The 72,089-nt window shown below is 47.0% G+C and overlaps 1 long non-coding RNA gene and 1 other non-coding gene across 2 annotated transcripts; one reads left to right on the forward strand and one right to left on the reverse strand.

The window, feature by feature from the left end:
- Positions 1-1,669: 1,669 nt before the first annotated feature.
- Positions 1,670-1,742, reverse strand: TRNAF-GAA (transfer RNA phenylalanine (anticodon GAA)). The gene has a single exon. It is a non-coding gene; the product is annotated as a tRNA-Phe (tRNA).
- Positions 1,743-23,598: 21,856 nt separating this feature from the next.
- LOC133236765 (uncharacterized) lies at positions 23,599-32,510 on the forward strand. Its single transcript, XR_009733015.1, has 2 exons — positions 23,599-24,112; positions 32,151-32,510. It is a non-coding gene; the product is annotated as an uncharacterized LOC133236765 (long non-coding RNA).
- The last annotated feature ends 39,579 nt before the right edge of the window (positions 32,511-72,089 follow it).

Here is a 72,089-nt window from a genome sequence, read left to right on the forward strand (position 1 = left end):
CCACAATGCCACTGTCCCCTCCTTCCCTGCGACCAGTGCGGACGGGCCAGTCCACCAGGGCCCTTGGGAGGGGAGGCAGCGAGGCCGCCCATCTGTTTAGTTGTGATAAAATGACGAGGGAGGGGAAGGTCCCCATGGAAACCACCGAGCCTGTGCACAGTAGGGACACACGCGTGGCCCAGGGAGGCCTCCAGGCCAAGCGTCGCTCACTTTCTTCCTGGGCATGACTGACTCTTGCTGATGCCCCATCAGCTGGGTGACGGGACCTGGAGGCTGGCCGTGGGGGCACTCGAGCTGAGTTGTGGGATTGGAGGGTGATGTTATTCCTGGGAATTTCTATCATATTTTAGGCTCAGGGGCCTGGAGATTACTAGGCCAGCACAATTTCAAATACTGGGGAAGACTGCCTCACATGTCAAAGGCTTCAGTCCAAAATACTTCCAGACTTCTATGCAAGCTGCCAAACAATTGCGGGAGGAACCATCACTGAAGAGGATGGGTTTATCTGACAAGCATCCCTGGTGGCTCAGATGGTAAAGAATCCGCCTGCAATGCGGGAGACCCGGGCTCAATTCCTGAGTTGGGAAGATCCCCTGGAGAAGGAAATGGCAACCCACTCCAGTATTCTTGCCTGGAGAATCCCATGGACAGAGGAGCCTGGCGGGCTACAGTCCATGGAGTCGCAAGGAGTTGGACGTGACTGAGTGACTAATATCTATCCTTATTTTTACACAAAAGTTGAAAGTAGATTGAAAATATATTTGGAATAAACCTTATTTCAGGAAATTCCCTCCTTATGATAATCCTCTACGCCAAACCAAACGCTGCCTAAATGAAATGCATGCTCCCCAGGGCCACTCAGTGAAACTGTCTCTCAGAAGCGGCTTTAGCAGTTGCAGAATGGCCCTTTAACGATACATTATTTAAACTAAATGGATTTTGAAGGCCCTATTAAACTCTTGACAATTTTTTAATTGAGGGTAGTGATGGTTAAATGGAGATTTGACGTGATCTATGATTATGATGCAGAGGAAATATGACGGGACACATTGAGATGCCCTCCTGTTTCTGGAGCTCTTACAACCTGAGCACAAATAGGGCCATGAAGAGGAGATTAATTATTTTCCCCATGGAAAATGAAATGACTGCTACAATCCAAATAGTGACACCTAAAACAAGACATTCCACTTTCTGTTTAATTTTCCACCGTCAAGTTCAAAGAAATTATCATCTGAGAAGAGACTGGAAGACACAGTGGTGATGAGAGAGTGAGGTCTCAAATACACCGCTTTTGCCATTTTTGATATGTCTCTGTTTCATGTTTTCCCATCTTGTTAGTAAAAGAGATGAGAGTAATTTAGTCCTTTATTGACAGCTCGGGATTCTTATCCAGATTGCTGTTGTTATTTCAGTCACTAACGCCAGGCTCCACTGTCCATGGGATTTCTCAGGCAAGAATACTGGAATGGGTTGCCATTTCTTTCTCCAGGGGAACTTCCTGACCCAGGGATGGAACCACATCTTCTGTACTGGCAGGCGGATTCTTTACTGATAAGCTACCAGGGAAGCCCAGAGAGATAATTTTCGCGGAGTTTCAATCATGCAAATGGAGATCAAGCAGGTCACTAGAATTGCTCCTTCTCCTGGATGCAAATTAAAATGCTCAGTCTGCCGAAACCCGGGGTTGAACCAGGGACCTTTAGATCTTCAGTCTAACGCTCTCCCAGCTGAGCTATTCCGGCTCCCCTCACCCAGGTGAGCGAACGGGGTTGTGATGCAGTGATGATCTGGGGGCACATCGTCCGTCTGCACATCACCTCTCTTCACCCAGGGGCCACGCTTACTCCTCAGTGCAGGGCTGACTCTGGGTCCTGATTTCTCAGGCTGAGCACCTCACAGGTGCCCCATAATCAGTGTCCAATTAATGTTTGTGAATGAATGCACGAGTGAGCGAGTGACGGGGTCCCCAGGAGGGGCTGGCCCGCCCCGGCCAGGACCAGGCCCGCCTCCTTGCTGTGCTCTAAGCACCATCTTCTGCTTCCTAGCTGAGTTCCGGAAGGTGCTCCAGTTGCACTGCTTGTGTTCCAGAAGGATACCTTCTTCCGTTTCTATCACAGCCTCCTTTTCTCCCTGGAGGTCCTGAGCGAGCTAGGAGAAGCTGGTCATGGTGAACGAGACACAGCTTCTCCCCCTCCTGCTACCCACCCACCGCTGGACCCCACAGGAGGACCAAGATTCCCATCACACTCCCCACTGGGGGCTCCTGACCCTGGAGCCACCGCCCCCCAAGTACCTCTAACACGAGCTTTAGGACTCTCGCTGCATCAGAGCCGCCTTATTAAGAGGCACCTTGCTTGGGTCCCTCTAACACGCGCTTTAGGACTCTCGCTGCATCAGAGCCGCCTTACTAAGAGGCGCCTTGCTTGGGTCCCACGGCCACAGTTCCTGGTCCAGGTCTGTATCTGCGTGTTCAATGAGTGTCCAGGCAGGGCTACGCAGATGCTACAGGTTGGGGCCCCCGTGTAGTGTCCAGGCGAGGCTATGCAGATGCTACTGGCTGGGGCCCCGTGTACGAGCCTCCACTCTGATTGGCCCAGGGCCAGCGCTGAATCCAGCTGCCTCCACCACACCCACCCTCCGCATCTGTGTCACTTCTGTGCAGTAAACATGTGACCGCCTTACCCTGCACGAGGCACAGCCCCCTTCTCTGTAAGTGTTCCCTGGCTACCAGCCGAGCGGCTCTGGAAGCCAAGGCGGCCCTCTCAGGCCCCAGGGGACCCATGACCCAGAGTGTGAGCCCTGCTTTGCACCTCTCACAGCCCACGGCTGGCCCAGCTCGTGCTGAGCGTGTGGACCTGGAGACTGGCCGTGACTTCCTAAAGAGCCTCGTGGCCTCGAGTTGTCACTGCCAGCGCCTGGTGCTGCGCCGGGCAGCCTGGTTTCCGGGGAAATCCCTCACCGAAGAAGGAGCCTGTCTCGGGTGGACCTCAGACCTCCCTGCGGCCTGCCTTGCTGAGGTCAGAGGATGGGGCTGGAGCCTCGGGTTCACAGAGAGGCCATCTGTGAATACAGGTGACCAGGAGATGAGGCACTGAGGGTGCTCATAAACCCTGTCTCTGTCTGAGCCTCCAAGACCATCCCCGACACCCCCATGCCTCTGGGTCCTGCAGACTCTGCTGCCTGCACCGAAGGGACCAGGGCGACGGCAGCCTTGGGAAGAAGTGATGGAGCCTGTGATCTGCTCGGCCCTCCCCCGTCAGCTCCACTGAAGGGGCAGGAAGGGGCAGGGTGCACTCCTCGCCTGGAGCCAGGTGCGCCCCTGGGGTCAGGAGGCGGAGGAATGCTCTGTGCTCCTCACCCGGCAGGGCCAGGGGTGGAGAACGGGTTCCCCCAAGTCAGGGAGCAGGGTGCTGGTTCTGCTTTCTGGAGATGAGATGTGGACCTTCTGAGGGCTCGGGCAACCCCAGAGAAGAGCTCCCGGGTGCAGAAGGAGAAGCAGGTCCCAGGATGTGGCATCTGCTGCAGGGGAGGCCCTGAGAACCTGACCGAGGCCACCTTGCTCCAAAAGGAAGTGTCTGAGTGTCTGCCCAGCCCCAAGGACTTGGGCGCAGGGCAGGGTGCCAGCCGCTGAAGGCTTCGCCCCCTCACCACTGAGAAGGAGCCCTGAAGGGTACCACCAACCCTAGTGGGGGACAAGCTGATTCAGGGAGAAGCCCCCAGTTCCCCTCTCCCAGGAGGGCTGGGGAGCCAGAACATCACCGAGTGAAGTCTGGAATTTTATACTCTAGACAGCATTGTAATCATGGGGCAGAGGCTTCCCTCATGGTCACAGATACCTGCTGAGACTTCATCCAGGTCCCAGGAAAGAGCCAGCCCTGAGTGGGGCTTCTGGGACCCCGTGGGGAGAGGCCAGTCGTTGAGGGGACAGTGGCCTGTGGGGTCTAGCTCCTTCCTATACCAAATGTGTTTATCTACCTGTAACGTCTCCAGCACCACTCCTCATCCCGTGTTGAGAAGTAGACTTTTTTCTTCGATAATCAAAGCCCACATTCTTGTGCATTTGATGCTACTCCAGTAACTGTGCTAGTCATTCAAATGTACGTTTGCTAATTTAGTCCTCAAGCAACCCTATGAGGTGTCATCATCTATTTTACAGAAAAGGAGTCTGCGTGGTGATTATTCACCAATTGCACAGGTTATGGATGGTTTAGCAGTGGTTAGAACCCACAGCATCAACGGTTCTCAGCCAGGGGTGGGTTTTTGCCTCCCTGGAGGTCAGATGCTGCAGTCCATGGGGTCGCAAAGAGTCGGACACGACTTAGTGACTGAATGACACCTGCACGCCGGTCGCCAGTGTCTGAAGACGCTCTAGGTTCACGTCCACGCCCGCGGTGTGTGCGCTGCGCACCTGGGGGTCAAGGCCAGGCCGCTGACATTCACAGCACACAGGACAGCCGAAGGCCACCCCCGCCCAGCCCAAACACCCCCAGTGCTGGAGCTGAGAAAACGGCCTGCTAGCGGTTGTCTGCCAAATGGAAATGGTTGAATTTTTCTGATCGTATAACATTATTAAATAAATCAGTCTATTCTAGAAAACCAACATTAGAATATGCAAATTACCTGCAGCAACAATATTGCCAGAGACAAGGCTGGTTAATATGTTTGTCTATAAATGTTCAGATTGGTTCCTCTGTGGACGCACAGATGCACACCCATGCACACACACACTTGCGCACACACACATTGGTTTTTCACGGAGTCTTTCTTTCTTCAGTTTATTCTTTTTTTGAAAATGGAATTGCGTGTGGTTGCTGATCCTTAAGATTTTTACTTAACCATCCACTGCACTAAAAATACACGTTGTGGACTTCTTTCCACATCAGTAGAGACATATCAGGACAACTTCCCAGCTGGCTCACATGGTAAAGAATCTGCCTGCAATGCAGGAGACCTGGGTTTGATCCCTGGGTAGGGAAGATTCCCCTGGAGGAGGGCATGGCAACCCACTCGGTATTCTTGCCTGGAGAATCCCATGGACAGAGGAGCCTGGTGGGCTACAGTCCACGGGGTCACAAAGAGTCGGACACGACTGAGCAACTGAGCGTGCACGCACGCAAACGCAGGTCGAAGGTGACGTTCTCGAGGAGGTCACTCTGCCCCACAGTGGGAGTGGGTTGGAAATTTTTGTGGGGGCTTTTTGTTTGGGAGATGGCTCTGGGCCTTTAGTGGGTGGTGGTCCAGGGGTGTTGAACGTCCTATATTGTGCAAGGCAACGCCCCACATGCAGATGAATCCCTCATAATTTTGAAATATCCCACCAGTAACTCATGTGGTTAAAAAGCTTATTTAGAATAATCTAAGACCCAAAATTCATTTTAATTTAGATACAATCAATTTTTTCTTGGTTTCAACACGACTCCGTTTTACAGGACTCCGGTGGGGTGGTGATCCTGGTTTGTGCCTCACCGTGTTCATTGTGGGAAACCTCGTCATGAATAGCAGTGCAGCTGGGAGAGCTGGACTCCGGGCGCCCACAGCGGAGGGTCTGGCCCGAGCCTGGGTCACTGGAGGGGATCCCTCAGGGGCCGACCTTGACGTTCCATACGTCTCCCCGGGGCACCCACGCCTGTGCGTTTACATATTGAAACATTTCATTACTGATTCTTCTCTCTTTATTTCTCTTTTATGTTACAGTTAAGGTAATATATTGATTCTTCACACTTGTGTGTGTGAGTCATTGTGTCATTATATTGATTTTTTAAAAAGTCATGTGCGTAGGTTATATTATCTATGAATTTCATTTCAGGACAGTAAGGGGAGTGTTATAAACATTTATTATAGAAAAGAGGCATTTGGGTCTGACGTTTATTATAGGAAGGAGTCCTTTAGATCTGACCGAGCTGAAAATCCCTGATTTATCTCATTACACTTAATGTAGCCTCATGCTGGGCACACTTGTTTCAGTTTATTTAACTCATCTAGCACTGATGGATATGGAAGTTCTTGGTTCATGTAAGCAACACTCTGATAAATAGACATATTTATAAAAATATGTCTGGGCATCACTGAATTATTTCCTTAGGCGGGGGGAAATTCATAGCAGTGGAATCGCTGAACCGGAGGTAAGCACATTTTCCATTTTAACGTAGATTGTCCGAATTACCCCACTAAGGGAGCAGGAGATGCACGTGTGCGGGGCTCCGGGAGGAGCAGGGCTCGTGAGGCAGCGGACGCCATGCGGCGCGCCAGGCACTGGCTGGATTCTGCTCAGGCAGCAGCCTGACAGCTCAGGCAGCGTCCTGGCAGCTGCGTGTCTGCGCCCAGCAGCAGTGCCCGGGCCTCCAGTAGGGCTGGGCCACCATGCAGAGTGGGTGTCCCTCCCGCCCAGCCGCCGCTCTACAGTTAGCAAGCATCCTCTCATGAACCCCTTTGGGTGGTCTGCATGGATGCTCCTGTTGCAGCAATCATTCCAGACTGATCAGAAACCTCTCAATTTCAAGTGACTTTGGTTCACTTTTTGTGGCATTTTTTTTCACTTGGACCTTGTTATGCGTCAGATTGAATTCCCTAAAAACTTAGGTGTTGAAGCCCTGCCCCCCAGGACCTCAGAATGTGACCCACCTGCCGGGAGCCGGCATATTGCATATTGAGTGCATATTGCATATTGAGTGCAGCACTTTCCACAGCATCATCTTTCAGGATCTGGAATAGCTCAACTGGAATTCTATCACTGCCGGTAGCCAGCGTGAGGCACTCCGCCCATGACAAAGGTCATGAGGAAGGAGGCTCGGCAGACGCAAAGGCGGGATCGAGCCTCAGGAGTCCCCCATCTACCCCCAAAACCAGAGTCTGCCTACTTTCTGCTTTGTGCCTTCACCTACACCTCTGACTTTACGGGGGGCTGTCCCCCACTACCTCTCTGAAAAAGAGTTAGCTTACAGCTCCAGTTAATAATTCTTGGGTGTGACAGTGTTTCAACCTACAAACTCCTTTGGAAATCCTCTAGCCTGCCTGAATAGGTTTTTCCGGCCACATGTGATTATTCAGAGCCTCCCAACTGTGAGAGGCAGGAGATGTTCTAAACTGTCTAAACACAGATTCTTTTGTGTAGTTAAAAGATTGATTAGAAATTGTATTGGTGAAGGGTTTTTCACTTGTTGGGCCAATGTTTGCTGCTAAGTCTCCATACCCCTTACCTACTGTGTCCTTGGCAGTGTATTGATTGATATAATGGGTGTATAGAAATGTAAGTAGTAGCCTCAATGTTTGTAACCTTGAACGCTTGAGTTAATTCTTTTCTTGATTGAGCCCACCTCACCTTTGCCCTATAGGAACGCAACTCTATCCAATGCTTTTTGGAGGCTGGCGCCTGACTTTAGAATAATCGCCTGACTTTGGAATAATCACCTTTAGAGAAAAATAAGTTTCTTAAAATGTTAACAGGCCTCCTGGCCAGAAGATGATGTAAATCACCTGAACTTTTGCATATGACAAGTTTGAAAGCCTGGCTTCGATTAGAACCAGGAACTGCTGTCCTTGCATGACTCCACCCCTTCCCCCATTATCCTCTATGCATAACTTAAGGTATAAAAACTACTTTGGAAAATAAAGTGCGGGCCTTGTTCACCGAAATTTGGTCTCCCTATGTCGTTCTTTCTTTCACCTTCTGGCTGAGTTTTTCCTCTGAGGCGGGGAAGCTCATCGAGCCTACTAATTTTGCCTGGGCTTCTAAGATCCGACCAGGGAGGCCTTAGTGTCTCCTCTCCTTTGGGAGAACGGGAGGATGCCTGCGGCCTTCGTAGGTGACGTTAATTCCCTGCTTTGGAATTTTATTCAGCCTCTTTTCTTCACTGAATTTTCCTACTGAGCTATCCTTATTTCAGCCTCTTTTCTCCACTGAATTTCCTCACTGAGCTATCCTCATTCTATTACTCTTTATATCCTTAATTAACGTTTAATTAAGCAATTGTTTCCTGATCTTCGCCTACGCCGTCTCTCCTTCCAATACCCTGGATCAGCCGGGGCTGGACCCCGGCACCCACCACAGATATCGTTAGTTCAGACGGCTCTTACTGGAGCAGCACCACCTCCTCTGACATGACCAGTACCCGATCAAAGGGAGAGGTCCAGTGGCTAAGACTCTGAGCTCCCAATGCAGGGGGTCTGGGTTTGATCCCTGGTCAGGGAACTAGATCCCACATGCTGCACCTAAGACCTGGCACAGCCAAATAAATAAAAGCATGTTTTAAAAAGGGAGAGATTTGCTTGTGCGAACACATACACACAGACACAGGGACAGCATCACGTGAAGATGGAGGAAGGGACTAAGGCGACGCTTCCACTGCCCAGGGGACGCCAAGGATGCCCAGCAAACACCCAGGGGCTGGGTGAGGGCCTGGAGCAGCTGCTTCTCCCTGCTCAGAAGGAAGCAACCTTGCCAGAATCTCGATCTTGGACTCCCAGCCTACAGAGCTGTGAGACGGTCAGATTCTGTCGCTGAAGCCCCCAGACCAGGGTACTTCGTTTCTGCAGCCTGAGAAAACGAATGCAGACGTCTGAGCTTCAGTGACTGAGTCTGTCTCCTAAGGCCACTGCTCAGCGGAAGCGTTGCATGACAAAGCCTGAGGCCATCTCAGGAGTCATCTGGTCCACCCCCTCCCGGCTCCGACACACAAACAATGACAACCCAAACAAGCTGCAGGACTGGTCCAAAATCCAAGCGGGTTGGCAGCACCTCCTGCCTCCTGCCTCGGTTTTGGACTCCCGCCGCCAGAGCTGGGAGCCGGTGCGTTTCTGTCAGTCATGCCCTCTGTCTAAGCGCTTTATCTCATTCCTGCTAGACCCAAGCCCCGGCTCACTTCCTGTCCGGGCCTCAGGAGGTCTGGTCACAGGCCGATTCACGGGGCTAGTGGCAGTTCCACGTGCGTCTGGCGCAAAGGACATGTTCGGGGAAGCTTCCCTGAATGGGATGAAGTATGAACGTTCACTCTGGGCTTCTCTGGGGGCCGTGAGTCAGGTCCAGGAGGTGCTTCAACAGCACCCCTGAGAGGAGGACAAGGCCTGGCCACAGCAAGCGTGCTGGTCACAGGCGGCATCAGCCTGGAAGGTAAGTACTGGGAACAGCAAAACGACTCCGGGCCCTGTCTCTGAAAGATGCTTCTGAATCCACAGCAACTGCTCAAGCATCCTGCTGCGATGCCCTTCCCCTCCACACTGTGAACCGCGTGCAGAGCCTGACGTTCAGAGCCTCAATTCCCCAAAGGAAGGGAGGGTGGTGACCAGCTAAAAACCTCACCTGTGTGCAGCTTGTTAACCCTGGGGCCACCCAGTGAGAAGGCCCTGGTGCTGAATGCAGTCTGTACCACGTTTCTCATCATCTCCTCATGCCCTGAAAGGGCATCAGGTCAGGAGAGATGAGAGAGGGAGGAAGACAGACAGTCATATGTGGTGCAATGCCGAGATGTCTGTCTCTTAAATGTCTCCTCTTTTTTGTCTCTTCAGCATCCTGTTCTTCTTCTTGTTCAGTCTCTCAGTTGTGTCCGACTCTCTGCAACCCACGGACTGCAGCACGCCAGGCCTCCCTATTCTTCACCACCTCGAAGAATTTGCTCAAACTCATGTCCGTTGTGTCGATGATGCCATCCAACCATCTCATCCTCTGTCTTCCCCTTCTCCTCCCACCTTCAACCTTTCCCAGCATCAGGGTCTTTTCTAATGAGTCAGCTCGTCGAATCAGTGGTCAAAGCTTCAGCTTCAGCATCAGTCCTTCCAATGAATATTCAGGGTTGATTTCCTTTAGGATTGACTGGTTTGATATCCTTGCAATCCAAGGGACTCTCATGAGTCTTCTCCAGCACCACAGTTCAAAAGCATCAATGCTTTGGTGCTCAGCCTTCTTTATGGTCCAACTCTCACATCCATACATGACTACTGGAAGAACCATAGCTTTGACTGTACACACCTTTGTCCACAAAGTGATGTCTCAGCTTTTCTATATGCTGTCTAGGTTCGTCATAGCTTTTCTTCCAAAGAGTAAGTGTCTTTTAATTGCCTGGCTGCAGTCACCAGTGATTATGGAGCCCAAGAAAATAAAATCTGTCACTGTTTCCACTTTTCCCCCACCTATTTCTCATGAAGTGATGAGACCAGATGCCATGATCTTAGTTTTTTGAATGTTGAGTTTTAGGCCAGCTTTTTCACTCTCTTCTTTTACTCTCATCAAGAGGCTCTTTAGTTCTTCTCCACTTTCTGCCATTAGCGTGGTATCACCTGCATATCTGAAGTTGTTATTTCTAGAAAGGTGCTGACTTTAAAAACTTTCTATGAATTAAACAAACCAAGTTCCTAAGATTAAAAAAAAAAAAAAAAATCACATGGCCACCATTTTGCAAGCTCCAGCCCGCAAGATAAAGTTTAAAGCCCATCAGCATGGCATCCTCCACCCTTCATGGTTTTGTCTGTACTTTGCCTACAAAGGTGCATCTAGCCAAAGCAATGGTTTTTCCAGTAGTCATATATGGATGTGAGAGCTGGACAATATAAAAGGCTGAGTGGCAAAGAACTGATACCTTCAAACGGTGGTGTTGGAGAAGACTCTTGAGAGCACCTTGGACTGCAAGGAGGTCAAACCACTCAATCGTAAAGGAAATCAACCCTGAATATTCATTGGAAGGACTGATGGTGAAGTATCACTTCCAATCCTTTGGCCACCTGATGCCAAGAGTCGATTCACTGGAAAAGCCCTGATGCAGGGAAAGATTGAAGGCAGGAGGAGAAGGAGACAACAGTGGATGATATGATTGGATGGCATCACCGACTCGATGGACAGGAGTGTGAACAAACTGGGAGATGGTGAAGGACACGGAAGTCTGGCGTGCTACAGTCCATGGATGGCAAAGAGTCAGAAACGACTGAGCGACTGAACAACAGAAATTCTTCTGCCCCAATCTTTCCTCCCCAAACCCCTACGCCCTCCAGTGGCTGCTCACGTTAATACAGAGGATCTTAAGCGGGGGAGACGGGCGTCCCTTGAAGCGGAGCCCACAGCGCAAGCTCGCCGCTTCTCGCGAGCGTCTTTTAGGCGGCGCTTAGGGAGGTGAAGGGGCCCCAACCCCCGTCGGGCTCCCTCTTGGCTCACGGCCCCTCCAGGTCCTCGCCGCAGGTTCAGACGCCCTGTTTGCTCTCGCGGGATGCTCTGCTACGTGCTTATCCCCGCGGCCAACTTAGACTCGGCTTAGACCTCCCTGAGGACCCTGCGGAAAGAATCCCGCCCTCGCACTCCGGTGCCCGGTCCCGGCTCCCTGTCGCCCGGTTCGCCCGGTGGTGTGTTTGGTGCTTCCGGCGCCCGACGCTCCCACATGAGCTCGGGGCAGAGGGCGGTCACGTGTGACCTGGCTCGGGGCCTGGCTCGCGCGGCCCTGCTGCTGCTTCAGCACGTCGACCTCTCCGGCCGTGCGCCGACACCCAGCCCGCCGGTAGCCGCGTGTGGAGACGGAAGCGAAAGGAGAGCGAGGCTCCGGGCTCGCAAGGTCCTCGGAGCCCTACCGCTTCCTCCGCACCTCCTGACCCGGACCCTGCGCCCACCCCCGCAGGCTGCAGCGGGGACGCTTTGTCCCGACGCCCGGAGCACCGTGTGCCCAAAGGGCAGCGGGATGCGGAGGCTCCGGTCCGCCTGGGGAGCGGGGCTGGCCGCGGAGGGGCGGGCCTGCGGGCTGGGATAGGAGGGGAGGGCGCGGGGCGCCTCCAAACCGCCGCGGGATTTCTGCGAAGGAGAGGTCCTGGGAAAGGCCTTGCTCTGGGTGGATGAAACTGGCTTCTATTTTTGGCCGAAGCCAAGGGGAGCAACTGCACTGAAATGCCCGGCCTTGTGGGCAGCAGGCGAGTGGGCAGGGCCACCCTCTGTCCACCTCCTGCCCAGGCAGAGAGCGGGAGGAGGCGCTAATCCCTGTGGTTCAGGCACCAGCTACCCAAACCCACAGACCACGGCTCATCCCCAGGGGACGGAGGTGAGCAGAGGAAGTAATTCTGACCCTGAGTCTGACCTTCATCCTGGCCTGGATGGACCGTGTCAGTCCTCAGGAAGAACGCGGGGCTCGGGGGAGGACGGGGTAGCCCAGGGACCTGTCCTGGAATCACTGGCCTGGCGATGTTTCCACTGGGGCCGCAAGAAGTCTTTGGAAAATGTGCCTTTAACCAGAAAAGGGGTCTTAACACTTCAATAGTTTACAACCCTGGGGGAAGTGTCTTCTTTGTACCAGGGCTCTGGGGGAGGAGAGGGCACTGTTCTCTGTTTATTTTGCATTATTTTAACGTATTTTTATTTGCTTTACTTAAGTTAATCCTCATGACATCTTTGGGAGTGGGTGACTTCTTCAACTTCAGGAACTCCTGCAGGTGCCCAGCTGTTGTTGGTGAGATGCCCACCAAAACACACAACTCACACACACACTCACACACACACACACACACTTTCACACACACACACTCATGCATGCACGCACAGACATCCTCACACACACACACACACTCACACTCACACACTCACACTCACTCACACACACCACATGCTCCTTTTCCCCAGGTGGGCAGGCATTCATTCAAGCCGCTGTCTGGCAACCCTGGAGGAAGGAGGAGGGATGGGGCCGAGGTCATGGAAAGCAGAGGAGAATGGTGGGGGGCCGGGGTGGAGGGCTGCTGCCCTGTCCCCTGGAGTGCTTCAGTCCCACTAGAGTGTGAGGAGGGGTCCAAGGGCCCGAGGCCTACTGGATTTTTCAAGAATTACTGCGAGAGTTGCTGCATTAAAGTGGAGAAGACCATTTTCTTCATTTGTGTAGAGACAGCTCTGCTCTGGTGCCCCACAGGGCCGGGAGATTCAAACGAATCCGAAAAAGCACCCCTGAGTGGCCTGGTGATCCAAGGATGGGCATCTCCTGGAGACGGGGTGCAAGACGGATGCAGAAGAGGCAACGGGGGCAGGTAACTGGCTGACAGGCTGGTTCTGGGCGGGTGAGCTGCCCTCTGGGGACTCACAGAAGCACATGGGGGACAGTGTGAGGGGCTAGACCTGGTGGGCTCAGGCAACTGCAATTGTCATCAAAGGAAATGTGATTTATGTTAAAGACACAGGCCTGGGAGGTCAGCTGGGCACCTGGATCACACCACTATTATAAAGAAAAAGAAACAGATTCAAAGAAATTCAATACTTTTTATGAATTTCACATAAAAGTAGATGAATGGAGAGCAGCCAGGATATGAAAACAGCTCTTGCTTAAACTTTGGGAGAACACAGGCGTGCAAGAAGCAAGAACCTCTGGTTTTCATCACGAATCCACCTGCTCTTTTGTGGCAAGTTGGGCAGAGCTTTGAATGCGTGTCCTTTGCCTGGGCTTTTCCATCACTAAAACAGAGTCATTATGGTTGAATAAGTAAACACACAGTTAGGTTTGACTGGTAAAAGAAGATAATTCATTTACAAAGATAGAGCATTCCATCTTTAAAGTACCTGGAGGAAATAGGAGCTATTGCAGAAAAACCTACTAATTGTTGGTTATGTGGACTGAGTGACTGTTGAAGTCTGCGGTTTGTTTTGGTTTTGAAGAGTATCACTGTGGAGGACTGAAAATGTGAAGATGGCACTGCTCCGCAAGCTGGGCTACACCCTCAACACAATCCTTTTGAAAATCCCAGCTGCCTTTTTTTTTTGGCATAAATTAACAAATAGATTCATACAGAAATACAAGGGACTCAAAATAGCCAACACAATCTTGAAAAAGATCAAAGTTGGAAGACAGATTCCCTGTTTCATGACTCAGGACAAATCTACACTGATCGAGATGGTGTATACTGGCATAAGGATAGACATATGCTGAGAGTCCAGGAATAAGTTCATATATTTATAGGTAACGGATTCTCACCAAGGGTGCCAAGAGAGTCCACTATTTTGTGGAAAAAATAGTCTTTTCAACAAGTGGTGCTGGGATAACTGGATATCTACATGCAGAAGAGAGAAGTTGGACCTGAACCTCATACCATACACAAGTTGACTTGAAGTGAATCAGAGACATGAGTCCTAGAAGAAGACAGGAGTAAAGCTTTGTGACCTTGGGTTAGATATGACACCCAAAGCACAAACAACACAAGAAAAAATAGAGAAATCAAACTTCATTAAAATATAAAACGTTTGGATTTCAAAAGATACCACCAAGAAAGTGAGAAGACACCCTGCAAAGTGAGAAAGATATTTGCAGATCTAAATGATAAGACTGTAGTATCCAGAATATATAAAGAACTCTTACAAATCAATAATTAAAAAACAACCAAATTTTTAAATGGGCAGAGGATTCGAATATACATTTCTTTAAAGGTGCACAGATGCCAATAAGCACATGAAGAGATGTTCTGCGTCACTAATCATTCAGCTCAGTCCAGTTCAGTCGCTCAGTCGTGTCCGACTCTGCGACCCCATGAATCGCAGCACGCCGGGCCTCCCTGTCCATCACCAACTCCCGGAGTTCACCCAGACTCACGTCCCTCGAGTCAGTGATGCCATCCAGCCATCTCATCCTCTGTCGTCCCCTTCTCCTCCTGCCCCCAATCCCTCCCAGCATCAGAGTCTTTTCCAATGAGTCAACTCTTTGCATGAGGTGGCCAAAGTACTGGAGTTTCAGCTTTAGCATCATTCCTTCCAAAGAAATCCCAGAGCTGATCTCCTTCAGAATGGACTGGTTGGATCTCCTTGCAGTCCGAGGGACTCTTCTCCAACACCACAGTTCAAAAGCATCAATTCTTCGGCGCTCAGCCTTCTTCACAGTCCAACTCTCACATCCATACATGACCACAGGAAAAACCATAGCCTTGACTAGACGAACCTTTGTTGGCAAAGTAATGTCTCTGCTTTTGAATATGCTATCTAGGTTGGACATAACTTTCATTTTCATATGAAAATGCAAATCAGAATCCCCATGAGATACCACTTCACAGCGATGGCCTCCCTGGCCACAATCAAAACAATGGACACGTGACAAGCATCAGTGGGAACACGGGGACATTGGGACCTTTCGTGCCTGCTTAGTTGCTCAGTCGTGTCTGACTCTTAGCGACCCTGTGAACTCTAGCCCACCTGGGTCCTCTGACCTTGGGATTCTCCAGGCAATCCCAGTGCTGGATGTGGGTTGCCATTTTCTCATCCAGGGGATCTTTCTAACCCAGGGACTGAACCCATATTTCCTGTGTCTCCTGCATTGGCAGGTGGATTCTTTACCACTGAGCCACCTGGAAAGCCCTGTACATCACCAGTGGGAATGAAAAGCGTGTTTCCCTTTGGGATCCTGTTTGGCAGTTCTTCAAGAAGTTAGGCTTGGAGTTAATTCCCCTTCTAAGTATATACCTGAGAACTGAAAACATATGCACACAATAACTTGTATGCAAACGTCCACCGCAGCGTTATTCATAAAAGCCAAAAAGTGAAAATAACCCAAATGTCCATCAGCTGATGAATGGATAAACAATGTGGTCTAGCCAAACAATGGAATGTTGTTTAGCCATTACAAAATGAGGTTGTGATACATGCTGCAACATGGATGAACTTGGAAAACATTATGCTAATAGACGCCAGAGACCACAGGACACACGTGCAGATTCCACTTATATGAAGTCTGGAGTCAGCAAATCTATAGAGACAGAAAAGTACATTAGTTGCTGCCAGGGGCTGGAGGAAGGACAATGGAGGAGTGATTGCTAAAGAGTGGGGTTTTGGGGGTAATGAAAATGCTCTGGAGTTAGATAGTCGTGATGGTTGCACAACTTTGTGATTTTATTAAAGCAATTGAATTATATGCTTTAAAAGAGTGAATTTAATGTGTGTTAATTATAGCTCAATTTTTTTTAATATTCAGTTGTGGGTAAAAAAAATAAGAAAGAATAACACTCGAGAAGTATGGTCTGGCAGTGCAGCCATCAGCTCGTGAGACATGAGCCCTGACTCTCCCAAGAAAAGGGGCTGACCTCTCTCTCACAGAGAGAGAACTGGAGTTGGGATTACCCCCCACCCCTCACACTCAAGCAGAGAGTGCCTCTCCCTTGAGTTGGTACAGAAAAGAATTTCCCATAAGTCTCCTTCAGAAATCTCAGCCACCCTCCCCAGGGCCTCTTGTAGTCCACATCACGTTGTGGACAGCCCCAGACTGTTACCGTCCAGATACCAGCCTGTGTCTAATATGTGCAACGGTTTGCACGTATTCCCCAAGTCTGAAATCTGAACGGCCTTAAAGAATTCAGACTGTAAAGGAAGCAAGCCAGAACTTACAGGTATGGTCTTTGCAGCATTTTTTGTAACCCTGAAAAACTGGAAACAGCTAACTACCCAACAATAAGGAATGGGGTAGAAAAATCATGGTGCATCCTTACCATGGAGCATTATGGAACTCCTGAAAATAGTGTCTAATAAATAATTTGTAGTGACATGGGGAAATGCCTATGATAATAGCAAGCAAAAAATGCAAGAGACGTGATTGTATGGGTATCGTTTTCTCAACTGTGATAAAACACACTTGAGAAATGCGCAGACTATTTAATAACGACCATCTTCAGTGGTGGGTAGCTTCCATCAGCATTTTCTTTTCAGGTTGTGCACAGTAAGTATATGATGTTTTTGTTATTTAAAAACTAACTCATTTGGGATGAAATCCAGTGGCGAAGTAGAAGAACAGAGTTTTGACACAGCCTTGGATGACCCACAGGGGTTGAGCAGGAAGATGCAGTTGGCCTCACAGCTTCTCTGCAGCATCCACTTGGGCAGAAGCCAAAAGGGGAGGTGTGGCGTCACCTTGGACGTCAGCCGTGCCCGCCGCAGGGCATGAGGTGGTGGCTTGTGGTTCCACGAGGAGCCTGGCCCCAGTGCTGACCTGAGACAGGAAACCTGTGGGTCTAGTCCCACGAGCTCTGTGACTAGGCTGATTATCAACACTGACGATGAGGGCTTTTAGAGTTTCCCTGGTGGCTTCCTGTACACTATTTCTGTCGATTCTCTAACTGAAGGAAGGCCCATGATGACCTCCTGGTACTGACAAAGAAAACGAATCTGTATTTGTAAATGAAATACGAGATGCAGCAGCAGGTAACCCCCGGCTTCTAAGAGGCTCAGCACAACAGAAGTTGATGCCCTGGTCACTTAACAGTCACATCCACAGACCACTTCTGGCGTGGCGGCCTCTCACGTAGCATTTCAGGACCTGGGTTCTGGCCTCTGTGGCTCTGCCCTCTTCTACGTGCTCAGAGCTTTCTCCCTGCTGGCAGGTGTTGGTTGGAGGTCAGGCAGCTGACCAGAGGCAGAGCCTGTGGTCCGGCCCTCCCCCAGCGCCTCCAAGTCCTCCCCTCTGGGATGTTCTCTGGTCTCCTGCATCCCTCCAGGGCATCGATGCGGGAATGGTCACCAGGAAGGGTGAGACAGTCTGGTGAAAGCATTTATGGGAAATGAGCTGCGAGCCTTCCCAGCTCCATCAGCCACCCCTCTGCCAGGCTTACTCTCCAGCTTTGCTCTTCCGGGATTACCCCCTTAAACATCAAAAGGGAAGCAGACGCCCGTTTGCGGGCAGTTCACTCCTGTGTTTAGGGGCCACGCTGGCGTTTATAGGTTTGTTTCTGCAACAGCAGGACTTCAGAGGCTCTTTCAGACCACTTAGGGCCTCTCCCCGCCAGAGGGATGGGCTGCCCGCCACAGGAGGGCAGTCCTTGGCTCCGCCCCCTGCTCTGAGGGTTAACCTCCCCAGGAAGGTCTTCATTAAAAAGCCTGAGTAGCAACATGAACTTGAACTTGGTTGACTACTTATCATCATTAAACAAAGGGTCTATAATTCAAATGTGCTTTAAAGACATGCAGATACCTGGACATACTTATTAATTCACAAACATTTATTAAAAGAAATGAGAAGGGATCTAATTAACATCATCTCGACACTTCAAACAGTTTCTTATCTGACCATCACATGAACTCTGCTGAGACAGAGTTTCCTATCCCGTGTTATATAGCTGGAAGCTGGTACCTTGACTGGTGAGTGAGGGGACCAGGCTTCACCTCTGCAACCTTGCGTTCCTGGCTTGTGATCTCCTTGAACCCATTTCCTTGTCTGGAAAGTGAAGGAGTAAAAATTAGTCAGTTAATAATGCCTACTTTTCAGAGTTAGGGAGAATTGAATGGGATAAATAAATTCCCTGGTGGTTCAGTAGTAAAGAATCTGCATGCTAGGCAGAAGACCCAGATTGGATCCCTGGGTGAGGAAGATCTCTTGGAGAAGGGAATGGCAACCCACTCCAGTATTCTTGCCTGGAGAATTCCATGGACAGAGGAGTCTGGTGGGCTATAGTCCATAGGGTCACAGAAGAGTCAAACACGACTGAACAACTAAACAACAAACAGTAAATCCACAGCATCTGAGACACACTTGTGACGACTGCTTCACTCACAGATAAGGAAACTGGGCACAGACAGTATTTCCTCAAAGCCAGGCAGCGAGGAGTAATAAGGCTGGTGAGCCTCTGGGTTGAACACCTGAATCTTCCTCTTGTGCCTTTATTTTCCAGGAAATGTGATGGATAAGGCACAGACGCTAACAATGCACCAGCCCATAGTCCACAGTTACGAGTTCTTTCTATTTAATTCATAAAATGTCTCAATCACTATCTAGTCAAACTCTGCTACTTTAAAAATCATTCTTTATTCCAGCTTCTTGAATTAAAAGCATCTCTCATTTCTCTTCACTCTTTCTCACTCAGGATGAATACTCAGCTGGGCATTCTGGAATTTCCAGGGCCATCTCCTTAAAATGCAGTAAGAATTTATCAGCATCTCCAGCCCCCACACGAACAGGCCTGGAGGAGACCAGAATGAAGAGGGACGGACCTGCCTCCTGGAGTCCTGAGGCCCAAGGGCCGGTCCACCGCCTGGCTGTTGTATCCTCGCAGTTTATTCTGAGTCTTGGGATCCTCAACCATAAACTGGAGATACCTCTTACCTCACAAGCCCACAGGATCAGATGGAGTAAGTGTTAGTCGCTCAGTCTTTACAATCCCATGGACTGTAGCCCGCCAGGCTCCTCTGTCCACGGGATTTCCCGGCAAGAGTACTGGAGTGGGTTGCCATTCCCTTCTCCAGGGGATCTTCCCGACCCAGGATCGAGCCCACGGGCCCTGCATTGGCTGACAGACTCTTTACCACTGTGCCACCATGGAGGCCCCCAGAGAGAGTAAAGCTTGTTGCAAATTGTAAATTTCTGTGGGATTGTTTTTTACTGCCGAAACCACCCATCCATCACCAGGCAGTTCTTCAAATAAGAGCCAGATCTCTCTCCCGTGGCAAGAATCGTGACTAATATATTCCAGGATGCTTTGCATGTTCCCGGCCTTAAAATAAAACTGCACCCAAACAGGAATGCAGACTCGGTCCTGCATTCTCCAGCTCTCACTGAGTCTCTCCTCTCTGCCGGGCTTCAAGCCCAGTTCTCCGAAAAGACAGGATGAATGGCATTAGTCCACCCTCGGCTCCTTCCCAGTCCAGTGCGAGGAGCCAGACGTTCGAGTAAAGTGGCTTATGCTTTAAGAGGGGAACAACAACCCAAAAGCGTTAGAAAAGCTGAGAGAAGCAGGGGCTACTTTGAGTTTAGTGAGATCAGGAGGAGAAAATGCCTGAGTCCTAATAGTTGGCTCAGCTTTGGCAGGTGAAGGGAAGCCCGTGAGCGCAGCTTGGAGGCAGGAAATGGCAGGGTTTGCAGGGACCTGGGAGGAGCATTTTGACTTGACTGAATCAAAGATCCATCAAGAGCAGAGCTGAGGGAGCTGGAAAGTCAGACGGATGATGTTTTCTAGGAAAGAGGAAAAGGACCCCGCCAGGGTTTACAGAGGACCTGAAGTGGGTGGAAACCGGAGGCAGGCAGAGCTTCGCAGAGGCCTCGGCAACGGCCCAGACCTAAGGACGGCAGCGCCAGGGACCAAGAGACCCTACGGGCGTGTTGAATAGAATCCACACGACTCATCTGAGTAATATAGAAGGCCTGGGACTCTGCAAACTGGTAAGCAAGTCAGGGTTTGTCTCAATGTTGCAAAAGCTCCACAGACTCAGCCATTTGACACATATGCATTAGACGTGTGCTGGGGGCTGAGGACACAGACTGGGGCGGGCTGGGGGGTGGGCAGGGAGGCGGACCCTAAACATGTGCCGCTGTCCAGAAACGAGGGGCCAAGAAACAGGGCGACAGGACAGTGTCCTGAGGCAGGAGACTGCCGCTCAGGTAGGGAGGTGGCGCTGGGCTGAACTCTAAGGGCCAGGGCAGGGCTGGGGAAACAGCCATCTACACAGCTTGGAATCCAAAGAGCCGTGTAGCGTGTTCCCTTTGGACATCAAGACGCCAAGGTCCCAGATTTCCACTGTAGTCGAGGGGTTAAGAATCTGCCTGCCATTGTCTGGGACACAGGTTCAATGCCTGGTCCAGGAAGATTCCACGTGCTGAGGGGCAGCTCAGCCCATGTGCTGCAACTACTGAGCCATGCACCTTAGAGCCCCGAGCTCTGCAACTGGAGAGTAGCCCCTACTTGCTGCAACTGGAGAAAGGCTGTGTGCAGCAGCAAAGACCCAGTCTCAAAAATAAATAAAGGTATAAAAAGACTCCACGGTCCCTCTGTGGCCCTAACCAGGGCCCGGGCTCCTGTTTTCCATCCTGTAGCTGCTTCACTTGTCTCTTGCGTTTAGTAGATTCTCAACCTCTAATAACTTCTTTTTCCTCCCACAGTGGTCACGGGCCAGTTTCCCATCCCTTCTTCCAAATAGCTGACCTTTGGGTGTCTGGCTGGGTTTTTATTAAGTTTCTCCCAGAGACCAGCTTCATAGATAACACTGAGCACTATACAGAAGTGTCCTAGAAGCTTCTAGACGTTGCATAGTCAAGACCAGTCCGTTGATATATGATAGGATCATAGGCCACTAGGCAATTCTCACAAAAAGGCGAACTTTTCAGTCCAAAAGGTGAGTCCACACATCTGGTCTGACAAATGCTGTTTCTGGCTTGATTCCTTGTCTGAGACCATTTGCCAAAACCTCTTCATGAATCAGTAGTTAATCTGAGGAGTTCCCAATCAATTCAGTAGTGCATTGGTTCCAGGCATAAGATATCAATTTGATTTGGTTATAAAATGTAATATTCTATAATTCACAGAGGATCTAATCCACATACCATGTGGTTTTGGAAGAAAGACCTCTGGAAAAATTCAGGGTCTTGCAGGATGAACGTTTCTCATCTGCTTCCTGATGTCACTCCAGGCCTTTCCATTCACACTGAAAGATAATCATCTATTAAGAGCATTGCCCCTCATTTCAAGAACACTAAGCTTGTTCCACCTGGTTTACCTGGACTTGGGTTCTCCCGTCCTCTTGCCCTGACTAATCGTCTCAGACCACATGAGGTGGTCCCTGCTCCGTGGTCAAGGGCTGTGAGTGAAAACACCCTGCATACTGTAACCTGGTCGATCTTCCGAAACCTCAGTTTTAGCTCTCGTAACCTGGCCTCCTTGGATCTGCCCCACGAGTCATGGGTGGGCTTCAGGGAGACTGAGTACCCCAGGAGGACACATGTGGAATTTGTATTATGTGCTTATGTGAGTCTGTCTGGGTAGGAATCCAAAGTTTTCATTAGCTTCTCAAAGAAGTCAGTGGTGCCTCCCCTCCAAAAAAAGTGTTAAAATTCATTTTCACACTGGTTTCCTTCCCCAGAGTGTCCCGTCCGCTCCTCCTGACCTGTGATGTAATGTTGCTTTGTCATTTCTCTTCAGAACTTAAAACCAAATACTGACATCAGGACTCAGATTTCCCTTCCCACAACGGTTTATTGTTCTCTTCTTTCCAAGTATTCACTCAAAGGGGAGAAGCCAGAGTATTCCTAGGGTGGCCTTTACACATACAACTAATATGTGAGAACCCATTCCAGCTGACCACACGTTGTGTGTAAACCTTAATCATTCCCCGTGGAGGAGATTTAAATCCCCACTTGGCTCAAGGGCTTCCCAGGCGGTGCTAGTGGTAAAGAATCAGCCCGCCGACGCAGGAGCCACAGGAGACCCGGGTTCAATCCCTGAGTTGGGAAGATCCCCTGGAGGAGGGCATGGCAACCCATTCTAGTGCCTGGAAAATCCCATGGACAGAGGAGCCTGGTGGGCTACAGTCCACGGGGTCTCCAAGAGTCAGGCACAACTTAGTGACTAAACAACAAAATGATAACACAGACGCATTTGGGGTGTCACCAGTGGAGGGGTCCCCCTAGGTAGAAGCCTAGGAGGCTGGTAAACATCCTACAGTATACAGGGCGGCCCCACAATAGAGAAGCATCTGGACCATAGCATCAACTTTGCCGGGGCTGAGGATCTCTGCTGTAGAGCCAGCTGTTCCCATCCTTCCTGCCAGCTCAGCTTTCACCTCCGCCAAGTGCCCACAGCCCCTTCTCCCCTCCTGTTCGTTCCCAGACACTCAAAGTGCCCGTTCCCCCGAGTGTGGCTCTCCAGTGACACTCTTCAGTCTTCGCAGGCTGTGAAGTCAACAAGGATAAATTTATACCTGATCCATCTGCGCTCTCTCAGAGGCCAGCCTGGAGCTTCGTGCCCTGGGCAAGGGCACTCAGATACGGGTCACCTGCATGCAGGGGAATGCCCTCATCTGCCTCTTCTCCCAGATGTCAGTTCCGAGGAATCCGGAAGACAGGAGTTCTCACTTCAGAGGGGGACCCGCCAGCCGTGTCTGGAAGAGACTCAGGCAGCACCAAGCCTCTACCAGCCGCAGGAGAGGAGCCAGCAGAAAAAGAGATGAGGCAACATGGCAAGAAATAAGATTCTGTGTGCAAACAGAGGCTCCCCACAAAAACACTGAGATCAGGAAGGACATGTGGGTGGGTGGGCACTTGACCAGACTTAGAAGTGAGTCAGGGCCACTGCTACCCTCACTAGTAACCTCTGCTACCCCGAGTCCCAGTCCTAGCAGAGCAGAAACCGGGAGTTTGGGGGCAGCCACACCCGGGGGCTGGGCTGGCTCCCAGCAGAGGGGTCCAGGCCAGCCCTGGGCCAGAGCACAGACGTGCCAACTGGTAACTCAGCTTTCTCTCTGCAAGTCCCTGAGCTGTGCAGGAGGCTGAGTGTCCCGCAGGCCTGGGAAACACAGCATCTAAAGAAATAGGCTCAGTTATGTCCAGCTCCTGCCCCTCCTCCCGAGCGCTCAGAGCAGGCGCTCTGCTGGATCTCAGCTTTACCTGCCTGGAGGCTGAGATGGCAACACAGTCTGTGGAGTCCCGGCTCTGAACCCCTGAGAGCAGGCAAGGGGAGCTGCCAGGCCCCTTGTGAAAGGACTGATTGGAGACAGGTGGGGACGAAAAAGAAGCTGCTCAAAGCTGCAGTCAGAGCCCAAACCCACAGAGCATTTGGCGAGCGCTTCCCAGCCCCGTCGAGTCCTCTGGGGGGCATCTGTCACTCCGCCAACCTGATGGGCCTCATGATTAATAAAGCAGCGTCCCCCCAGCCAGGCCAGGCCCCCCTCCCCTGCCCCACCCAAACCTCTGCTCCCACGTGCCGTTATTTGCGCCCAGTCCTGGGCCGATGCGGGGAGAGAGAGAGAGATGAAAGGAGCCTGCTGTCTGCCTCACCTGGATGCTGGCGGCTGCAGCAGAGACAGGGGAGGGCAGAGTCCAGACGGGGAGGGCTGCTGAGGGCCCCCGCTCCCACTGTAGGCGCCAAACTGGCCTCCAGACTGGAACTCTGAACCAGCCACACACACAAGCCACATGTGTGCTTTGCAAGTTTCTAGTAGCCACACTGAAAACACATACCAAGAAATTAGCTTTAATATTACATTTAATCCGATATATCCCCAACATTATCATGTTTGGTATCCCAAACATGTAATCAATATAAATAGTGAGATGGATAATTCACATTCCTTTTATCAGATCAAATCTTTGAAATTCAGTGTATTTTTTGACATTTACAGACTCTCTCCGTCGGACCAGTCACGTTCCCTGCTCGCCTGCAGGGCGGGTCTAGAATGATTCGGCACTTTTCAAAAGCACCAGCCGATGCCCCAGGCACGAAGGTATCGTGTGTGTGTGTGTGTGTGTGTGTGTGTGTGTGCGCTCAGCTGCCCGGTCACGTCCGACTCTTTGCGACCCCATGGACTGTAGCCCCCGCCCCAGGCTCCTCCGTCCATGGGATTCTCCAGGCAAGAATATTGGAGCGGGTAGCCATGCCCTTCTCTAGCGGATCTTCCCGACCCGGGAGTCGAACCCTCATCTCCTGCATTGGCAGGTGGATTCTTTGCCACTGTGCCATCTGGAAAGCCCAAGGTGTCATATATATAATGGTGCTAAAATAGCGCCTGAAACCATGAGATGGGAATTGTTTAATTTACTAGAATTTCACAAGGGGCGCAGATACCACGTGCGGTTGGGAGACTCGCTTTGGGAAGCTCACTGGGGAAAGAATGGGGGTAAGAGTTGGAGGTGGGTCAGCGGCACAGAGAATGTTAGGGTGATTATAGGAGAAGCCTGAGCTCCAGCCTTTCAGGGGCTCCCTGGACACCTGAAACCAAAAGGAACCACGAGAGGGGACTCAGGGAGAAGGACCTGCCGCGACTCCTTTATTATTGGAAGAATTGTAACCGCGCCAGTGGCCAGTGAGAGGACACTGAAGACACTGAGCCCCTCACGTGAAAGGACATCTTGTCGTGGCCAAAATACCGTTTTTTTATATTAGGATATCCTAATCAAGAATTTTGAGGTGGGAGAGAAAAGCAGGACTGAGTGGAATCGCTTGGAGGAGCTGGTCTCTATTTAGTAAGTGCGAAGGGAAAATATGACAGAGTCGCCATTGTCTTTACTAGGTAGCAGCATTATGTGCAACGGCACCCACTCCAGTGCCCTCGCCTGGAAAACCCCACGGACGGAGGGGCCTGGCGGGCTGCAGTCCATGGGGTCGCTAAGAGTCGGACACGACTGAGCGACTTCCCTTTCACTTTTCACTGTCGTGCACTGGAGAAGGAAATGGCAACCCACTCCAGTGTTCCTGCCTGGAGAGTCTCAGGGACGGGGGAACCTGGTGGGCTGCCGTCTACGGGGTCGCACAGAGTCAGACATGACTGAAGCGACTTAGCAGCAGAAGCTGCATTATGGGTGATTTTTCTGGACTTTCCAATGCTGTTCTGATAAACATGTGTTACTCTGGATCTAGAAAGAAGAGCTAGAATGAACAACAAAATCCAAGGACTCGCTTCCCGGAATCCCCTTCTTGTGTAACTGCTCAGTCACGCGCGGGTGCTGCAGCGTGCATGTCTGTGCGGGTGTGCAAGTGTGCGTGGGCATGCGTGTCCACGGTGTACACGTGTCCTTCTGAGCCTGGTCCCTACTACCACTCAGCACATCTGGCAAGAGGCAGCTACTTCCACTGGAACATAATAGTTTCCTTGGATTCTGTTAATTGGCTGAAATAATCTTTCTGTGGCCATTCTGGATTCATTTCTAATCCCCAGATCCCCAAGTGCTAGTTCAGAGACTGCATCTTTGGCAAATGCTTCCAGCGAAGTGTAGAATGGTTTGCCCCCGCACTTTATGCGTAAATAAGACAATAAATCACCTCTCATCTCCATGCCCTCAATACAGAGGCAAAGAACGTGAGGTGATTTGCAGCAGAACCTGAAGCTGCATCGCAGCCCTGCATCTCATCACAGCAGGCTGAGGGCACAGCTGTTCAGAGGGTCATGTTCCAACTGCCTGATTCATGTTAGAGGGGAAGGGGAGAAAGACAGCTGACAGTAAATTGAGAGCAGAGATTTTAACCTATTCAGGAATAAAAATCCTAAGTGATGATTAAAAGAACCTTGAATCATTAAATATTTACAGTTGCAACCTATTCGGCTAAGACACATATGCCCAGAGGGTCAGTTTAGAAAACAAAAATCATATATTGTGGGAACTCTTTTTTTCCAGCAATACGGCAGTTGTGGCAACCCATAAGAAAAGCACGTCCTAAAAACTCTGGGTTAGCTCTCTGGGCAAATGCACCCAGTGAAAAAGAGTTAAAAACCGGCTTAAAAGAACAGTAGGAGGTGAGTGAATGATGTGGTATTTTATTTCCACATATGTACACACACACACATGCGTGATGGAATATGATTCATCCGTAAGAAAAGAAATCTTGCATTTGCAGCAGCATGGAAGGGCACCTCGGGCCTTGTGCTGCGTGAGATGAGCCTGACCCGCTTGCCTGCGCTCAGTCCGGTCCGACTCTGTGTGACCATGTGGACTGAAGCACACCAGGCTCCTCTGTCCGTGGGATTCTCCAAGCAGGAATACTGGAGTGGGCTGCCATTTCCTTCTCTGGGGGATCTTCCTGACTGAGGGATGGAGCCCTCCTCCTGCACAGTGTCTCCTGCACTGGCAGGCAGATTCTTTACCACTAGCATCACTTGGGAAGCCAAAGAAGTCAGACGGAGAAACACAAAAGCTGTGTGCCCTCACACGTGAAATCTTGAAAACCAACAAAGAGCGCATGGACGTAGCGCCCGGATCAGCGATTCCCAGAGGCGGAGGCAGGAGGGCGGGAGCGAATGTGAGTAAAGGGCCAGAAGGCACAAATCCCCAGTTATAGAATAAATAAAGCATGGGGCTGTGACGTACAGCATGGTGACTATAGTAATAATACTGTGTCACATTCTTGAAAGTTGCTTGGAGAGTAAAATTTAAAAGTCCCCTTGAGTGGGAAATGGCAACCCACTCCAGTATTCTTGCCTGGAAAATTCTGTGGACAGAGGAGCCTGGCGGGCTACAGTCCATGGAGTCTCAAAGAATCAGACACGACTGAGCACAAGCAAGGGCCCACCCTCAATCCAGGGTGATCTCATCTCAAAATCCACGATCACACGTGCAAAGATTGTTTTTCCAAATAAGATCACCTTTTCTTGTTATGGGGGTTACCACTTCTGCATACCTTTGCGGACACTATTAAACCTGCTGCAATCTGGTAAAAATAAATAAATAAATATCCTCAGCACAAGAAAAAAAAAATGTTTTTTAACTATATGTGAGGATGGATGACACCAGAGGCCAGCGGCGGTGGCCGGGAGGAGCAACCCCACCTTCAAGGAGCAGTGGCTGAGCAGGCGCAGGAGGGCCTAAAGGAGCCATTCCACGTTCAAGGTCAGAAGGGGCGACGGTGAGGAGATACCCCTCGTCCAAGGTAAGGAGCAGCAGCTGCGCTTTGCTGAAGCAGCCGTGAAGAGATACCCCACGTCCAAGGTAAGAGAAACCCAAATAAGACGGTAGGTGTTGCAAGAGGGCGTCGGAGGACAGACACACTGAAACCATACTCACAGAAAATTAGTCAATCTAATCACACTAGGACCACAGCCTTGTCTAACTCAATGAAACTAAGCCATGCCCGTGGGGCCACCCAAGACAGGCGGGTCATGGAGGAGAGATCTGACAGAATGTGGTCAGTAAGTGCCCAATATGCTTCTTCTATGAAGACCTACAAGACCTTTTAGAACTAACACCTAAAAAAGATAACCTTTTCATTATAGGGGACTGGAATGCAAAAGTAGGAAGTCAAGAAACACCTGGAGTAACAGGCAAATTTGGCCTTGGAATACGGAATGAAGCAGGGCAAAGACTAATAGAGTTTTGCCAAGAAAATGCACTGGTCATAGCAAACACCCTCTTTCAACAACACAAGAGAAGACTCTACACATGGACATCACCAGATGGTCAACACCGAAATCAGATTGATTATATTCTTTGCAGCCAAAGATGGAGAAGCTCTATACAGTCAACAAAAACAAGGCTAGGAGCTGACTGTGGCTCAGATCATGAACTCCTTATTGCCAAATTCAGACTGAAATTGAACCAAGTAGGAAAAACCACTAGACCATTCAGGTATGACCTAAATCAAATCCCTTATGATTATACAGTGGAAGTGAGAAATAGATTTAAGGGACTAGATCTGATAGATAGAGTGCCTGATGAACTATGGAATGAGGTTCGTGACATTGTACAGGAGACAGGGATCAAGACCATCCCCATGGAAAAGAAATGCAAAAAAAGCAAAATGGCTGTCTGGGGAGGCCTTACAAATAGCTGTGAAAAGAAGAGAAGCGAAAAGCAAAGGAGAAAAGGAAAGATATAAGCATCTGAATGCAGAGTTCCAAAGAATAGCAAGAAGAGATAAGAAAGCCTTCCCCAGCGATCAATGCAAAGAAATAGAGGAAAACAACACAATGGGAAAGACTAGAGATCTCGCCAAGAAAATTAGAGATACCAAGGGAACATTTCATGCAAAGATGGGCTCGATAAAGGACAGAAATGGTATGGACCTAACAGAAGCAGAAGATATCAAGAAGAGGTGGCAAGAATACACAGAAGAACTGTACAAAAAATTTCTTCACGACCCAGATAATCACGATGGTGTGATCACTCACCTAGAGCCAGACATCCTGGAATGTGAAGTCAAGTGGGCCTTAGAAAGCATCACTACGAACAAAGCTAGTGGAGGTGATGGAATTCCAGTTGAGCTATTTCAAATCCTGAAAGATGGTGCTGTGAAAGTGCTGCACTCAATATGCCAGCAAATTTGGAAAACTCAGCAGTGGCCACAGGACTGGAAAAGGTCAGTTTTCATTCCAATCCCAAAGAAAGGCAATGCCGAAGAATGCTCAAAGTACCGCACAATTGCACTCATCTCACATGCTAGTAAAGTAATGCTCAAAATTCTCCAAGCCAGGCTTCAGCAATATGTGAACCGTGAACTTCCAGTTGTTCAAGCAGGTTTTAGAAAAGGCAGAGGAACCAGAGACCAAATTGCCAACATCCGCTGGATCATCGAAAAAGCAAGAGAGTCCAGCAAAACATCTATTTCTGCTTTATTGACTATGCCAAAGCCTTTGACTGTGTGGATCACATTAAACTGTGGAAAATTCTGAAAGAGATGGGAATACCAGACCACCTGACCTGCCTCTTGAGAAATTTGTATGCAGGTCAGGAAGCAACTGTTAGAATTGGACATGGAACAACAGACTGGTTCCAAATAGGAAAAAGAGTACATCAAGGCTGTATATTGTCACCCTGCTTATTTAACTTATATGCAGAGTACATCATGAGAAATCCTGGGCTGGAAGAAGCACAAGCTGGAATCAAGATTGCCGGGAGAAATATCAATAACCTCAGATATGCAGATGACACCACCCTTATGGCAGAAAGTGAAGAGGAACTAAAAAGCTTCTTGATGAAAGTGAAAGTGGAGAGTGAAAAAGTTGGCTTAAAACTCAACTTTCAGAAAACAAAGATCATGGCATCTGGTCCCATCACTTCATGGGAAATAGATGGGAAAACAGTGGAAACAGTGGCAGACTTTATTTTGGGGGGCTCCAAAATCACTACAGATGGTGACTGCAGCCATGAAATTAAAAGACGCTTACTCCTTGGAAGGAAAGTTATGACCAACCTAGACAGCATATTCAAAAGCAGAGACATTACTTTGCCAACAAAGGTTCGTCTAGTCAAGGCTATGGTTTTTCCTGTGGACATGTATGGATGTGAGAGTTGGACTGTGAAGAAGGCTGAGCGCCGAAGAATTGATGCTTTTGAACTGTGGTGTTGGAGAAGACTCTTGAGAGTCCCTTGGACTGCAAGGAGATCCAATCAGTCCATTCTGAAGGAGATCAGCCCTGGGATTTCTTTGGAAGGAATGATGCTAAAGCTGAAACTCCAGTACTTTGGCCACCTCATGCGAAGAGTTGACTCATTGGAAAAGACTCTGATGCTGAGAGGGATTGGGGGCAGGAGGAGAAGGGGACAAGAGAGGATGAGATGGCTGGATGGCGTCACTGACTCGATGGACGTGAGTCTGAGTGAACTCCGGGAGTTGGTGATGGACAGGGAGGCCTAGCGTGCTGCGATTCATGGGGTCACAAAGAGTCAGGCACGATTGAGTGACTGAACTGAACTGAACTGAACTGAGGATGGATGCTAACGACTATTTTGGTAATCACTTCTCAATGTTATGTTGCATACCTGGAACTAACATAATGTTACATATAAATTATATCTCAATAAAAAATGAAAAAAAAAACTAGAAAAGAATAAGAAATTAAATACAAATAAAATAGAAGGGAGGAAATAATAAAGGTAAGAGCAGGAAGCAATGAACTACAAAACCAATGAGCAGGAGAGAAAACCCACAAAGTCAAAGGTTGGTTCTTTGGAGACTCCTGGTGGCTCAGCGGTAAAGAATCTGCCTGCAATGCAGGAGATGCAGGGGATGCCTGTTCATTCCCTGGGTTGGGACGATCCCCTGGAGAAGGAAATGGCAACCCACTCCAGTATTCTTGCCTGGGAAATCCCGTGGACGGAGGAGCCTGGTGGGCTACAGTCCATGGGGTCGCAAAGAGTCAGACATGACGTAGCAACCAAACAATAATGAAATTGAAAACCCCCAAGTCGGACTTATCAAGAATAAGAGAGAAAGATGAAGGAAGAGAACATAAACGGACAATGTCAAGATTCAATATGTATTAAAAAGATAATAACAGGGTATTATAAACAATTATGCCAATACGTTTGCAACAGAGATGAAATGGAAAAAGCTCTCGAAAAGCACAACTTACTAAAATTGTCATCAAAAAATAGAAAAGGGCCTCTAGATCTGTGAAAGAAACTGAATCCATAATTAAAAACCTTTCCACAAAAAGAAGTCTAGTCCCAAGCAAGACTGCTTGTAAATTCCCCCATGCCTCTCTTACACAAACTCTTTTAGAAAACAGGTAGCACAGGAATACGTTCCAGCTCGTTTTACAAGGGCTTGATGCCGTGATCTGTCAAAGATATAATAGGAAAGTAAAATTATAGGCCAATTTCTGTCAGACTAAGATGTAAAAATTCAAAACTGAATAGGAACAAATCAAACCCAGCAAGTGTAGTTTATTCCAGGAGGGCAAGATTGATTTAACATTCAAGAATCGTCAATGCAGTTCACCACATTAACAGAATGAGGGACACACACAAGCATCTCAATAGATCCAGAAAACGTTTTTGATAAAATTTCATACTCATTTATAATAAAAATTTTAAAATAACTTAGCAAACTAGACCTAGAAGAACATATTTCCTTAATCTGGTAAAGAGAAAATTCAAAAGCCTGCCGCCAATAATATACATAAAATTGAAATATGGAGCACTTTCCCCCGACCCTCAGACTGAACCAGACAAGGACGGCCACAATCGTTGCTTCTTTCGACTGTGTCGGTTATATTAGTCTCTGTAAAGTGGCCAGAAAAATAAAAGGTATAAACTTTCTGTAAAATTTTTTTTAAAAAGGCAAAATAATGACTGTGTACATAAAATGCTGAAAACCATCCACAAACTCTCAGAATCAGTGGTTGAATTTAGCAAGGCTATTTCATACATGGTTAATATACAGAAGTCCAATCAGGTGTTCTAGAAGGTGGCTCAAAGTCTAGCTAACCTTGACCTTACCTTCTCCACCCAGCTGATGTTAGTGGAGACGGAAGCATGGCTGCAGCCACCTCCACGTTCATTGCAGGAGGATGAGGGGGTGCCCCCAGAGCGGGCACAAGTCCTTTGTCTAGAGAAGCAAGTCTTCAGGGAGTTGTTGGTTATGAACAGAAGACCCAAGGTGCTGGCTGCAGTGGGGAATTCCGGTAAGAGAAACTGAAGTTCTGTGTATTGTAATATGAAAGGCTAGTCCCCGTGAAGTAGATAATGATCTACTTTTGAATACCTTTCAGCTCCTGGAAAAAGGTCAACAGAGGGCATAGAAAGGACCCTGGCTGTAAGTGGACCCCAGAAATGTGCTGAGAGGCAGGGCCTGAGGAGTATTTTGAGTTGTTTCCTAATTTGCATCTTAACTCCTCTCTAGTAACCAAGGAAATGGCAACCCACTCCAGTGTTCTTGCCTGGAGAATCCCAGGGACGGGGGATCCTGGTGGGCTGTGCCATCTATGGGGTCGCACAGAGTCGGACACGACTGAAGCGACTTAGCAGCAGCAGCAGCAGTAACCACCAGTGGTTTCAGCAAACGTTTATTAGCTGTTAATTAGGGGCTGGTTTATTTTGGCACTTTCTTAGGAAACAAAGGAAGGCTAGGATGGTGCTGGCAGGTGAATTGTCCACAGGAAGACCGGAGGTGGTGAAGAGGTGGGAGGAGCCGGGGAGAGAACCCGGCTGCCAGCGTGGCCAGGACCAGCTGATGCCCGAAGACCACGGCTGATACGCGTTCGCTGGGAACCCTCAGAAACACTTAGGAGGGGACTGAACTTACTGAAACCAAATGTGGGGTGTGGACTTGAGTTATTCTATTCAGTTAGCAAGAGAATGGTCACCTCTCAGTTATCTGCAGATTCGGGGACATTCAGGTTACATTGAATTACTGTACTGATAATAAGTAATGTTCATGGCAAAATAAAACACTATTTAGTTCGCAAAGCATTTCTGTTTGCTATATCATTTCATAGATGATTCATTACATGTAAGTTTCCAAACCTATCCCGATATTTGGAAGAGAATGTATTTTCCCTGAACAGTGCATGTAAAAACATTTAAACAGACCCTAGCACCATCTTAGAATAGAGTTACACAGTTATTCGTCCAGGACTAGCTCAGGTGGTAAAGAATCTTCCTACGATGCCAGAGACCTGGGTTTGATTCCTGGGTTGGGAAGATCCCCTGGAGAAGGAAATGGCAATCCACACCAGTATTCTTGCCTGGAAAATACCATGGACAGAGGAGCCTGGCGGGACCCCCATGGGGTCACAAGAGTCAGACACGACTTAACGACTAAACCGCCACCACCACACAGTTATTCATTACAATTAGTAAGTAATTCATTCTCTGTACAATAAAGCCAACCTCCCAACCCATTTGAAATAAGACTTTGACTACCCCGAGCTCTTCAGCAGCATCATTTTTGGGAGCTGGTTGACCCTCCCTTGTGGCTTAGCCAGGGGGCCTCTGAGCCTCCTCCTCTCAGATGTCAGGATGCGTGGAAATGTGGTAGAGAGGATAAAAAAGAGCCTCCGAAAGACTCGTGTGTCAGATGAAGTAAATACTCTGCTTCCACCGCAAGGACTAACCTGAAAAGATGGCAACGGAAACGGAGGTCCTGATGGTGACGAGAGCAGAGTCAGCAGGAATGGTGTTTGCTGCACCCGTGAATAACCTCGCCTGGCTTTTCTTCCCCTGAACCAGCGGGCACCAACCTTTTTGCCACCAGGGATCAGTTTCTTGGAAGACAATTTTTCCACGAGACTGGGGAGCACAGGATGGTTTCAGAATGACTCCAGCACCGGACACCTACTATTACTTGGTTTCTATTATTACTGCATCAGCTCCTCCTCAGGTCATCAGGTGTTAGATCACAGAGCCTGTGGACCCCCAACCTAACGGAAGCTAATCAGTCAGTCCTCTCTTCCTCAACCAAGCGTTGACCTCGTATTCCCAGGTGGCGCTAGTGGTAAAGAACCTGCCTGCCAATGCAGCAGACGTAAGAGATGTGGGTTCGATCCCTGGGTTGGGAAGATCCCCTGAAGGAGGGCATGGCAACCCACTCCAGTGTTCTTGCCTGAATAATCCCCATAGACAGAGGAGCCTGGCAGGCTACAGTCCGTGGGGTCGCAAAGAGTGGGATGTGACTGATAGAGCATGCACACACGTGCATTAACTACAGTAACCATGAAAGCATTTACAAAGTTCAGCCGAGGCGGCCACAGCAAGCCAGCAAGAAGCTCTGCACCGTGAACAAGGGATCGGGCTGCAGACATTCTTCTGGAGGACAAGGCTAGTGCCACAGTATCATTTTTTTAAGTTAAAAACAAGACTGCTTTATACTAATATAGAAAGAATATGCTTCCAAAATTTGCTTTATTCATTAATAAAAAAACTGGCAGAATTGCAAAGCTCATTCAAAGAGAACTGGAAAGACTGAGTCCTGAACGATGTAACGCTGTAATAAGACTGTTCAGTTAGACATAAAACAGGTTTTCTGTCTGCAGGGCAACGAACCCAAGACTTCTGTCACTATCATTGCTAAAGAAGAAAAAAAATGTGTCCCTCCCGGACACACACAGTCATCTCCAGCTTATAAATCTCCACGTCGACATCTAATTTCTAACATCTGTTGTTGTTGTTTAGTCACTAAGTCGTGTCCGGTTCTTTTGTGATTCCCATGGATAGGCTCCTCTGTCCATGGGATTTCCCAGAGAAGAATACTGGAGTGGGTTGCCATTCCCTTCCCCGGGGATCTTCCCAACCCAGGAATCAAACCCATGTCTCCTGTACTGCAGGCAGATTCTCTACCCCTGAGCCACCTGGGAAGTGCTTCTAACACCTAACCAGTCGTAGGAAGTAAGTGAGACAGGAATGACTCCCTTTAGACGATGCTTGAAAATGACGATCAAAGGACACGGTCATCCTTTCTCTTATCCAATGTGGGGGTATTTTTTTAAGACTTAGGATACACAGGACAATGAATAAAAGAAGCGTTCGGTGCATGGCTGTAAGAATTTAGCCTTTCACCTACTCACTGCAGCAAGTTGCTCTGGCATTTCTGTACTTACTGGTGTGTTTTTTTTTAATGACTGATTTCTACAACAAGCATAGAGACCCCAGGGCTGTCTTGCTCCCCAGAAGGAAGGATCTTTATGGAAACATCTGAACTGCCTTCCTTTGCTATCACGACATCTTCAAGGCTCTACCGGAAGGCGCACAAGGTTCAGGGCATTCAGACTTTCCCCTTAACCAGTGAAATCTAAAGAACTTGATGGTCATGTCTTTCAAAAAAAAATACAGAAATAGATCTTCAAGAAAACAGGTCAGGCCAACTCAGAAGGGGAGGAAAAAAAACCTTATCCTTGGGAGGAGCAGTTAGTTCATTTGACTTTTTCTAAGAACTTTGGCCTTGGGGCAGCCTCGGGAGGTGTGCCCACACACACTGGGCTGTCTGCCGCTGGACAAGTCAGGGCCATTATGATGTTCCTGGGGAAGTGCCATGATGCTCACAGTGGGGGTCTCTCCCCTGCTCAGACCCCGAGCCAGAAAGGGCCCTAACACTGCATCCTGACCACACAGCTCATCAGGGAAGGAGAGAAACTGTAGGTCTGCAGCCATAACGTCTTGTAGGGAGGTTTGGAGCCAAGCAAAGGCTGCTATAAAAGCCAACAAATGACAACTTGGCTCGCAGAGACTGCTTCGTGTCCAGGCTGGTTTGGAATCTTCCATCAGAGGCCACGAATGCTAGCAATGTTGGTAGCGGTGGTCACTTCACCTAAACAGATGTCCTGAGCCCTGTGGGGGCTGTGGCGGGCTGGAGACCGCCTCTTCCCTTGGCAGTGGGAAATTGCTACCCAGGGCCTCTCCCTGTGACCATGTGGGAACAGTGGGCTGGTGTTGCCAAAGCTTCTGGTGTTTTTTAAGCTGGAAACTCAATGTGTGTGTGCAATCTCTTAGTTTCAACTTTGATTCCTTTTTTTTTTCCCCCTGAATGTTAAGGAAAAGCGAAGAAAACACATCTCTGAGCCAGGAGGTAGTGCCCTCTGCAGGGATGGTTCCCTTTCTCTCAGAACCAGCATCCCCAGTGGTCCCTAAACACCCTGCTTCCAGACCATCTGGTCCCCATCCCCAGTACCTCATCGGCAGAGTATTTTTCTGTCTTGCCTCTTTGGGTGGAAGATGCTCAGGCAAACTTTTTTGGTATAATTTTATGCATTTATTTTTACTTTTTTGGCTGTGCTGGGTCTTTGCTGCTGCCCGGCTTTCTCACGTCGCTGTGAGGGGGTCTGCTCTCCAGCTGTGATGCACTGGCTTCTCATCGCGGTGGCTGCTCTTGTTGTCAAGCATGGACTGGAGGGTGCTTGGGCCTCAGTCGTTCAGCACTCGGGCTCAGCAGTTGTGGCTCCTGGACTCTAGAGCACCGGCTTCAGGAGCTATGGCGGACGGGTTTAGTTGCTCCAAGGCACGTGGATTCTTCCCGGAACAGGGATCGAAGCTGTGTCCCCTGCATCGGCAGGCAGATTCCTTAACCACCAAGCCACCAAGGAAGCCCTCAGGCAAACTTCTGATTCAGTCCCTCCTAAGGTTTGCCTTTCAAATCATCTTTCTTTGCTTGATCTCCTGAAGCCTTTGGATGAGTAATGTTTTACCTCTGCATTTGACCTTTGGCATCCAGAGAACACACCCTAATTTGAGCCTGGCATCCCACTACTGCTTGTTGAACAAAGATTCTGGGCTAATGTGTGAGAAAGAGACAGAGAGACAGAGGCAGGGTGTTGAGGGGCTGGGGCACTGGAGGAATTAGTAATAAGAATATTGAATTGAGTTCAGAGAAATGGGTTTTTCCCAAAACACAGGCTGGGATATGAACAGCGCGGGACGCTGAGGACTTGAACCTGACAAAACCACGACTGTTTTCTTAGCCTCACTGCATGACACTTCCCAGCAGTGGCTTCTCAGCCCTGGCCGCACATGACGACTCAGGAAGCCTTTATTTATAACATAGAAATCACTGGGCACCACCCCCAAAAATTCTGATTCAATTGTCTGGACTATATGACTTGGCTTCAGTACTTTTTAAAAGTTCTCCACTGATCTTAATGCGCAACAGGGTTACGAACCACGGAATGGGGAAAAGTCCCTGAGCCTTGCCAACTGAAAACTGGCACTCGCCCTCAGCCTCTGCAAGGATTAGGTCACGAGGGGCTGAGACCACTGACCTTCAACACCCCCTGAAAGGAGTTCAGGGCAGAGATCAGGAACGAGGCACCCTGTGCTCCAGGGAAAACTGGCAGAACAGGCCTTCAGAGAGTTGTATATTTTCAGGAGAAGCTTTTACGAGCCGTTTCTTGCATCTCCTCATATCTAGAAAAGCACTGAGATCACTGGTGGAGACCCCCGCTCCTGTAACCGGCAGCAAGCAGTGCTTGCCTGCACCCACCCGCTCTTCACCAGAGTCCTGTGCATCACTGATCCTTCCCCCACCTTCTGGAGCACTTTGCCAGAACCATCCGAAACGCTGTGTCCTTGGCTAGAGTCCTCGTTTTGCCCCAGAGGAAACAGCATGCTGGTTCGGAAGGCAGATTTTCAAGCCAGCTTCAGAGTGAGCTTCGGTTCTGCCTGCACAGCTCTGTGACCTTGGCCAACATGCCTGGGATATCTGAGGCTCACTCAGTCATGGAAACACAGAGGCGAGTGCCGACCTCACGGGGCTGTGTGAGATGAAGCACTGTTGGTAAAGTGCTTGGTAAGTGTACACCGAATTACGGCTGTTATTATTATCAGCAGGGCTGAGGGAGAATTTGCTGACCATTCATTATTTAACAATATTTTAAATAATCTTGTCATTTAAAAATAACATGCTAAGCATCCATATAAAATCTGACCCCGTAAAATGTGTGCTTTCTAAAAGTATGGTCTTGACAAACCATTTTGACAATGACAGAAACTATAGTCCCACAACTCCTTCAAGAGCTGTCACGTGGACACCTGAGAGTAAGCCCTTCCCACTCCCAGTAACGTGTGCTGGGAAGCAGCAGAAAATGAAATGTTCTTGGCTATTATGTACATGACTCGCTATTGAGCCATCCTAGCAATAACCCAAGTGCAAATTCAAACAGTAGTGAAATGCCTTTATGGTTTATCAAACTGGCAAAAACTCTTTTTTTCAACAGCACCACAAAGAAATTTTGAGTTTTATGCACTCATGATATGATAGCAAATTGGTGCGCAATTCTTACAGAAAAATTTAGTCATGTTTATCAAAAGCTTTAAAAATATGGATATGTTTCAGTTCAAAGATTTCACTTCTAGGGATTAATCCTAAAGGAAAAGTATTCAGAGATCCATGAAGTTTCACATACAATCATCTTTATTGCAATGCTATTTAAGATAGTGGGAAGGTTGGAAAACAACTTAAATGCCAATTAAAATTTCAGTAAACTATGGTGCATCTCTATAATGAATTCGGCACCATCTATCATTTCTAAACCATGCTTTCCAAGGTTTCCAAATGGAAAAGGAAAATGCCCAGCAAACACTGTAAGTAATACACAGACATCCAGATAGAAAAAAAATAGGGTAAAAATCCAAAATGCTCATCATGATTATCTTTGGGTGGTGGGATTGAGAGACTTCTGCATTTTTCCGAATTTTCTAAAATAAACTGACATCACTGTCTTCATTAGCATATTCTGTAATCTCTCACCCCCTCCATTTAATATTTAATCCATTTTATGCAAAGCTGAGAATTACAAGAGCAGAGGCGAGAGTGTGTGTGTGTGTGTGTGTGTGTAGTGTGTGTGTGTGTGTGTGTGTGTCGCAGAACCTGGAGCGCGAAGGTGCTGGGAATAGGATCTCCCAGTGGTTCTGTAACTCGGCTGCACCTTACGATCATCTGGGGGAAATCCATAAATCCCAGTGCACAAGCTCCTCCCCCTCCCTAAACCAAGTGAATCAGAGTCTCTGGGGTGGGGCAGGCAGCAGCGCTTTTTAAAACTCCCCAAGTGACCCACACATGCAGCCCATGTAACCATAGTCGTCTCTCCCGAGTCATCCAACTTTCTCTCGGATTGTCGCCAACACTATAAAACCATGCCTTACCACCCCCCACACCTGCTTTAGAACTTCTCTTTGGACAGAGTTGAGAACCAGGTTGATAGACTGCGTTCTTTTCATTCCCCCTGGAGTGGCTTTGCTCTTCTCGCGGCTTATTTTAATACATCACAGAGCAGCGGGTGAGCACAGATTGGCCTCCTAAAGTCATTCGCTTGGCCCTGAAGTGAGAGTGATGTGCTCCAGCTCCTGTGTACCTCACTGTGCTCTTCTTTGGGGCGATCATCTGTGTGCTTCGGGGGGCAAGCCCCTGAGGGTGGGCTCACATTTGACACCTGGCCCCTCCCAGCACTTGCATCCTGCCTTGGCACACACTCTACATATGGCCCTCCAACATTTCTCGGGTCTTTCACTTCCACTAAATAGAAACGTTTTAAATGTTAACACGCTTTTCCGCTGCCTCTGTATTTTGTTCACATTTCTAGAGCAATTCCGAGACAAACATCTCCTCTGCCTCCTGTGGTTTTTACCACATTCTGCTTGACACACTGCCTCTCGAGAATGCTCCCTCTGGGTTTGGTTTCCGTGGAAATCTGTCTCTGGGGGAGACAAGTGTTTTTGCCAAAGGTGAACCATCAAGGCTCGTTGCCTCTGTGTGAACAAGTCACCGAAGGACTTGGAGTTGGGCGGGAGTGGCCCCAGCCCCTGGGGAAGCCGACATACTCCATGCCCGTACAACCCCGCACACTCAACCCAAGACAGAAGCAAGCTAAGAGGGTCACCTTGTCACCCGGAATCAAGCGTGCTGACTTCACACGCTCCTGGCCCAGAACACTTGCTTTTCCGGGAGGGAAGATGGGAAGGGGACACTGGAGGAGACAGGCCTGGCCCACCCCGAGGCGAGATAGGTGGGGCTGTTATTCAGGGCAAAGGCTGGGGTGCAGTCCTAGCCATGTCCACAAGGTGTCACAGTCATTCTACAGAACAGGGGTCCCCAACCTCTAGGATCTAATGCCTGACGATCTGAGGTGAAGCTGATGTAGTAATAATAATAGTAGACGTGACAAGCACAATACCTGGAATCTTCTGAACCATCTGGAAACCAGCCCCCACCCTGGTCCATGGGAAAATTGTCTTCCACGAAACCGGTCCCTGGTGCCCAAAGTGTTGGGGACCTTTGCTATAGAAGGTTATTCCTTATCATCTTCATGAGAAAAAAACGCACTACTGCACAGTCTTCCAAGACGCAAGGAGACTCAGAAAACCCAGGGATGTTGGTATGGAGAAGGAAGCTGCGACAGCACGGACAGAGGCCACGCAGACGGAGCCCCCGGTCCGCCTAGAACACACCTGCGGTTCAGAAGGAGCCAGGTTTAAGAGGCAGCGCCAAAGATGCACCTGGATTCACTGCTGACAGGATCGGTGCCTGGTAGGGATGTTATAACCGCTGTCTTAACTTTTAGGTGCTTTCATCTGTGGCTTTAAATATGCATGCATTCTTAAAACTAACTCCCCAACCTAATAACTCATTCTTTTTCACGCAAACAGTCAAGAATATTTGGAAATAAACTGTCGGAGGAGGCAGGGACAAGACCACATGCCCAGCTGTATTTCAGGATTCTCAGAGATCATCCCAGACCGCAGTAGAAACGTCCATCTCTGAGCTCTTCTAGTTGCTTTGACCACAGCGGCAAACATTTCGATAAACCTCTCTGATTACACAGAGATATTCTCTGAAACCACTTAATAAACACATATGAGCTTCTACCTACCTATACACACGCCACGTGCAAGACACTGGGGAATTGAAGATAAAGAATATTGGGGACCTCCTTTCCAGGAACTCAAAATCTAGGCGTTGAGACAGTTTTATAACCAAAGCTGCTGGTAGTGGTGGGACCATCAGCCACGGGGGTGAGATATCTACCCCTCCCCCAGAGGGGGAAACACGACGGGTACCCTGAGTGCTAGTTATGAGTAGTAGCTCCTCCCAAGCAAGAAAGTACAAGAGCTGCCCCTAATTGGGGAAATATCCTAGGAGGGAAAAACACTTTGTAAGTGATGCCAAGATCCATAGGTTTCAGTCTGACAAGAGGGCTTCTGCTGCTCTCCTAAAGCTGTTACTGTGCCCCAAGCAAGCCGAGAAGTAGGACCAGCAGAACCCGAACCAGTTGGCTCTCATTGTCCAGCCACCGCGGACCATTTGAGGCCTGAGCATTGCAGCAAGTCAGGAGGGTAAAGTTGGGAAATCACAACTCTGTTAAGCACCACATCAGTGTTAACCTATAACAATAAAAGTCAGTTATTTTTGATACAGGTGTGGGGAAGAATTGCAATTTGGGGTATGCAACTGGGGCAAGCCTCCTGCAAGTCTGATAAAGCAAAAAGAGAGGAAACTTTTAAATGTTTTTTATATTTACTTAATTTTTTGGTCATGCAGTTCAACATGTGGGATCTTAGTTCCCTATCCAGGAATGGAACCCATGCCCCTGGCGTTGGAAGCACAGAGTCTTAACCATTGGCCACCAGGAAAATCCAGAGGAAGACTTGTTTATAAAAGAGAAGAGGAGTTAGGAGGGGCTGTTGTTAATAAAGAGTCCATTGGAGGAAGCCGAGAGTTTTAAGTGTGGTGGCTTTCCACTGGCTGCATTCTGACAGTGTGTCATTGGCTGAGCTGTTGCCAGGCGAGAAAATCTTCCTTCCTGCTGGGTAGTAGAGCAGTACCGCCTCCTGCTTGTGGAGCAGGCACCTCTCTTCCTGGTGGGATCCGTATTGACAAGGAGGGTTAGGTGGTTGAGAGCTCCCCCTCTGGCCTCCAGACCCCACTTTCATGAACTTTCCCCTTATTAGACGCCTGGTGTCTCAGATGGTAAAGCATCTGTCTGCAATGCAGGAGACCTGGGTTTGATCCCTGGGTCAGGAAGATCCCCTGGAGAAGGAAATTGCCACCCACTCCAGTATTCTTGCCTGGAGAATCCCATGGACGGAGGAGCCTGGTGGGCAACAGTCCGTGGGGTCGCAAAGAGTCGGACACAACTGAGCGACTTCATTTTCTTTCTTTTTCCCCTTACTGATGTTCACAGCAGTCAACTGGGACAGGCCTCCAATACTCTTTAAATCGATAGTACTCAAGTTCCCAGTCCTCACACTTGGTTCTAACATAACTGACTGCTGCTCTTTGAGCCCTCCCCTTGCTTCCTCCTTCAACTGCCGGCGCTGCCCTTCTGCTTCAGTTCTTGTATCCCATCTCCTTCATTACCAACTCATTATTTGCTGTTGAAGGGATGTTTCCATGATTATGCTAGGACACATCTGCATAGAGATTTGGCTGCAGTAAACGTTGAGGTTCTCACACACCAACTAAGTCTGATTCATCCAACTCTAGGATCCAGCAAGTCCTAAGAGCGCTTGGGTATCTCTCTTTTGCCTCCTGCATCTGTGTGTTCACTGGGTGAAGGGAACTGGCTCAAGATAAGCATTGAGGCCCACGCGGGGGGTGCTCCCTCCCCACATAGCACATTCATGAGGCTTCTGAGTCTAGAAACTTGGGCTTGGCGTGAAGGGATGGTCCTGGGAGTGACCTCGGGTGGTGCTACTCAAATGTCCTCCGATCCAGTCCTTGAGAAACACACCTTCTGCAGGAATTCACCGCAGAGAGCAGTGCGTAAATGAGAGAGCGTTCTGTGAGACCTGCTCTTGCTAAAATCTCTGACCACCTGGGAGAACCAGACTTATTACAATCTGCCCTTCACCCCATTACCCCAGTCGTGATAACTGGAGCAAAAGAAAGAGAAAGAAAGAGAATATCAGACTGCTCTATAAATGCCAATTATATTTACTGAGGCCTATGAAATGCCCTGCTGACTCAGAAGGTAAAGAATCTCCCTGCGATACGGGAGACCAGGGTTGACTCCTGGGTCGGGAAGATCCCCTGGAAAAGGGACTGGCACCCCATTCCAGTAGTCTCACCTGGGAAAATCCCGGGGACAGAGGAGCCTGGTGGGCCACAGGCCATGGGGTCACAAAGAGTTGGACACGCCTGAGAGACTCTATGAAATGCCAGGCCCTGCATAGGGTGGCAGAGCTGTCACCTTCAGCTGGTGAGAGGGTGCCGGGAGCAGGAGCTCCGCCCGTGGCAAAGGTCATGAGGAAGGAGGCTCGGCATACGCAAAGGCGGGATCGAGCCTCAGGAGTCCCCCTGGAAATTCTCGAGCATCTACCCCCAAAACCAGAGTCTGCCTACTTTCTGCTTTGTGCTCTCACCTACACCTCTGACTTTATGGGGGGCTGTCCCCCACTACCTCTCTCTGAAAAAAGAGTTAACTTACAGCTCCAGTTAATAAAGTTCCTGGATGTGATAGCGTTTCAACCTACAAACTCCTTTGGAAGTCCTCTAGCCTGCCTGAATAGGTTTTTCCAGCCACATGTGATTGTTCAGAGCCTCCCAACTGTGAGAAGCATGAGATGTTCTAAACTGTCTAAACACAGATTCCTTTGAGCAGTTAAAAGATTGATTAGAAATTGTATTGGTGAAGGGTTTTTCACTTGTTGGGCCAGTGTTTGCTGCTAAGTCTCCATATCCCTTACCTGCTGTGTCCCTGGCAGTGTATTGATTAATATAGTTGGTGTAAGTAGTAGCTTTAATGTTTGTAACCTTGGACCCTTGAGTTAATTCTTTTTCTTGTTACAACCCACCACACCTTTGCTCTATAGGAATGCAACTTTATCTAATGCTTTTGGAGGGTGGCGCCTGACTAATCACCTTTAGAGAAAAATAAGTTTTCTGAAGAAAGGGTCTTAAAATGTTAACAGGCCTCCGGGCCAGAAGATGATGCAAATCACCTAAACTTTTGCATATGGTAAGTTTCAGGAAGAAAGCCTGGCTTGCAGCATGACTCTACCCCTTCCCCCATTATCCTCTATGCATAACTTAAGGTATAAAAACTACTTTGGAAAATAAAGTGTGGGCCTTGTTCACCGAAGCTTGGTCTCCCCATGTGGTTCTTTCTCTCACCTTCTGGCTGAATTATTCAGCCTCTTTTCTCCACTGAATTTCCTCACTGAGCTATCCTTGTTTAACCACTCTTTATATCCTTAATTAACGTTTAATTAAGCAATTGTTTCCTGATCGCTGATGCCGTCTCCCCTTCGAATACCCTGGATCAGCCGGGGCTGGACCCTGGCAAGAGAGGACAGCAGAAAGGCAGCGGGCACACAGTGAAACACCTGAAAACCACAGGGCCGGGCATCCTCAGATCAGGGCGCGAGGAAGGCCATGGAAGGGCTGAGAGTGTGCCCATGTGGCCCTGGGAGGCAGGAGAAACCAAGGCAGTGTCAGCGCAGGGTGACGCGTGCGGTTAGCAGAGGCAGAGACGCAGCGGAGCCCAGAAGTCTCCTCCGTGCCCTCCCGGCAGAGAGCAGAAAAGGAAGGGGCTTTGGGTTCCACGGGGACTGCTCCCCGTGGCCCAGTGCAGCCCCGGGTGGGTAGGACTCGCCGAGTCAGGCCCTGAGCGGGTGACGCTGGGCCGAAGGGCTGACCCACAACAGTGTATGGAAATCTCGGGTGGATCCAAGTCCTGCTTCCACCCCCGAAACTGCTTGTTGTCCTCCGGAAATGGAGCGCTCTCAGCAGGGGACAGACGTTTGAGGAGGAAACTGCGGATAAACGGTCTACAAAGCATTGAGCTCCCAGGTCTCCGCCACCACCTTCCAATTATCTCAACAGGAATCTCCTGCTCCTGAATTGCAGCTCTCTGGAGTCCAGGGGGCTTTGCAAAATAATCGTATCGCCTGCTGAATCGCCTGCTGGGAAGCAGGGGTCCTGCCTCAGGGTAAAAGTGGAATTGAAAGCACCAGGCATAGCGGAAGGCGCTCAGACAACCGTGTCCCGTCCTGGCTGGCCTGTGGCTGCGCCCCTGCACGCCTCTCCCCCAACCCCACTCCCCCTCCCCAGCACTGCTGTACTGCACCCAGAGAATTCCAGTCGGGAAACCACTAGCTCCCCATGGAGGAGGCCAGGGGCGAACCAGCCCAAGAAGGGAGGGCCAACCAGCTTGTGATTTTGATGTAAATAACACTTAAAATACTGCACTGAGAGCTTCGGGCTTCCGGGTGGTTCTAGGGATAAAGAATCCACCTACCAATGCAGCAGACTGGGGTTGGATCCCTGGGTTGGGAAGATGCCCGGGAGGAGGACATGGCAACCCTCTCCAGTATTCTCACCTGGGAAGTCCTGTGGACAGAGGGGTCTGGTGGGCTACAGTCCATGGGCGTGACTGAGCACGCAAGCTCATGAGCACTAACAGCCTCAAAGCAGAAGTCAATGAAAGTGCTTTATCTGAAAATCTGAAAACCACTCCAGGAAGACAGACTAAATGGATTAGTAACTTCACCAAAATTTGCACCAAAAAAAAAAAAAAAGGAAAGAAAAGAGTGTCTGAAGCTAGCTTTGGAAGGATATAAGTAAAATAAGTAAAACTCCCATGTCTTTGTCACAAGAATGTTTATTACAGACAACAACATCAGTTCAGTTCAGTTCACTCAGTCGTGTCCGACTCTTTGCAACCCCATGAATCACAGCACGCCAGGCCTCCCTGTCCATCACAACTCCCGGAGTTCACTCAGACTCACGTCCATCGAGTCAGTGATGCCATCCAGCCATCTCATCCTCTGTCGTCCCCTTCTCCTCCTGCCCCCAATCCCTCCCAGCATCAGAGTCTTTTCCAATGAGTCAACTCTTCGCATGAGGTGGCCAAAGTACTGGAGTTTCAGCTTTAGCATCATTTCTTCCAAAGAAATCCCAGGGCTGGTCTCCTTTAGGATGGACTGGTTGGATCTCCTTGCAGTCCAAGGGACTCTCAAGAGTCTTCTCCAACACCACAGTTCAAAAGCATCAATTCTTCGGCGCTCAGCCTTCCTCAGAGTCCAACTCTCACATCCATACAACAACATAGACGGAGACAAAAAAGCTATCAGAAAAGCTCCTGAACAGTCCTGTGGGATTTATTGCACTCTTTGGAATCATAATTGGTGCTTTTGCTTCTGTGTCATTTAACTAATCTCTGCTCTGGGATGAGAGGTTTTGGGGGCCAGAGCCCAGAAAACGGGAACCAGGTCAAGTTGGAGCTCAGAAAGAATAACGCATCCCAGGGCTCTGAAAACCTGACCCAGAGGTGGGTGAGGTGGCTCTTCTTGACCTTCATTCTTTGACGCTCGATGTCCCAAGCCCTTTCCCTGACGTCGGTGCCACTCCCTACCATTCTTTGACGCTCGTTGCCCCAAGCCTCTCCCTGACGTTGGTGCCACTCCCTACCACTGTGTGGTCACATCTTTGCCTCAGACTTGTCAGCTGCGTTGTAGAAACGTGCGATTCTCCCCAGTAAGAGTAGGAAGTGTTAAGGATTCTCAGTGGGGGCTCTCTTCCTGATTTTGCTGACTCTGGACTTTAGATTCTCGACCATGATGGTTGGGGAAGGGTCCAGATATTTACATGTAGCAGTATTGTTTAAAAACACGCAAGACTCTAAGACCACACAAGCATTAGTTGAGAATGACTACACCTGCACCTACACTCTGGTTTTCCCAATAGTCAAGTACAGATGTGGGAGCTGGACCACAAAGAAGGCTGAGCACCGGAGAATTGATGCTTTTGAACTGTGGTGCTGCAGAAGACTCTTGAGAGTCCCTTGGACTGCAAGGAGATCCAACCAGTCCATCCTAAAGGCGATCAGTCCTGGGTGTTCTTTGGAAGGACTGATGCTGAAGCTGAAGCTCCAATATTTCGGCCACCTGATGCGAAGAGCTGACTCATTTGAAAAGCCCCTGATGCTGGGAAAGATTGAGGGCAGGAGAAGTGGACAACAGAGGCTGAGACAGTTGGATGGCATCACAGACTTCATGGACATGAGTTTAGCAAACTCATGGAGACAGAGGACAGGAAAGCCTGGTGTGTGGCAGTCCATGGGGTCGCAGAGCTGGACAGACACTGCATAATAGGAATTATGTTCCAGTCATGACACACGGTTGGAGAAGGACATGGCAACCCACTCCAGCATTCTTGCCTGGAGAATCCCAGGGACGGGGGAGCCTGGTGGGCTGCTGTCTATGGGGTCGCACAGAGTCGGACACGACTGAAGCGACTTAGCAGCAGCAGCATGACATACAGTCATAAAGAGGGTAGAGTGAGTCCTGAGGTCACTTCTAATTCCTCCAAACAAACTAGAGATCATTCCCATGCCTTCCCCTGGGTGCCCCTGGTGAGGTACAGGGATGCAAGGTGAAGGGCGTGGATCCTCTGTCCAAGCCCAACAAGATTAACACAGCTGGTGTGAAGTCACACCAGCTTCTGTTTGTTCTCTGATGAGACTGCAGCTTCCTCTTCGAGATACACAGTCAAGACCCAGGAAGGACCTCAGGAGGCACCATGTTGATAATAACCAATTATTTGCACTCTTCTCCAATTCTTTTTTTTTTCCCAAGGATAGACTGTGTGCTACCTACCCAAGCCACAGCTTGAAGGAAAATCCAAATTATCTGAAGTCACTGTGTTACCCAAAGTGGGGTCCAGCAGCTTGCTGCTCAAGAGCTAAAAAAAGACCAGGCTGGTGGAAAGGAAATCTTACTCTGTTTCAGATGCCAGCAACTGAGGGGGTGGTCCTGTCCAAAGGAAAATTGCCCCCCGCCCAACCCCCTGATAGACTGCAGCCCACCCGGCTCCTCTGTCCACGGACGTCTCCAGGCAAGAATATTGGAGCGGGTTGCTGTTTCCTTCTCCAGGGGATCTTCCCGACCCAGGGATCAAACCGGCATCTCCTGCATTTCAGGCAGATTCTTTACCATCTGAGCCACTGGGGAGGGGGAGAGGTTTCCCATGTCTAGGTAGTCCTTGCTCTCCAGAGCATCTCTGTCACTGAGATGACCCCTGATGCGCATGTCCCAAACATGAGCACCATCATTCTTCTTCCCCAAAAGTGATCAGTTGCTATCAGGTTGACTTGTTCAGCTTGGGATAAGCCAACCTTGTGATGTGTGATATTATTTCATTAACAAACAACCAAATGATCATTGCTAATGTTAACTCTTCTGGGCAATTATTTTATTTACATATATAATTAAAATAGCATAAGTATCTCCACACTTATGGACTTCCCAGGCAGCACAGTGGTAAAGAACCCCATTTGCCAATACAGGAGATGCAGGAGATGTGGGTTCGATCCCTGAGTTGGGAAGATATCCTGGAGGAGGAAATGACAACCCACTCCAGTAGTCTTGCCTGGGAAATCCCATGGACAGAGGAGGGCTACAGTCCATGGGGTCGCAAAGAGTCAGATATGACCTAATGATTGGGCATGTATATATAATTATTTTAAATAACATTTTGTTTTCTAATTGCATCTATAAATTGATATAATCGCACTTAACATTTATGCTTGATAATTTCATGTATAGAACTGTACATTATATATAACTATAGTAATTACTCTTGTCCCTGTTTTACAGATAAATGAACCGATGCTGGGGTTACAGAGCTTGACCGGGGTCTCACGAGGACCAGGGGGCAGAGCCGGGTTTGGACCCCTCTTTCTCTGAATCCTCTTCTTTGGAGGGAAAGAGCATTTGCGGAGTTCATGGTTCCACCAGCAGACCTCAAGTGTTCATCTCTGTGTTTTTGCTTCTGAGGGTGTGCACTGCAGAAGAGTAAAAGAATTCTCAAAAAAAGACACGAAGAGGTCACCGGGGTGTGCCTCAGTTTCTGCTAAGAGCAGCGTCGATTGGTGTCTTCGTCAGCAGGTGGCATCGTTTCTAACCTGAGCCGAGCTGCTCCTGCCTGTTCTGTCTGGGCCTCGAGCTGGAGTCAAATCCGGAACCCAGGCCTCCTGACAACCAGGAGTGTTCAGACTGTCAGCTCCTGCCTCGCTCCCCTCCTTGCCCACCGTGACCCTGTTTTTGTTCTCCTAGCGGCTCAGGGCTTCTCCACCCCTGTGGTCAACGATTCTCTCTTCTGTCTCCTGAAAAACAATTTGTAAATGTGTAAATTTACATCAAAGTGTGCATTTGTACATAAAATAAAAGATTTTTCTAGAAAAAAAGAGCACATATTTCTATCCAAACAGGATTACCTAGAGAGGTTGCAGGATTTCTTTCCCAAAAGGAGCATTAATCTAGCTATTAGCAAGACCCTCCTGGACTTCAGCATCTGGAAGAACGTGAATGGTGGTGTTCCTTGGGTGGGAGCTCTGGGGCCCCCATCAGTACCCCCGGGGCCCAAGGAAGACTCGCTGTTTCTCTTGGGGGCGGGTGGGCGTGGGTAGAGGGCCCCGTGCATTCGTCTCAAACAGTTACGCTGTTTTGTTTATTTGTTTTTTTTTTAATTTATTTTGTTTATTTGTAAATTTGTTTCCAAATTTACACAAAGATTTGTGACTATCTGTCAACCTAGTATTTGTGAAGTATTTTGTAATCCCTAAAGAAAAAAAACACCATATATCCAGAAGATTCCTGGCCACCTGAAATAACAACCTTGTCTCTCTCTCTCCTTCAGAACCTGCCAATAAACTCCCACTTCAAGCAAATCCTATGATTATGAAAGAACTGCAGAGAAAAGCCATGGGAACTTCTCCCACTCTTTGCCCCTGCAATTCACCACCGGTTCCCAAACAAACATGTCTTTATGCCTCGAGTGTTCAGATCTTGCAAACTTGGAGCACATTCTGTCCACATCTTTCCATCTGGATGCCAGCTCCTCCACCACCCTGCAGCGCCTTCGGCCAGACTGCGGGAAGGGCAGCTCCCTGCTGCCTCCTGTCTCCTCCTGGAGACAGCGGGACCCAGGCACTCCGAAAGCAGGGAGCTGGTGGCAGGGGGGAGGCTGCGCCTCTGCCTCTGAGTGGTTGGGAGCACATGGGGACAGAACCAGGCCTGGCACTCGCCCAGAACTAGGACAGTCCCCGGGAACTCTGACAGGGTGGAATGGGCTGAAGGAATAGAGGGTAGGAACAGCCGAAACAACGCCGCAAGGGAAGCGCCAACTCTGCCTGATGTCAGAATGCATCGTAGGGACTCCCCTGGTGATCTGCTGGTTAAGAAGCTGCCTGCCAATACAGGGGAGCCAGAAAGACCCCACATTCCACAGAGAAACTAAGCCCGAGTGACACAAGTACTGAGCCTGTGCTCTAGAGCCCGGGAGCCACAGCGACTGAAACCGCGTGCCTAGGCCTGTGCTCCGCAGCAAGAGAAGCCACCGCAAGGAGAGTAGCCCCTGCTCGCTGTAACTGGAGAAAGTCCCAGTGCAGCATCAAAGACCCAGCACAGACGAAAATAAATCTTTCTAAAATAATAACAAAAAAATAAATACAATTTAAAATAAATAATAAATACACATGTTGGAGACAAGCTTATTCACTTCAGTCGCTCAGTCATGTCTGACTCTTTGCGGCCCCATGGACTGCAGCACGCCAGGCCTCCCTGTCCATCACCAACTCCCAGAGTTTACTCAAACTCATGTCCCTGGAGTCAGTGATGCCATCCAACCATCTAATCCTCTGTCGTCCCCTTCTCCTCCTGCCTTCGATCTTTCCCAGGATCAGGATCTTTTCCAATGAGTCAGTTCTTCACATCAGGTGACCAAAGTATTAGAGCTTCAGCTTCAGCATCAGTCCTTCCAGTGAATATTCAGGACTGATTTCCTTTAGGAGGGACTGGTTTGATCTCCTTGCAGTCCAAGAGGCTCCCAAGAGTCTTCTCCAACACCACAGTTCAAAACCACAAATACTTCAGTGCTCAGCTTTCTTTACAGTCCAACTCTCACATCCATACATGACTACTGGAAAAACCACAGCTTTGACTAGATGAACCTTTGTTGGCAAAGTAATGTCTCTGCTTTTTAATATGCTGTCTAGGTTACTCATAGCTGGTTCTTCAAGGAGCAAGTGTCTTTTAATTTCATGGTTGCATTCGCCAACTGCACTGATTTTGGAGCCACCCAAAAATAAAGTCTGTCACTGTTTCCATTGTTTCCCCGTCTATTTGCCATGAAGTGAAAAGAATGGATGCTGTGATCTTAGTTCTGTGAATGCTGAGTTTTAAACCAACTTTTTCACTCTCCTCTTTCACTTTCATCAAGAGTTTCTTTAGGTCTTGGTTTCTGCCATAAGAGTGGGGTTATCTATGTATCTGAGGTTATTGAAATTTCTCCCGGCAATCTTGATTCCAGCTTATGCTTCATCTAGCCTGGCATTTCACATGATGTACTTTGTATATAAGTTAAATAAGCAGGGTGACAATATACAGCCTTGACGTACTCTTTTTCCTATTTGGAACCAGTCTGTTGTTCCATGTCCAGTTCTAACTGTTGCTTCCTGACCTGCATACAGATTTTTCAAGAGGCAGGTCAGGTGGTCTGGTATTCCCATCTCTTTCAGAATTTTCGACAGTTTATTGTGATTCACACAGTTAAAGGCTTGGCATAGTCAATAAAGCAAAAAACAGATGTTTTTCTGGAACTCTCTTGCTTTTTCCATGATCCAGCAGATGTTGGCAATTTGGTCTCTGGTTCCTCTGCCTTTTCTAAAACCAGCTCGAACATCTGGAAGTTCACGGTTCACGTATTGCTGAAGCCTGGCTTGGAGAATTTTGAGCATTATTCTGCTAGTGTGTGATATGAGTACAATTGTGTGGTAGTTTGAACATTCTTTGGCATTGCCTTTCTTTGGGATTGGAATGAAAACTGACCTTTTCCAGTCCTGTGGCCACTGCTGAGTTCTCCAAATTTGCTGGCATATTGAGTGCAGCACTTTCACAGCATCATCTTTCAGGATTTGAAATAGCTCAACTGGAATTCCATCACCTCACTAGTTTTGTTTGTAGTGATGCTTCCTAAGGCCTTCTTGACTTCACATTCCAGGATGTCTGGCTCTAGGTGAGTGATCACAGCATCATAATTATATGGATCATGAAGATCTTTTTTGTACAGTTCTTCTACGTATTCTTGCCTCCTATTCTTAGTATCTTCTGCTTCTGTTAGGTCCATATAATTTCTGTCCTTTATTGAGCTCATCTTTGCATGAAATGTTCCCTTGGTATCTCTAATTTTCTTGAAGAGATCTCTAGTCTTTCCCATTCTGTTGTTTTCCTCTATCTTTGCATTGATCACTGAGGAAGTCTTTCTTATCTCTCCTTGCTAATCTTTGGGACTCTGCATTCAAATGGGTATATCTTTCCTTTTCTACTTTGTTTTTAGCTTCTCTTTTTTTCTCAGCTATTTGATAGGCCTCCTCAGACAATCATTTTGGCTTTTTGCATTTCTTTTTCTTGGGGATGGTCTTGATCCCTGCCTCCTATACAATGTCACAAACCTATGTCCATAGTTCATCAGGCACTCTATCAGATCTAATCCCTTGAATCTACTTGTCACTTCCACTGTATAATTGTAAGGGATTCAACTTAGGTCATACCTGAATGGTCTAGTGGTTTTCCCTACTTTCTTCAATTTAAGTCTGAATTTGGCAATAAGGAGTTCATGATCTGAGCCAGTCAGCTCCCGGTCTTATTTTTGCTGACTATATGGAGCTTCTCCATCATTGGCTACAAAGAATATAATCAGATTTATGTGTTGACCGCCTGGTGATGTCCATGTGTAGACTCGTATCTTGTGTTGTTGGAAGAGGGTATTTGCTCTGACCAGTGTGTTCTCTTGGCAGAACTCTATTAGCCTTTGCTCTGCTTCATTCTGTACTCCAAGACCAAATTTGCCAGTTACTCCAGGTGTTTCTTGACTTCCCACTTTTGCATTTCAGTCCTGTATAATGAAAAGGACATCTTTTTTTGGGTGTTAGTTCTAAAAAGTCTTGTAGGTCTTCATAGAACCGTTCAACTTCAGCTTCTTTAGCATTCCTGGTCAGGACACAGACTTGGATTACTGTGATATTGAATGGTTTGCCTTGGAAATGAACAGAGATCATTCTGTCGTTTTTGAGATTGCATCCAAGTACTGCATTTTGGGCTCTTTTGTTGACTATGATGGCTACTCCATTTCTTCTAAGGGATTCCTGCCCACAGTAGTAGATATAATGGTCATCTAAGTTAAATCCACCCATCCCAGTCCATTTTAGTTCGCTGATTCCTAGAATGTCGACATTCACTCTTGCCATCTCCTGTTTGACCACTTCCAATTTGCCTTGATTCATGGACCTAACATTCCAGGTTCCTATGCAATATTGCTCTTTAAAGCATCGGTCTTTGCTTCCATCCCCAGTCACATCCACATCTGGGTGTTGTTTTTGCCTTGGCTCCATCTCTTCATTCTTTCTGGAGTTATTTCTCCACTGATCTCCAGTAGCATATTGAGCACCTACCAACCTGGGGAGTTCATCTTTCATCCTATCTTTTTGCCTTTTCATACTGTTCATGGGGTTCTCAAGGCAAGAATATCGAAGTGGTTTGCCATTCCCTTCTCCAGTGGACCACATTTTGTCAGAGCTCTCCACCATGATCCGTCCATCTTAGGTGGCCCTACACGGCATGGCTCATAGTTTCATTGAGTTAGAGAAGGCTGTGGTCCATGCTTATAATATACAATTTAAGCTTGAATATAATTTAAATAATAAGACTGAACAGTGCCTTTACCAGCACTGGAATGCGTTCCATAGATCTTGGAACCTGGCCCATTGCCCTTGGAAACTAGGAGGGACTTGTCCCTGGGCTCACCCCCTCCGGGCTTGACTGGGATGGAGCTGGGGCCTCCCACCATCAGCTGCAGCGAGGCCAGGTCACCTGACTCAGATCCAGGTGTCGGTCCCGTGAGCCCCGCTCCCACCGTTTGTGCCCTCCTACCCGGCCCCCAGGCTTCCGCCCAGACTTCAGACCTGCCTTGTGTGTGTGTGCCAAGTTGCTCCAGTCGCGTCTGATTCTTTGTGATCCCATGGACTGTAGTCCCCCAGGCTCCTCTGTCCTTGGGATTCTCCAGGCAAGAATACTGGAAGTGGGTTGCCATTTCCTGCTCCAGGGGCTCTTCCTGATCCAGGGGTGGAACCTGCATTTCCTTCTGCTCCTGCACTGCAGGGGGCTTCTTTACTGCTGAGACACCGGAGAAGCCCTTCAGACCTGACTTACCAACTTTCAAGGTGGGTCGTTCGTCATTCAGCATTTTTCCCAACTTTTTCCAGCTTAGCCCAGAACCACATTTTGTTAATTCAAGGGTGGATTCCATGTGAGAATTTCCTGGACTGTTTCACTTCCCTCCTGATCCCTGCAGCTGCTGTCTCCCAGCCACGTCCCCACTCAGCGCCCTGGAGGCTGTTACCCCTGGCCCAAAGCAGGAGACAGATGGGCCCCAGGCTGAGCACTGGAGTCTGTCTCATGCGGACAGACTCTGCAAGGTGAAGACCACAGCAGGAGTGAGGAGAGCTGAGTCCTGCACAGGTAAGAGAGAAACAGGTTACAGAGTCCTCGTTCTCCAGGTCAAGGAGATCGTCCTGACCACCCATGCACAGAAAGGCTCCTCGGGGCTCAGAAATGGAGGGGCGCCACCCCATCCTGGGTGATGCAAACCCACCCAGAGGCCTGTATGCTAGAACCTATCTTGGCTAAGAGATGGGCACACCCACAGGGGAGGACCTGGAGAGGAGCAAATACGGACTCAGAGCCGGGCAAAGCAAGGTGAACACTGGCCAGAGGAACCCAGAGGAAATGCCTCGGAGAAGTGATTCAAACTCCCCCGGACTCAGGGCAAGTCAGGGTCCCAGCGGTGAGGACAGAGCATCTGTCACCGCTCTTCTCACTGTGGGTGACAGAGACCTGACGGAGAGCAGCTTAGGCTATTTCTTTGGAATTTAGTTCTGTATTTTAAATCATTTTTTAAATAATTAAGAATTGATTGGGGACTTCCCTGGTGGTCCAGGGGTTAAGAATCTGCCTGCCAATGAAGGGACACAGGTTTGCTCCCTGCTCCGGGAGGATCCCATGTGCCCCGGAGCCACGAAGCCCGTGCTCTGCAACGGGAGAAGCCACCACAGTGAGCCCACGCGCCACAACAAAGCCCCTGCGCAGACAAATATAAATCAATTACATCAATAAATCTTTGAAAAATGTGAATAACGAACGCATCACAAGAAAAAGGACCAGCAAGGGGCACTGTACAGTGGCGGCAGAAGGGAAGTCACAGACAATTCAGGACGGGCTGCGGGGGCATCACACGCCAGCTCAGAGCCGCCAGGGAGGCGCCACACCGCCAGGGAGGCCTGGACCACGTTCAGTTTATGTTGTTTCAAGCAGTTCAGTTTGGTTCGGTAGTTCAGTCCCTCAGCCGTGTCCCACTCTTTGCAATCCCATGGACTGCAGCACGCCAGGCTTCCCTGTCCATCACCAACTCCCGGAGCTTGCTCAAACTCATGTCCATCGAGTCAGCGATGCCTTCCAACCATCTCATCCTCTGTCGTCCCCTTCTCCTCCTGCCTTCAATCTTGCCCAACATCAGAGTCTTTTCTAATGAGTTAGTTCTTCGCATCAGGTGGCTAAAGTATGGAGTTTCAGCTTCAGCCTCAGTCCTTCCAAGGAATACCCTGTTTCAAGCAGATGATTTATACAATATTTAAGATTTTCATTAAAAATGGTGAAAAGTCAGTATCTATTTCCTTCGTTTCTGTGAAACAGTGCTTTCTTGATTTCTTTCTCTATGTATCTGTAATGAAGGAGCGTGACCAGCACTCATCACGTCGTTGACAAGGCAGAGACGATGCTGGGATCGGGGCTATAAAGACACGCATGTCCTGCTGCAATGAGCGAGGCCGGTGGGAGCTGAGGACAGAGGGTGTCGCTCAGGCCAGGGGGTCTGGAAGCTCCCAGGATGGCACTGTACAGGGTGAGAGGGGGCTGACTGGGGGGTTTTTGCTTGTGTTGACTAAAAAAGAGGCACAACTTGAGAGCTGCAAGTTCAGTTTTATTTGGGGCAGAATGAGGACTGCAGCCAGGAGGCAGCATCTCAGAGAGCTCTGAGAGATGGCTCCAAATTGGCAGTGGGGAAGGTCAGTGTAAGGTTCTGATGAAGTGAGAGTTGAATACCATTAATTACTCATTTTACAAAAGGTTTTTTGTTAGTTATGAGGCTCTGATGTCACCATGAAGGGAGTTAGTGCTTCTTTAGAGATGAGGAGGCTTCCCTGGTGGCTTAGCTGGTAAAGAATCCACCTGCAATGCGGGAGACCTGGGTTCAATCCCTGGGTTGGGAAGATCCTCTGGAGAAGGGCAAGAGCACTCACTCCAGTATTCTGGCCTGGAGAATTCCATGGACTGTATAGTCCACAGGGTCACAAAGAGTCGGACACGACTGAGCAACTTTCACTTCACTTCACTTCACTTAGCTATGAGGAAATGCAAGGACTGAGATCAGAAAATCTGTTCCCAGAAACATCCAATGATCTAAAGACCTGTCCCACCAGACTCTCCAGAGCAGAGTGCCTCACTCCACCCTGAACTCCCTCAGGGGTTTATGGAACGCAAACAGCTATAAAGGGTTTTTCAGCACAGGGTTCAATCTCCCTCGAGGCAGATGGCAAGTGCCTTTCTGGTTCAGATCAGATCAGATCAGTCGCTCAGTCGTGTCGACTCTTTGTAACCCCATGAATCGCAGCACGCCAGGCCTCCCTGTCCATCACCAACTCCCGGAGTTCACTCAGACTCACGTCCATCGAGTCAGTGATGCCATCCAGCCATCTCATCCTCTGTCGTCCCCTTCTCCTCCTGCCCCCAATCCCTCTCAGCATCAGAGTCTTTTCCAATGAGTCAGCTCTTCGCATGAGATGGCCAAAGTACTGGAGTTTCAGCTTTAGCATCATTCCTTCCAAAGAAATCCCAGGGCTGATCTCCTTCAGAATGGACTGGTTGGATCTCCTTGCAGTCCAAGGGACTCTCAAGAGTCTTCTCCAACACCACAGTTCAAAAGCATCAATTCTTCAATGCTCAGCCTTCTTCACAGTCCAACTCTCACATCCATACATGACCACAGGAAAAACCATAGCCTTGACTAGACAAACCTTTGTTGGCAAAGTAACGTCTCTGCTTTTGAATATGCTGTCTAGTTTGGTCATAACTCTCCTTCCAAGGAGTAAGCGTCTTTTAATTTCATGGCTGCAGTCACCATCTGTAGTGATTTTGGAGCCCAGAAAAATAAAGTCTGCCACTGTTTTCACATCTATTTCCCATGAAGTGGTGGGACCAGATGCCATGATCTTCGTTTTCTGAATGTTGAGCTTTAAGCCAACTTTTTCACTCTCCACTTTCATCAAGAGGCTTTTGAGTTCCTCTTCACTTTCTGCCATAAGGGTGGTGTCATCTGCATATCTGAGGTTATTGATATTTATCCTGGAAATCTTGATTCCAGCTTGTGTTTCTTCCAGTCCAGGATTTCTCATGATGTACTCTTGCATATAAGTTAAATAAACAGGGTGACAATATACAGCCTTGACGAACTCCTTTTCCTATTTGGAACCAGTCTGTTGTTCCATGTCCAGTTCTAACTGTTGCTTCCTGACCTGCATACAAATTTCTCAAGGGGCAGATCAGGTGGTCTGGTAATCCCATCTCCTTCAGAATTTTCCACAGTTTATTGTGATCCACACAGTCAAAGGCTTTGGCATAGTCAATAAAGCAGAAATAGATGTTTTTCTGGAACTTTCTTGCTTTTTCTATGATCCAGCGGATGTTGGCAATTTGATCTCTGGTTCCTCTGCCTTTTCTAAAACCAGTTTGAACATCAGGAAGTTCACAGTTCACATATTGCTGAAGCCTGGCTTGGAGAATTTTGAGCATTACTTTACTAGCGTGTGAGATGAGTGCAATTGTGTGGTAGTTTGAACATTCTTTGGCATTGCCTTTCTTTGGGATTGGAATGAAAACTGACCTTTTCCAGTCCTGTGGCCACTGCTGAGTTTTCCAAATTTGCTGGCATATTGAGTGCAGCACTTTCACAGCATCATCTTTCAGGATTTGAAATAGCTCAACTGGAATTCCATCACCTCCACTAGCTTTGTTCGTAGTGATGCTTTCTAAGGCCCACTTGACTTCACATTCCAGGATGTCTGGCTCTAGGTGAGTGATCACACCATCGTGATTATCTGGGTCGTGAAGATCTTTTCTGTACAGTTCTGTGTATTCTTGCCATCTCTTCTCTCTCTTTTTTTTTTTTAATTTTATTTTTTTTTTAAACTTTACAATATTGTATTAGTTTTGCCCAACATTGAAATGAATCTGCCACAGGTATACTGCTTCTGTTAGGTCCATACCATTTCTGTCCTTTATCGAGCCCATCTTTGCATGAAATGTTCCTTTGGTATCTCTGGTTTTCTTGAAGAGATCCCTAGTCTTTCCCATTCTGTTGTTTTCCTCTATTTCTTTGCATTGATCTCTGAAGAAGGCTTTCTTATCTCTTCTTGCTATTCTTTGGAACTCTGCATTCAGATGTTTATATCTTTCCTTTTCTCCTTTGCTTTTTGCTTCTCTTCTTTTCACAGCTATTTGTAAGGCCTCCTCAGACAGCCATTTTGCTTTTTTGCATTTCTTTTCCATGGGGATGGTCTTGATCCCTGTCTCCTGTACAATGTCATGAACCTCATTCCATAGTTCATCAGGCACTCTATCTATCAGACCTAGGCCCTTAAATCTATTTCTCACTTCCACTGTATAATCTGGTTCAGTCGTTGACAATGCTCTTGGTACATGCCAGTTTGTAGTTGACAGTTGCAAGCCCAGAATCTGACTCTGGCCAATGCCGGCAAAAGTAGGCCACATTAGGGACAATCTGAAGACAGATTGGGAAAGACGAGGGCAGAGCAGACGCAGGGCCCAGGGGTCCAGCCAGGACTTACTGAGCATCAGTCAGCGCTTCAGAGCTGGGGAAGAGCTCCTAGCATTTCCTGCCCCTCCTTGAGGCACGCCAGTCACGTTCCAGGTCCTAAGATGAGTGTTCAGGGGCCCAGCCTGAGTTCCATGTGCTCCCCGGGGCTAGGAGTGGGCAGAGCCCTTAACAGGCAGATGGACACTCCTGCATGTAAGTGTGGAGAGGAAACATCCCCTGCAGAGTAAGCAGGAAAAGCTGCCGATCATTAAACAAGCGGAGACCAGTACGCGGGGCGGAAATTAGCTATGGGGAGGAAGGGGAGAGCTCGGCATTTTTACAAAGACATGGTTGCGTGTTTATCGGAGCCAAAGGTCAGAAGTAGGTGATAACACAAAAAATCTCCCAGTCTGAGCTTTAGCTTGACAGTCTGAGAACCCCTGGAAGGTCTGAGGTTTGAGACTTGATGGGATTTGCGTTTTTAAAAACTCCCTGCCTGGGACAACCCAGAGGGATGGGGCAGGGAGGGAGGTGGGAATGGGGCTCAGGATGGAGGGGAGACACATGTACACCTGTGGTTGATTCATGTCGATGGCAAAAATCACCACAATATTATAAAGTAATTAGCCTCCAATTGAAATAAAGTAATTAATTAAATTTTAAAAAGCAAAACTGGAAAAAAACTGCTGTATAATAATATTTAATCATGTAACTGATGAGTAAAATATATGATTTTTAAAATAAAAGTGTAGGGGGAGGAGCTAAGACGGCGGAGGAATAGGATGGGGAGACCACTTTCTCCCCCACAAATTCATCAAAAAAACATTTAAACGCTGAGTAAGTTCCACAAAACAACTTCTGAATGCTGGCAGAGGACATCAGGCACCCAGAAAAGCAACCCATTGTCTTCGAAAGGAGGTAGGGAAAAACATAAAAGACAAACAAAGAGACAAAAGAGGGAGGGACGGAGCTCCGGCCCGGGAAGGGAATCTTAAAAAGAGAGAAGTTTCCAAACACCAGGAAACACTCTCACTGCCGAGTTTGTGCCGAGCCTTGGAAGCACAGAGGGCAACATAACAGGGAGGAAAAATAAATAAACAATTAAAACCCACAGATTACGAGCCCAATGGTAACTCCCCCAGTGGAGAAGCAGCGCAGACGCCGGCACCTGCCACTAGCAAGTGGGGGCTGGGCAGGGAGGCATGGGCTGCATTGCTTAGAGTAAGGATCTGGCCTGAATGCCCTGAGCTCTATCTGAGCGAACTAACTTGGGCTAGCAAACCAGACTGTGGGATAACTACCACGCAAAAAGCCAGCCCTAACCTAAGACACCACCAGGCCCGTGCACGGAATAAAGGACTGAACAGAGATAGCTGGCTGCAGACTATCCCCCTCCGGTGACAGGCAGCCAGAGCCGGAAGGGGGCAATTGAAGCCCCAGAGAGACATTATCTACAAAACTATAAGCAGGCTTCTTTGCTAACTAAGACTTCTTGGGGTTCTGGACGGTCAACATCCGCCTGAGAAAGTACGCCGATTGTACACCCAGATAAACGAGCCACGGGGAGGCAATAAGTCGCAGCAACTGTGCTCGCCAAACACCTCATCACCTGAGCTGCTCTGCCGGGAGCCGGTGAGGCATTCCACTCGTGACAAAGGTCATGAGGAAGGAGGCTTGGCATACTCAAAGGCGGGATCGAGCCTCAGGAGTCCCCCTGGATATTCTCGAGCATCTACCCCAAAAACCAGAGTGGTACTTTATTGCTTTGTGCTCTCACTTCTGACTTTACTGGGGGCTGTCCCCCACCACCATCTCGCTCTCTCTGTCAAAGAGTTAACTTACAGCTCCAATTAATAAAGTTCCTGGGCAATTAGGAGTGTTTAAATCCAAAGCCCTCAGATGGCTCTCTAACTCACCTGACAAGTTTACCCGGACTCCTACAGCTATGCATACAATTGTTTACAGTCTAGCTTAGAGCCTCTCAGAGAGTTAGAAACTGTCAGAATAAACTAGTAAAGGATTTCATTGATGAGCCAATGCTTGTTGCCAAGTTTTCACATCCCCTGAATTGTATCCTTGAATATGTATTAATTAATAGTTGGTATGTAGAAAAAATAAGTAGTGGCCTTGGTATTAGTAACTTTAGACCCTTAAGGTAATAAATTCTTTCCTTTGTTGTAAACCCATTACACATCCGCCCTATAGGAATGCAATTTTATCTTTGGAAGATGGCGCCAAACCTTAAAATAATTACTCTTAGAGAAAATAAGTCTTTGTTGATAAGTCCTTGTCAAGAGTCATAAAATGTTAATAGGCCTTCTGGCCAGAAGATGATATAAATCACCTAAACCATTTGTATACGATAAATTTGCAGGAAAGAAACCATGGTTTTTGATAAGGATCAAAAACTGCTGACTTTGCATCCCCTATTATCCTCTATGTGTAACTTAGGGTATATAAGCCCCTGTTGAAAATAAAGCTACGAAAAAAAAGAAAAAAGAAAGCTACGGGCCTTGCTCACCAACGCTTGGTCTCCCCATGTCATTCTTTTCACATTCTGGCTGAAGTCTCCATCTGGAGCGCGGAGGTCTTCTGCGACCATTTATTTGCCTGGGCTTCTAAGACCCACTTGAGAAGGTGTCTAAGGTGGGGCACTTTCCGCTATTCGAGAGGGCACCTGCGGCCTCCGTGGTCAGAGCTAACCTGGTGTCACGGGTTATATTGATTTTCCCCTTAAACCAAGCTACTCAGCCTCTTTTCTCCACTGAATTTTCCTACTGAGCTATCCTCATTCTATTACTCTTTATATCTCTAATTAACATATAAATAGTCGCCTAGGCCGTCTCTCCTTCGAATACCCTGGATCAGCCGGGGCTGGACCCCGGCACTGCTCGGACCTGGGAAGGGCACAAAACGCAGGCCAACTGAGTCTGTGCCTCTGAGGACTACCTGAGTGCCTGAACCTGAGCGGCTTGGACCTGGGAGGTACAGGCAGCCCAGGGCCGGCCTCAGATGGTTCCCGGCGGAGCAACCTAGAACCTGAACAGTGTGGGCAGGGAGGCTACACGCGCCATGAGCAGGGGTAGGCCCAGTGTGGCTGAGGCACTGCGAGCAAATGCCAGTGTTATTTGTTTGCAGCTTCCCTCCCTCCCCACAGCGTGACTGAACAAGTGAGCCTAAAAAAAAAACTGTCCTCCACCGCCCCCTTTGAATCAGGGTGGAAATCAGACACTGAAGAGACCAGCAAACAGAAGAAGCTATAACAGAGGGAACCGCCTTGGAAGCGACTGGCAATAGATTAAAACCCTGTCGTTAGTACTGACTACATAGGAAGGGGCCTATAGATCTTGAGAAATATAAGCCAGACCAAGGAACTAGCTGAAAATGAACTGACCCCACAATACCCACAAACACCAGAGAAAGTCCAAAATATATTTTTACTATTTTTACAATCATTCTTTCTTTTTTCTTTTAATTTTTAAAAAAAACTTAAGTCCTCTATTACTCCTTTAATTTTCACTTGTATAACCTACTATTACTTTTGCAAAAAAAAAAAAAAAAGACCCTATTTTTTTTAAAAGCAAACTTCATATATTTTTTTTTGTAATTTTTGTGACCTTGTTTTTTTTTCCTTTTCTCTTTCTTTTTTTTTTTTTCTTCTTTTCTTTAACATTGTATTTTTGAAATTCCAAACTCTAGATTTTTAATTTTAGCTTTTTGGTATTTGTTATCAATTTTGTACCTATATTTTTTTTTTATAATTTTTGTGACTTTTTTTTGGCGGAGGAGTAGGACAGGGAGAACACTTTCTCCCCCACAAATTCATCAAAAGAGCATTTAAACGTCGAGTAAATTCCACAAAACAACTTCTGAATGCCGGCAGAGGACATCAGGCACCCAGAAAAGCAATCCAACTCTTCGAAAGGAGGTAGGAAAAAATATAAAAGACAAAAAAAGAGACAAAAGAGGGAGGGACGGAGCTCCGTCCAGGGAAGGGAGTCTTAAAAAGAGAGAAGTTTCCAAACACCAGGAAACCTTCTCACTGCCGAATCTGTGCCTAGCTTTGGAAGCACAGAGGGCAACATAACAGGAAGAAAAAATAAATAAACAATTAAAACTCGAAGATTGTGAGTCCTACGGTAACTCCCCCAGCGGAGAAGCAGCGCAGACGCCTGCACGCGCCATTAGCAAGCGGGGGCTGGGCAGGGAGGCGCAGCGCGGGCTGCATCGCTTAGAGTAAGAATCTGGCCTGAATACCCTAAGCACTATCTGAGCGAAATAATTTGGGCTAACAAACCAGACTGTGGGATATCTACCACGCGAAAAGCCAGCCCCAACCTAAGACCGCCAGGCCCGCGCACGGAACAAAGAATTGAACAGAGATAGCCGGCTGCAGACTTTCCCCCTCCGGTGACAGGCAGCCAGAGCCGGAAGGGGGCAATCGCAGCCCCAGAGAGACATTATCTATAAAACTGTAAGCAGGCTTCTTTGCTAACTAAAACTTCTTGGGGGTCTGGACGGTTAACATCTGCCTAAGAAGGTGCGCTGGTTTTGCGCCCAGATAACCGAGTGGCGGGGAGGCGATAAGTCGCAGCATTGGCGCTCGCCAAACACCTCATCACTTGAGCTGCTCAGACCTGGGAAGAGCACAATACTCAGGCCCAACTGAGTCTGCGTGGGCAGGGAGGCTACACGCGCAGTGAGCGGGGGCAGACCCAGTGTGGCTGAGGCACTGCGAGCGCACGCCAGTGTTATTTGCTTGCAGCATCCCTCCCTCCCTCCCCACAGCGCGACTGAACAAAGAGAAGAAATACAGTTCCACCCATCAGAACACTGACACAAGCTTCCCTAACCAGGAAACCTTGACAAGCCACCTGTACAAACCCACACACAGCGAGGAATAGCCACAATAAAGAGAACTCCACAAACTGCCAGAATACAGAAAGGACACCCCAAACTCAGCAATTTAAACAAGATGAAGAGACAGAGGAATAGCCAGCAGATAAAGGAACAGGATAAATGCCCACCAAACCAAACAAAAGAGGAAGAGATAGGGAATCTACCTGATAAAGAATTCCGAATAATGATAGTGAAATTGATCCAAAATCTTGAAATTAAAATGGAATCACAGATAAATAGCTTGGAGACAAGGATTGAGAAGATGCAAGAAAGGTTTAACAAGGACCTAGAAGAAATAAAAAAGAGTCAATATACAATGAATAATGCAATAAATGAAATTAAAAACACTCTGGAGGCAACAAATAGAAGAATAACAGAGGCAGAAGATAGGATTAGTGAATTAGAAGATAGATTGGTAGAAATAAATGAATCAGAGAGAATAAAAGAAAAACGAATTAAAAGAAATGAGGACAATCTCAGAGACCTCCAGGACAATATTAAACGCTACAACATTCGAATCATAGGGGTTCCAGAAGAAGAAGACAAAAAGAAAGATCATGAGAAAATACTTGAGGAGATAATAGTTGAAAACTTCCCTAAACTGGGGAAGGAAATAATCACCCAAGTCCAAGAAACCCAGAGAATCCCAAACAGGATAAACCCAAGGCGAAACACCCCAAGACACATATTACTCAAATTAACGAAGATCAAACACAAAGAACAAATATTAAAAGAAGCAAGGGAAAAACAACAAATAACACACAAGGGAATTCCCATAAGGATAACAGCTGATCTTTCAATAGAAACTCTTCAAGCCAGGAGGGAATGGCAAGACATACTTAAAATGATGAAAGAAAATAACCTACAGCCCAGATTAAACGTAAATGGGTTGAATGCCCCAACCAAAAGACAAAGACTGGCTGAATGGATACAAAAACAAGACCCCTACATATGTTGTCTACAGGAGACCCACCTCAAAACAGGGGACACATACAGACTGAAAGTGAAGGGCTGGAAAAAGATTTTCCATGCAAATAGGGACCAAAAGAAAGCAGGAGTAGCAATACTCATATCAGATAAAATAGACTTTAAAACAAAGGCTGTGAAAAGAGACAAAGAAGGTCACTACATAATGATCAAAGGATCAATCCAAGAAGAAGATATAACAATTATAAATATATATGCACCCAACACGGGAGCACCGCAGTATGTAAGACAAATGCTAACAAGTATGAAGGAGAAATTAACAATAACACAATAATAGTGGGAGACTTTAATACCCCACTTACACCTATGGATAGATCAACAAAACAGAAAATTAACAAGGAAACACAAACTTTAAACGATACAATAGACCAGTTATACCTAATTGATATCTATAGGACATTTCATCCCAAAACAATGAATTTCACCTTTTTCTCAAGCGCACATGGAACCTTCTCCAGGATAGATCACATCCTGGGCCATAAAGCTAGCCTTGGTAAATTCAAAAAAATAGAAATCATTCCAAGCATCTTTTCTGACCACAATGCAGTAAGATTAGATCTCAATTACAGGAGAAAAACTATTAAAAATTCCAACATATGGAGGCTGAACAACACGCTGCTGAATAACCAACAAATCACAGAAGAAATCAAAAAAGAAATCAAAATTTGCATAGAAACGAATGAAAATGAAAACACAACAACCCAAAACCTGTGGGACACAGTAAAAGCAGTCCTAAGGGGAAAGTTCATAGCAATACAGGCACACCTCAAGAAACAAGAAAAAAGTCAAATAAATAACCTAACTCTACACCTAAAGCAACTAGAAAAGGAAGAAATGAAGAACCCCAGGGTTAGTAGAAGGAAAGAAATCTTAAAAATTAGAGCAGAAATAAATGCAAAAGAAACAAAAGAGACCATAGCAAAAATCAACAAAGCCAAAAGCTGGTTCTTTGAAAGGATAAATAAAATTGACAAACCATTAGCCAGACTCATCAAGAAACAAAGGGAGAAAAATCAAATCAATAAAATTAAAAATGACAGTGGAGAGATCACAACAGACAACATAGAAATACAAAGGATCATAAGAGACTATTATCAACAATTATATGCCAATAAAATGGACAACGAGGAAGAAATGGACAAATTCTTAGAAAAGTACAACTTTCCAAAACTCGACCAGGAAGAAATAGAAAACCTTAACAGACCCATCACAAGCACGGAAATTGAAACTGTAATCAAAAATCTTCCAGCAAACAAAAGCCCAGGTCCAGACGGCTTCACAGCTGAATTCTACCAAAAATTTAGAGAAGAGCTAACACCTATCCTGCTCAAACTCTTCCAGAAAATTGCAGAGGAAGGTAAACTTCCAAACTCATTCTATGAGGCCACCATCACCCTAATACCAAAACCTGACAAAGATGCCACAAAAAAAGAAAACTATAGGCCAATATCACTGATGAACATAGATGCAAAAATCCTAAACAAAATTCTAGCAATCAGAATCCAACAACACATTAAAAAGATCATACACCATGACCAAGTGGGCTTTATCCCAGGGATGCAAGGATTCTTCAATATCCGCAAATCAATCAATGTAATACACCACATTAACAAATTGAGAAACAAAAACCATATGATTATCTCAATAGATGCAGAGAAAGCCTTTGACAAAATTCAACACCCATTTATGATAAAAACTCTCCAGAAAGCAGGAATAGAAGGAACATACCTCAACATAATAAAAGCTATATATGACAAACCCACAGCAAACATTATCCTCAATGGTGAAAAATTGAAAGCATTTCCTCTAAAGTCAGGAACAAGACAAGGGTGCCCACTTTCACCATTACTATTCAACATAGTTTTGGAAGTTTTGGCTACAGCAATCAGAGCAGAAAAAGAAATAAAAGGAATCCAAATTGGAAAAGAAGAAGTAAAACTCTCACTGTTTGCAGATGACATGATCCTCTACATAGAAAACCCTAAAGACTCCACCAGAAAATTACTAGAACTAATCAATGATTATAGTAAAGTTGCAGGATATAAAATCAACACACAGAAATCCCTTGCATTCCTATACACTAATAATGAGAAAACAGAAAGAGAAATTAAGGAAACAATTCCATTCACCATTGCAACGAAAAGAATAAAATACTTAGGAATATATCTACCTAAAGAAACTAAAGACCTATATATAGAAAACTATAAAACACTGGTGAAAGAAATCAAAGAGGACACTAATAGATGGAGAAATATACCATGTTCATGGATTGGAAGAATCAATATAGTGAAAATGAGTATACTACCCAAAGCAATTTATAGATTCAATGCAATCCCTATCAAGCTACCAACAGTATTCTTCACAGAGCTAGAACAAATAATTTCACAATTTGTATGGAAATACAAAAAACCTCGAATAGCCAAAGCGATCTTGAGAAAGAAAAATGGAACTGGAGGAATCAACCTACCTGACTTCAGGCTCTACTACAAAGCCACAGTTATCAAGACAGTATGGTACTGGCACAAAGACAGAAATATAGATCAATGGAACAAAATAGAAAGCCCAGAGATAAATCCACGCACATATGGACACCTTATCTTTGACAAAGGAGGCAAGAATATACAGTGGATTAAAGACAATCTCTTTAACAAGTGGTGCTGGGAAATCTGGTCAACCACTTGTAAAAGAATGAAACTAGAACACTTTCTAACACCATATACAAAAACAAACTCAAAATGGATTAAAGATCTCAACATAAGACCAGAAACTATAAAACTCCTAGAGGAGAACATAGGCAAAACACTTTCCGACATACATCACAGCAGGATCCTCTATGACCCACCTCCCAGAATATTGGAAATAAAAGCAAAAATAAACAAATGGGACCTAATTAAACTTAAAAGCTTCTGCACATCAAAGGAAACTATTAGCAAGGTGAAAAGACAGCCTTCAGAATGGGAGAAAATAATGGCAAATGAAGCAACCGACAAACAACTAATCTCAAAAATATACAAGCAACTCCTCCAGCTCAACTCCAGAAAAATAAATGACCCAATCAAAAAATGGGCCAAAGATCTAAATAGACATTTCTCCAAAGAAGACATACAGATGGCTAACAAACACGTGAAAAGATGCTCAACATCACTCATTATCAGAGAAATGCAAATCAAAACCACTATGAGGTACCATTTCACACCAGTCAGAATGGCTGCGATCCAAAAGTCTACAAATAATAAATGCTGGAGAGGGTGTGGAGAAAAGGGAACCCTCTTACACTGTTGGTGGGAATGCAAACTAGTACAGCCACTATGGAGAACAGTGTGGAGATTCCTTAAAAAACTGGAAATAGAACTGCCTTATGATCCAGCAATCCCACTGCTGGGCATACACTGAGGAAACCAGAAGGGAAAGAGACACGTGTACCCCAATGTTCATCGCAGCACTGTTTATAATAGCCAGGACATGGAAGCAACCTAGATGTCCATCAGCAGATGAATGGATAAGAAAGCTGTGGTACATATACACAATGGAGTATTACTCAGCCATTAAAAAGAATACATTTGAATCAGTTCTAATGAGGTGGATGAAACTGGAGCCTATTATACAGAGTGAAGTAAGCCAGAAGGAAAAACATAAATACAGTATACTAACGCATATATATGGAATTTAGAAAGATGGTAACGATAACCCTGTATACGAGACAGCAAAAGAGACACTGATGTATAGAACAGTCTTATGGACTCTGTGGGAGAGGGTGGGAAGATTTGGGAGAATGGCATTGAAACATGTGAAATGTCATGTATGAAACGAGATGCCAGTCCAGGTTCAGTGCACGATGCTGGATGCTTGGGGCTGGTGCGCTGGGAAGGCCCAGGGGGATGGTATGGGGAGGTTGGGAGGGAGGAATCTTTTAATTCCTTATTAAAAAAAAAAAAAAAGTAAAAAAAAAAAAAATTTAAGTCCTCTATTACTCCTTTAATTTTCACTTTTATAACCTACTATTACTTTTGCAAAAAAAAAAAAAAAAAGACCCTATTTTTTTTAAAAGCAAACTTCATATATTTTTTTTTGTAATTTTTGTGACCTTGTTTTTTTTTTTCCTTTTCTCTTTCTTTTTTTTTTTTTTCTTCTTTTCTTTAACATTGTATTTTTGAAATTCCAAACTCTAGATTTTTAATTTTAGCTTTTTGGTATTTGTTATCAATTTTGTACCTATATTTTTTTTTATAATTTTTGTGACTTTTTTTCTCTCTTTCTTTCTCTTCTTCTTTTCTTTAACATTGTATTTCTGAAATTCCAAACCCTACTCTGCTGCTGCTGCTGCTGCTAAGTCGCTTCAGCCGTGTCCGACTCTGTTGCAATGCCATAGACAGCAGCCCGACAGGCTCCTCCATCCCTGGGATTCTCCAGACAAGAACACTGGAGTGGGTTGCCATTTCCTTCTCCAATTATGCTTTTTGATATTTGTTATCAATTTTGTACCTATATTTTCTTTATAATTTTTGTGACTTCGTTTTGTTTTTTTTTTTTTTCTTTTTCTCTCTTTCTTTTCCTTCTTCTTTTGTTTAATATTGTATTTTTGAAATTCCAAACTCTACTCTAGATTTTGAATTTTTGCTTTTAGGTATTTGTTACCAATTTTGTACTAAAGGTACAAAAGGTTCTTAAAAGAGAACCCAATCTTCAGTATCCATTTTTAACTCGGGAGCAAGATTACTGGCTTGACTGCTCTCTCCCCCTTTGGACTCCCCTTTTTCTCCACCAGGTCGCCTGTATCTCCTCCCTAACCCCTCTCTACCCAACTCTGGGAATTTCTGTGTGTTCCAGACGGTGAAGAACACTTAGGGAACTGATTACTGGCTGGATCTGTCTCTCTCCTTTTCATTCCCCCCTTTTATCCTCCTGGCCACCTTTGTCTCCTTCCTCCCTCTTCTCTTCTCTGTATAACTCCGTGAACATCTCTGAGCGGTCCAGTTGTGGAGTGCACATGAGGAAGTGATTACTGGCTAGCCCGCTCTCTCCTCTATTGATTCCACCTCATCTCATTCAGGTCACTTCTAACTCCCTCCTCCCTCTTCTCTTCTCCATGTAACGCTGTGAACCTCTCTGGGTGACCCTCACAATGGAGAAACTTTTCATCTTTAATCTAGATGTTTTATCAGTGATGCTGTATAGAAGGAGAAGTTTTGAGACTACTGTAAAAATAAGACCAATAACTAGAAGCAGGAGGCTTAAGTCCAAACCCTGACTCCAGGGAACTCCTGACTCCAGGGAACATTAATTGACAGGAGTTCATCAAACGCCTCCATACCTACACTGAAACCAAGCACCACACAAGGGCCAAAAAGTTCCAGGGCAAGACATACCAAGCAAATTCTCCAGCAACACAGGAACACAGCCCTGAGCTCCAATATACAGGCTGCCCAAAGTCACGCCAAAACCATAGACATCTCATAACTCATTACTGGACACTTCATTACACTCCAAAGAGAAGAAATCCAGCTCCACCCACCAGAACACCGACACAAACTTCCTTAACCAAGAAACCTCGACAAGCCACCTGTACAACCCCACCCACAGCGAGGAAACTCCACAATAAAGAGAACACTACAAACTGCCAGAATACAGAAAGGACACCCCAAACTCAGCAATTTAAACAAGATGAAGAGACAGAGGAATACCCAGCAGGTAAAGGAACAGGATAAATGCTCACCAAACCAAACAAAAGAGGAAGAGATAGGGAATCTACCTGATAAAGAATTCCAAATAATGATAGTGAAAATGATCCAAAATCTTGAAATCAAAATGGAATCACAGATAAATAGCCTGGAGACAAGGATTGAGAAGATGCAAGAAAGGTTTAACAAGGACCTAGAAGAAATAAAAAAGAGTCAATATATAATGAATAATGCAATAAATGAGATCAAAAACACTCTGGAGGCAACAAATAGTAGAATAATAGAGGCAGAAGATAGGATTAGTGAATTAGAAGATAGAATGGTAGAAATAAATGAATCAGAGAGGAAAAAAGAAAAACGAATTAAAAGAAGTGAGGACAATCTCAGAGACCTCCAGGACAATATTAAACACTACAACATTCGAATCATAGGAGTCCCAGAAGAAGAAGACAAAAAGAAAGACCATGAGAAAATACTTGAGGAGATAATAGTTGAAAACTTCCCTAAAATAGGGAAGGAAATAATCACTCAAGTCCAAGAAACCCAGAGAGTCCCAAACAGGATAAACCCAAGACAAAACACCCCAAGACACATATTAATCAAATTAACAAAGATCAAACACAAAGAACAAATATTAAAAGCAGCAAGGGAAAAACAACAAATAACACACAAGGGAATTCCCATAAGGATAACAGCTGATCTTTCAATAGAAACTCTTCAAGCCAGGAGGGAATGGCGAGACATACTTAAAGTGATGAAAGAAAATAACCTACAGCCCAGATTATTGTACCCAGCAAGGATCTCATTCAAATATGAAGGAGAAATCAAAAGCTTTACAGACAAGCAAAAGCTGAGAGAATTCAGCACCACCAAACCAGCTCTCCAACAAGTACTACAGGATATTCTCTAGATAGGAAACACAAAAAGTGTGTATAAATTCGAACCCAAAACAATAAAGTAAATGGCAATGGGATCATACTTATCAATAATTACCTCAAACGTAAATGGGTTGAATGCCCCAACCAAAAGACAAAGAATGGCTGAATGGATACAAAAACAAGACCCCTACATATGTTGTCTACAAGAGACCCACCTCAAAACAGGGGACACATACAGACTGAAAGTGAAGGGCTGGAAAAAGATTTTCCATGCAAGTAGGGACCAAAAGAAAGCAGGAGTAGCAATACTCATATCAGATAAAATAGACTTTAAAACAAAGGCTGTGAAAAGAGACAAAGAAGGTCACTACATAATGATCACAGGATCAATCCAAGAAGAAGATATAACAATTATAAATATATATGCACCTAACATGGGACAAATGCTAACAAGTATGAAAGGAGAAATTAACAATAACACAATAATAGTGGGAGACTTTAATACCCCACTCACACCTATGGATAGATCAACTAAACAGAAAATTAACAAGGAAACACAAACTTTAAATGATACAATAGACCAGTTAGACCTAATTGATATCTATAGGACATTTCATCCCAAAACAATGAATTTCACCATTTTCTCAAGTGCACACGGAACCTTCTCCAAGATAGATCACATCCTGGGCCATAAATCTAGCCTTGGTAAATTCAAAAAAAATAGAAATCATTCCAAGCATCTTTTCTGACCATAATGCAGTAAGATTAGATCTCAATTACAGGAGAAAAACTATTTAAAATTCCAACATATGGAGGCTGAACAACATGCTGCTGAATAACCAACAAATCACAGAAGAAATGAAAAAAGAAATAAAAATTTGCATAGAAATGAATGAAAATGAAAACACAACAACCCAAAACCCGTGGGACACTGTAAAAGCAGTCCTAAGGGGAAAGTTCATAGCAATACAGGCATACCTCAAGAAACAAGAAAAAAGTCAAATAAATAACCTAACTCTACACCTAAAGCAACTAGAAAAGGAAGAAATGAAGAACCCCAGGGTTAGTAGAAGAAAAGAAATCTTAAAAATTAGGGTAGAAATAAATGCAAAAGAAACAAAAGAGACCATAGCAAAAATCAACAAAGCCAAAAGCTGGTTCTTTGAAAGGATAAATAAAATTGACAAACCATTAGCCAGAC

Source organism: Bos javanicus, chromosome 23 (genome assembly GCF_032452875.1).
Source record: "Bos javanicus breed banteng chromosome 23, ARS-OSU_banteng_1.0, whole genome shotgun sequence".
Classification (NCBI taxonomy): domain Eukaryota; kingdom Metazoa; phylum Chordata; class Mammalia; order Artiodactyla; family Bovidae; genus Bos; species Bos javanicus.